Source organism: Ananas comosus, linkage group 16 (assembly GCF_001540865.1).
Source record: "Ananas comosus cultivar F153 linkage group 16, ASM154086v1, whole genome shotgun sequence".
NCBI classification, from domain to species: Eukaryota; Viridiplantae; Streptophyta; class Magnoliopsida; order Poales; family Bromeliaceae; genus Ananas; species Ananas comosus.
The window spans coordinates 1911849-1982968 of NC_033636.1; the positions used below are offsets into that span (position 1 = coordinate 1911849).

Sequence of the window (71120 nt, forward strand, 5' to 3'; positions counted from 1 at the left end):
GAGCTTCTGATTCTTATTTTCCAATCAGCACTGCAATGCATAAACCAGTAGAAAGGTCATGTTTAAATTAGAGTATAATATGTTTACATAAATGCATAGTAGCAATAATTGAACTTACAATTATAGTTTGTGTATTATAAAGCTTAATGCCAGGCTTTTTTTGCAATTGGCCCCCTGGAAAAAATTAATTTTAAAAATAGCCCAAGTAATTTTATATTTGCAAAAATGGCCCTAGCTCTGCTATGCAGGCGTCACGTTAGCGCCATGCGGGCAGGACTGGGTTAAGATAGTTAAGTTGAATACGGTGAATTATTCATTGTGTCTAAACAGGGTGAATGGTTCACCGTGTTTACTATGTGACTTACAGCAATACTGGTGGACTTGGTGGATATACGAAGGGCGCAGACTTAGTGGATATACGAAGGGCGGGGGTAATACATTAAACATGGGAAACCGTTTACCGTGTCTAGACACGGGGAACAGCTCACCGTGTTGAGACACGGTGAATGGTTCACCGTGTTCAGTAGAGTTACAGCACACTTACAATTAGCTTTGCACAATAAACGACTGAAATGCAACATCAACAACACAACAACAAATTCAATATAACAATACAAGAAATTCAACATCAACAATACAATAACAAATCCAACACAACAATAAATCCAACAGAACATCAATAGACACGGATACCATATCATCACAACAGAATATCAAAAATTAAAACAAGTTTTTCAACAATATAGAAAGTTCGATGTAATTTAAAATTTACAAAAATATAATGTCATGTTCTCCTCTTAGTCCCTCGACCACGTCTACCTACACATCCCCTACCACGACCGCGACCGCGACCACGATCAACAGCATGCTCATCAAAAAGGCTTTATGATCTCTAACTAATTGAGATGTTCGATAACAGCACCCTCAATAACTGGCTGAGTGTTCTGCGTCTCGACCACCCGTCTGATCTCGTGCTCTATCATAGCAGGTGTCGGTAGTATGTCTGGTCGTGGAGGAGCTGAAGAGGAGGGCTGATCTGTATGGAGAGACTGTAACTGCCGTCGGCACGTACGATAAACAATATCAACTGGTCGAGATGGATCCTCTGGTACTGGTGCTAGTACTGGTGCTGGTACTGTGTCTGGATGATAAGGTGGCTCCTTTATCGGTGAAGATGGTCTCGGTGGACTATACAATGGTATATGGCCCGACATCGATGATCCACCATGTTCTGCTGGCCATGGAGGTACAGTGTGTGAAAGCGTAGGTAAAGTCTCCAAAATTGATTCCATTTGATCGGCAACCTGTGATAGAGCTTCTAATACTCCACCATATAGAATGTCTAGTAGGACACGTCTAATTGTATAATGTAATCTCTGCACGATATCAAGCTGAAATAAAAATACTATCATAAAGATTACACTAAACTTTCTTTATAAATAAAAATAAATATAAAGAGATATTATATATTAAAATCATACCAATACTCTCTCGACGTGACCACATGGCTGATACGCGAGGGGTGTCTGCTGTACTGGCCTAGATATCCACCTTTTGGTGATCCTCCAATACCATTGCATGTAAACAGTGGTAGCTCGTATAGTATCTGGATCTATCTCAGGGTCCACTTCTACTATATCCATCAATCTATCATCCCAACGCTGAATATATGAAGCATGATACGCCGCCCAATTTTTATCTGCTCTACCTCATGAAGTGATGCGAGATATGGCAAATACTGCTTCATGTATATGCTGTAACAGACTAAACTGCCGAAACACACGATCTGGAAGAAGCAGCTCAATAATATTGAAGCAGACTAAGGTGAGTCCTAAATCGCCAAAGCTGGAAGCCCGCTAGACAAAAAGGTGAGAGCGCCTCTAATACTGTATCTATTTAAGGCCTCCATGTAATCTATTGTGAAAAATACATATGCTTACTTACCCAAATGTTTAAAATATAGTGTGCAGTTATAATAAGATTGAGTTACTTTCATTTACTTAAGACTCTAGTTGTTGATCAAGCTGATCACGATAAAACTCAATATCAGTAGTCCTGACATTGTCCCGAGAAACTAGCCTAGTATGCCACTTAATTCATTTATATTATATTAGTCATGATTAAATAGTATACAGAAAACTTAAAATGAAAAAAATTCTTACCTACACCCTAGTGGCATGTTGACAAGCTTAGACTGCGGTCCAACTATCTCAGAGCGGCCAATGTGCAGGTGGTCTCATGCCCATATCTATACAAAAAGATAGTTAGAAATTACAGTAAAAACCATGACTTATTTAGTGCTAGTAAGGCAATGTACTTGAAGTAATATCCCGAAACAACAACACTCTACCTTCCCCCTCATGCAAACATTTCCTAATGCCTGATATAGATGAGCTAATGCAGCTACACCGCATGCCAACTCACCGCAGATATCAAAATCCTCTAACAGTGGCAACCATTTCAAATGCACTCTATTCCCGCTTAGATTTGGCAACAAACTACATCCTATCATAAACAATATATATGCTACAATAGCAGGAGGTGCATCTAGGGCGATATTATAAAAATGATGGTATAACCGGTCTATCTTTATCTCACCGCCCCTAATATCCTCAGGAATCACCTCAAGAAGTAGCTTGCAGAGCTGTGGCCACTGATATGATGCCCCTCCGGTCACAGCCCCACTATGGACGCAGAGTCCAGTAATAATAGCGACGTCCATTAAAGTAATAGTCATCTCTCCGTATCGCATATGGAAAGTCTGCGTCTCTCTCCGCCACCTCTCGACTAATGATCCCAATAATGAGTGATCTAGCTGTAGGCGCCGCAATCGCGATACATAATAAAATCTTGCTCGTCGCAATAGGTCCAAAACTGTAGGATGCTCAATTTGCCATCGGTTCATTTTACGGCTATGCTCCGTGAATTGAATAGGAGAATAACCCTGCATGATTGTGAATGTCAGATCAATATTAGTATATAGTTTATAAGTAAATTTCAAATGTTTAAAAAAACATCACCTCTTTTCTAATCAAAGTGGATCTATGGTATGGCTGCTCAGTCAGCACGGATGTATCGATCGGTCCGGGCTCCTCATGATCGTCCATCTGAAATAGTCAAATAAAATCCGTGAGAAATAAAAGGATGTAATATGAGTACATAAGCATAAAATAAAAAAAAAATGAAGTTTAATTTTCATATAAAAAAATATAGCGACGACATCTCTCGGTCCTTCTTTGCTGATTTTCAGGACGTGTTTTATAATGATCAGGCTGTTTACATATACTACACTTGCCCCTCCTATTTCCAGCGCCTTCGTCCATAACATTACGGATACGCGTAGATTTGGATCGTCCCTTTTTCCTTCTCCCGTGTGGTGAAAGTATATGTGAATCATATGACTCGATCCAATAACGACGATCGGGAACGGGGTGGAACTGCGGTTCATAAGCGTTACGATAGGATGCGGCGAACACGGTGAACGATTCACCATGTGGTTTAGGGTTTAGGGTTTATAATTACACAGTGAATCGTTCCCCGTATTCGCCGCATCTTATCATAACGCTTATGAACTGCAGTTCCACCCCGTTCCCGATCGTCGTTATTGGATCGAGTTATATAATTCACATATACTTTCACCACGCGGGAGAAGAAAAAATGGACGATCCAAATCTATGCGTATCCGTAATGTTATGGACGAAGGCGCTGGGAATAGGAGGGGCAAGTGTAGTATATGTAAACAGCATGATCATTATAAAAACACGTTCTGAAAATCAGCAAAGAAGGATCGAGAAACGTCGTCGCTAGGTTTTTTTATATGAAAATTATACTTAACTTTTTTTTTATTTTATGCTTACGCACTCATGTAACATCCTTTTGTTTCTCACGGATTTTATTTGACTATTTCAGATGGACGATTACGAGGAGCCGGGATCGATAGATACATCCGTGCTGACTGCGCAGCCACACCATAGATGCACTTTGATTAGAGAGGAGGTGATGTTTTTTTAAACATTTGAAATATACTTATAAACTATATACTAATATTGATCTGACATTCACAATCATGCAGGGTTATTCTCCTGTTTAATTTACGGAGTATGGCCGTAAAATGAACCGATGGCAAATTGAGCATCCTACAGTTTTGACCTATTGCGACGAGCAAGATTTTATTATGTATCGCGATTGCGGCGCCTACAGCTAGATCACTCATTATTGGGATCATTAGTCGAGAGATGGCGGAGGAGAGACGCAGACTTTCCATATGCGACACGGAGAGATGACTATTACTTTAATAGACGTCACTATTATTACTGGACTCTGCGTCCATGGTGGGGCTGTGACCGGAGGGGCATCATATCAGTGGCCACAGCTCTGCGAGCTACTTCTCGGAGTGGTTCCTGAGGATATTAGGGACGGTGAGATAAAGATAGACTGGTTATACCATGATTTTCATAATATCGCCCTAGATGCACCTCCTGCTATTGTAGCATATATATTGTTTAAGATAGGATGTAGTTTGTTGCCAAATTTAAGCGGGAATAGAGTGCATTTGAAATGGTTGCCACTGTTAGAGGATTTTGATCTCTGCTGTGAGTTGGCATGGGGTGTAGCCATTAACTCATCTATATCAGGCATTAGGAAATGCTTGCCTAAGGGGGAAGGTAGGGTGTTGTTGTTTCGGGATATTACTTCAAGTACATTGCCTTACTAGCACTATATAAGTCATGGTTTTTACTGTAATTTCTAAACTATCTTTTTATATAGATATCGGCATGAGACCACCTGCACATTGGCTGCTCTGAGATAGTTGGACCGCAGTCTGAGCTTGTCAACATGCTACTAAGGTGTAGGTAAGAATTTTTTTCATTTTAAGTTTTCTATATAATATTTAATCATGACTAATATGATATAAATGAATTAAGTGAAATACTAGGCTAGCTTCTCGGGACAATGTCAAGACTACTGATATTGAGTTTTATCGTGATCAGCTTGATCAACAACTAGAGTCTTAAAGTAAATGAAAGTAACTCAATCTTATTATAACTGTACATTATTTTTTAAACATTTGGATAAGTAAGCATATGTATTTTTCACAATAGATTACATAGAGGTCTTATACAGATACAGTATTAGAGACGCTCCCACCTTTTTGTCTAGCGGGCTCCCAACTTTGGCGATTTAGGATCACCTTAGATTGCTTCCATATTATTGAGCTGCATCTTCCAGATCGTGCGTTTCGACCGTTTGGTCTGTTACAGCATATACCTGAAGTAGTGGTTGTCATATCTCGCATCACTTCACGAGGTAGAGCAGATAAAAATTGGGCGGCGTATCATGCTTCATATATTCAGCGTTAGGATGATAGATTGATGGATATAGTAGAGGTGGACCCTGAGATAGATCCAGATATTATACGAGCTACCACTGTTTACATGCATTGGTATTGGAGGATCACCAGAAGGTGGATATCTAGGCCTGTACAGCAGACACCTCTCGCGTATTAGCCACGTGGTCACGTCGAGAGAGTATTGGTATGATTTTAATATATAATATCTCTTTATATTTATTTTTATATATAAAGAAAGTTTAGTGTAATCTTTATGATAGTGCTTTTTTTCAAGTCAATATCGTGTAGAGATCACATTACACGATTAAATGTGTCCTACCAGATATTCCATATGGCGGAATATTAGAAGCCCTATCACAAGTTGCTGGTCAAATGGAAGCTGTTTTGAAGACTTTATCTACGCTTCCACACATTGTACCTTCCACGGCCAGCAGAATATTGTGGACCATCGACGTCGGGCCATGTATCATTGTATAGTCCACCGAGGCCATCTTCATCAATAGAGGAGCCACCTTATCATCTAGACACAGTACCAGTACTAGTACCAGAGGATCCACTTCGACCAGTCGATATTGTTTATCGTAAGCGCAGACAGCAATTGCAGTCTCTCCATACAGATCGGCCATCCTCTTCAACTCCTCCACGGCAGGACATACTACCGATACCTGCTATGATTGAGCACGAGATCAGACGGGTGATCGAGATGCAGGACACTCAGCCAATTATTGAGGGTGTTGCTATCGAATATCTCGACCAGTTGGAGGCCGTAGAGTCCTTTGATGAGTATGGTGTTAATCGTGATTGTGGTCGTGGTAGGGTACGTGTAGGTAGACGTGGTTGAGGGATTAGGAGGAGAACATGACATTATATTTTTGTAAATTTTATTACACCGAACTTTTTATATTGTTGAAAAACTTGCTTTAATTTTTGATATTATGTTGTGATGATATGGTATCCGTGTCTATTGGTGTTCTGTTGGATTTGTTGTTATATTGTTGATGTTGAATTTTTTGTATTGTTGTATTGAATTTGTTATTGTATTATTGATGTTGTATTTCAGTTGTTTATTGCGCAAAACTAATTGTAAGTATGTTGTATCTCTACTGAACACGGTAAATCATTCACCGTGTCTAGACACGGTAAACGATTCCCCGTGTCTAGACACGGTGAACGATTTCTCGTGTTTAATGTATTACCTGCACCCTTCGTATATCCACAAAGTCTGCGCCCTTCGTATATCCACCAGTATTGTTGTAAGTCACATAGTAAACACGGTGAACGATTCACCGTGTCTATACACGATGAACCATTCACCGTGTTTAGACATGGTGAATGATTCATCGTATTCAACTTAACTATCTGGCCCCTGCCCCGCCCGCATGGTGCTGACGTGATGCTTGCGTGGCAGCACTAGAACCATTTTTGCAAATATAAATTTGGTAGGACTGCAAATATAAATTTGGTAGGGCTATTTTTAAAATTAATTTTTTTCATGGGTCCAGTTGCAAGAAAATTCCCCAGACAAATTATTGCCTCCAGCACTGGATTTATTGGATTTATGTAGCAGTCCGCCGTGCCTCCGTCTGTGCATCACAAGATCATGATCCAACTATACTGCAACTTATCAGACGGTGTAGAATGAATTATCAAATGTGAGAAGAGTATATATAGAGAGATAAAGATGCAACCACTGGATACAGGTGATAATTTTGTGACGCAAGTTGCAAGATTAGGCTGCATAATAAAAGTTTTCAGACACTGGATTAATCATGTTCAAACGATCGTTCAAGTTGTCCATCTGTTTTGCTGGAGTTATTTGATTGCTGGATATTGCTTCAGTGAATGTGTGTTGTATGCTAGAGTCAAAGTTTGTACTATGATATTTTACAGAAACAAACTGTCAAACATTGAGTGACTTAGGGCCTGTTAGTTTTTGTGGATCTGAGGGTGAACTTGTGACTTCAAGAAAGTTATAGATATCGGCATTTGTTTCAACAATGATGTCACAAGATTACTCGTACGTCCACTCACAATTGTACAGAGAGCACAGAGATCGGCCTTCCGACTTCTATAGGGTGGGAGGTGAGGTTGAATTCATGAAACTCGTTAAGTTTCTCAGTTTCTGACCTCCCGCTTTCAAACAGCTGCTGCTTTGTGTAGTATGAGATTTTCACATATATAAATTAATCATTTAAAACCACTGGAATAGCTGGCACAATTCTTGAAGGCCTGAAATTCTTGCTTCTATGTCTGTCTAGCCGTTGATGCTCGCCACTGTGATACTGCTAGTGTCGCATGAGGATGAGGCTGCACAATGGTTGACAGCAAGGATTTAATTGCCGTGACAAAGGATCGTGCCGGCACAGTGCGGTACGATGCGTGCCAGTTAAAAAAAATTTTGTATACCGACACATAATAGTATGAAATATTTATTTTCTTTAGCAATAAAATATTTTAACTATTTATTATGTTTTTTTATCATATTTTTTAAACTTTATTGAGAAAATTACTTACTTTTTAAAGAATAGAAGATTTTGAGCTGTGCTATCGGCACGAGATCTATATCGTGCCAGTGTTTTATTGGCACGGTATGGTGGATACGGCCCGTCCCGACGAGTACTTAAAACCCTGATTGACAGCTGCTACTTCCATTCGCTGATGGTGTTTTATTCTCACTTTGCCCCCATGTGGTTTAAAATGTATCAATTTACCCCGTGGTTTATTTTTTCTCTTTTTCTTATCAATTTCATTATTTTTTTTTCTTAAATCAATGATAAAGTTAAAATTAAAGGGTACTAAAATGAATATTTGATAAATCTTGATGAGTATCTGAAGTTTTTTGTATATAATTTAATGAAATATTAACGAAAAAGCTACCGAAAAGATAAAAACGAAACCACAGGGAGGCAAATTGATACATTTTAAACCACAGGGGGGCAAAGTGAGAAACTACGAAACCACAGGGAGGGTTTTTGAAGTTTTCCCAAAAAAAAAAACATGCAAAAGAAACGCTCGGTTAACTGTGTCATATTTTTTTGCATTCACATGTTCATTTAAAACGTAATGTCCAAATTCAAAGCACCACGGGAAGAAAGCATAGGTAAGGTGACACCTCGTCATAATAGAAGTCTCTTGAGCATAAAACTATGTGAAGTAGTAGACTCATCGAGCTCTTAAAGAGAGCGGCGATAACCGCGTAATTGGATTATAGGTCATACCAAGCACCAAGAGAGATTTCTATTTTCGGACCGAATTAACTTGATAGCAACCGCAACTTGAGCAAGCTCCTCGAATGGATGCGGTAATAAGCTTCTCGGAGTGACCGACAACCACATCGACATTGAAACAGTAAGTCGGCCCAAAAATGTCTTCTCATAGTCCTCGCATGTTTACTTGGCCTCCACCTAGTCGGAAGAAGAGGTTTCGTAAATACAGAAATACAAGTCAGCCCATGTGAGGAAGCATTTCTAGTACTTTGCAATTACAGAATTTCTCAATGAAATGTACAAGTTAGCCTTTGTCTCACATCGCTTGTATTTTTTGTTTCACTAAACTCAAATTCTATATAATTAAATGCGTCGTCTGAGCATCTGAGCATCTGAACATACTTCTCGACTCTTATTATCGTTAGTTAGCTTCGAAATACCATATTTCTGAAGGAAAAGAGAAGGGAACCTCATAAATGTATCCAGAACATCCAAACAACCTTTTAGCTTATCAACATCCGGAGAAACTCTTGATGCACATTTGGCGTGGCTTCTAGAATAGCTTCCCTATTCCGAAAGGTAACAGTACCGTTTGGCAGACAAACTTCAAGAGCTTTGGCTGTCACAAGAAGCTAAAATGAGCTCCTATGCCCAATAAGCAGAAGCTCCTATTTAAGCTTCTGCTTTTGCTGTATCCAGAAACTATTGCAGGAATTTTAATGAAAAGGCTGTTAATGCTTCAGACAGCTATAAACTGGAAGTAGGCCGAAGAGGCTATGAGTGTTTGGTATTATACTGATTGGCCTCAATATGTGCATAGAGATCTGCAATGGAGTACCTAAGAAGCCTGGCAAGATTTAATTTCACACCAAACTTACACTACTTTGAAAAGGTTCGACTAGAGATAAGAGTTCCTTTCTAGTGATTAGGGCTTACTGCTATGGATGATGGTGACAGATTTAAATGCCATACATTCCTAATGCAATAATTACTGGCAAATGCTCTGAATATCAGACATCGCAAGGAAGAAACCCGTGTTCTTATCAGAAAAAGGGTACTTGTGTGCATCTGCTCAAGAATTCGCGACGTTACAATATAGTGTTCGCTTAAAATATAAAGATGAGGAAAGAAACTATGTACCTTTAAGCTCTTTTTGAGTGCCTTTGAAGTCATAAAGCTTTGGCGGCCACTGAAACTGAAAAGACTAATGCAGCTCATGACTTCAAGGATAGGTTAGTAAAAATAATCTTCATTAACACTGCAAAACTGCCAACAAAAATCAGTACAAAGAAGTTAGTTCTTAGAAGTGGTACAAATAACAATTGCCACGCTTGCAGATGCACTGAAATAACATATATGCTTACCCCCTCTCATCAGAAACCAGTCCAAAACTTCAACTCATGAATGTATACAACACCATCGAGTTCTAAGCTGGTCTCACTTGGAATCCCTTCAAAATACAGATAAACCCATATATTAAGAAACATTACAAAGAAAATGCAGTACAACAGTTGGTTTGAGCACAAAACAAAATTATCACAGAAAAAACTCATTTTCTCTTCGAATGCATGAAAGATAATTTGCTAACTACCCAAGCAGGAAGAAAAGGGTATAAGCCCCTAAAAATGGAGAGAGAACTCAGCATCTGCCAATGGCTGACCCTACACTCTTGTTGTTTTTTTTAAGAACAAAAACAAAAGGTCAAATTTCATAGCCCCAACTAAAACAGGCATGAATAGAAGAAAGAAGCTTATGGAATTAGACAGCATTGCAACATGAAAAAGGCAGAAATAGAAAAGCCGGTCAACATTTTCTAGAGATATGGTAAGGAATACCAACATAAACTTTACGAATGTTTTCACTTTCTATACTGTACTTTTTGCCAAAAACTCCATTTAACTTACACATTTTATAGCCATTTCTCCATTGATGATAACAAACAATAGCTAACATCAAGTATGGTTAACAGCAATTTAAAATTCTCTCTCGTTAGGCTACTACTCCTCCTCTTAACCAACAAATATCTTCTATTCCAGTCGTCACTAGGCAGAGACAAATAGAAAAACCCTTTATCTAAGTTAGAAATCTTTTGGATTTGAGTCTATCAACACTATTTTTTTACTACAATGCCCACAGGAAAGTTCATTCACAGAGAATCGTGTAATTTCCAATTCCCTAGTTTTACTCCACAATCCACATTGTTGCTTCTCTTCAAATTTTCCCAATTGAGAAAATTTAGGATCAATTAGCTGTCACATCACATCTTATATAAGTTTCAAGATACAAATCAATGCTGTATTCAGCGAACATACTCCGTTTCTATTAAAATTCTATCATCTATTAATCACTGCAGAAATTACATTACAGTGTAGAAAGAGAAGACACTCCTGAAGTAGTTTAGTAAAGCATAATTAAGTGATATTACCAAATAACAAGGAAAACATTCCCTGTGATCAATTTACAAATTGTTTTTATCTACGAATATAAAGCAGAAGATATACATGAGAATTTTTATATCTAGAGTTTAGATCCTGAGAGAGGCGCATTATGACATGCTAACACATTTCTACGTAGATAATATACGGTAGCTCAACACAAAGGCATGCAATATTTTCTCCTACAGTAATAAATGAAACAAATTAAATCTATATATAATATACAGGTATCCCAACCAAAGATCAATGAACGCTGATTAGCCATCACATAATTGCTACAGAAAAGAAAATGACGTCGAGACTTGAAATGCATTGCTTAATAAGAAAGGCATGAAGTGCATTTAAAAAAAATAAATAAATAAAATATCTGTAACCAGGAAAGAAACTTACCACCACATAAGATTACGAAGATCATTAGCTTCAAGCAGTACCATACACAAATATATTTCCTAGAAAATAGCAAGCTCATGTTAAGGCATATGATATGAAGAAACTGAATTATGCAACTTAGCATAATAATACAAAAGAAAAAGGAAGAGCAGTAAAAAAAAAAAAAAGAAAGAAAAAAAATCACTTTTTTGAAAAGTTCCAATTAAGAACAATATCTTGTATTACCTTGACCAAGAACTAGAACTGCATTTGATGATATAGGAACAATGTCCCGCACCTTTTCGCTCACAAAGATTGCTTCAATAGCTAAATGAGAACAAAAAATAGTTTGAATGAATAGACTTAGAAAGAAATTTACAGCTACATGAGAACAAAAACAATATCCATTATATGCAGTAGATTAATCATCATGCATGCAACAAGCAAGTTATGTGTGTGTGCTATAGCAGTAAATTCGAAAAAAAAAAAAAAAAAAAAAAAAAAAAACACTAATAAGCTAATCCTTTGAAATAGCTAGCAGGTTAAGAAACTTCATATGACATGTTGGCAGAGTCTAGTGTAGAGTGATGTTTTACAAATGATTAAGGGAGCATACGATATACTTTCATATTATATAGCCTATAACAATTTTAACGAATAGAAATGCTCGCTGAACATAGCAAAGACCTGAGATCTGAATCATTGTCGACTTTCTTTCTTCTTCTACATTTCCACCAACAGAATATTCAATATCAGATAATGACATCATATGCACTGTATGCGCACCATCTGATACCCAAACCACTTGCGTCTCTGAAGAAGCACAGTAAGAACATCTATAATGAAGTATTAAACAGATAAAAATAAATTTGTAGACAATGATGGGTAAAAATGTACGAAGAGCTTCAACAGTAGACCGCCATGAAACAAAACCCCCAGATTTATCGGATTATTTTTCAATGAAGGTCCTCAATTTCTTATTTTCATTTAAAATAATTTTGGTAGCTGAATTGGGGATTTTGTTAACATAACAGCTCCAATAGTTTTCAGCCATCATCAGTTAACAAAAACCCATAATTTCATTGTGAAAAGCAGTCAGAGCCGTTAAATTTCACAAAATTGTTTTAACATTAACAGAATCCCCGATTCAATTTTAGGGTGTAACTCGAATTAAAAATCATAAACTGAGGGGGTTTCTATCAAAAAACAGGGGTGTCTATATCAAAATGGTCTATAATTGAGAGGGTCTTTGTACATTTTTACCCAACAAACTAGAGCATACTTGCAGAGGTATTGGGAAGAACAGCCAATAGTTGAATTTTCATGGGATGATCCAAACGATATGTATGAGCTTCTTTGGAAGTTAGGGAGCACTGATCTGTGATGCCTGATGGCACAGCCTTATTACGCAGACTTAGAACGTGCAAATCTCCAACAGAATCCAGTATCAAAAATTTGTTCTTTGATAGTGCATGGACAGAAACTGCTTTTGCAGATGCCAGAACTCCCGTACCATTTTTTTGCTTTTGGACACTAGCGCAATTCATTGCCACGAGGAATGAGTATGAATTTTCTGAATTCTGTTTGATTCGCAACATCTTGAGCTTAACTGCAGGATGAAAATGAAGACCAAGAGCTATAGTTTCATAAATATAAAGTTTGTGTCAACATTTCTAAAGAGCTTACCTGCAGCAGTGAAATATATATATATATATATATATATATATAGAGAGAGAGAGAGAGAGAGAGAGAGAGAGAGAGGCGCCTGTAATTTCGCAAGTACGGAGGCCTCCGCGCTTGTAAATTGTTTTCGATGATAGGACATCCGATTCAACAATCGGTTCCATTAGACATTATTTACAGTGTTGGAACTATCTAGAAACCAAATTTCATAATTTTTTTAACTTCGTTTGCTTAGTGAACGAGTAGTCTCAAAATAAACGGCTGAAAATAAAAATCTCATAAAAAATAGTGATAAAAGACTCAAAGGTCAAATCAGAAGTATTAGTCTTGCTCTTGATGTTCGTAGAATTTTCTATTAAAATTTCATATAATTTGATTGTTCTACGCCATTGAACTTACAAACATACCACATTGGCTGTGAAAATAGTCATTTTTTAGACCCTTTGATTACTTAGTAAATGATGTCGAAAAATTATGAAATTTGGTTTTTAAATAGTTCTAATAGTGTAGATCATGCCTAACGGAGCCGATCCTCAAATCGGATGTCGTATCATCGAAAAAATTTACAAGCACAGAGGCCTCCATGCTTTCAAAAGCACAGGAGACGTACTCTATATTATAAGTTAATCTAAGATAGAGTACGCCAAGTTAATCTATTGATATAATATCACGGTTTCTATTGATATAATATCACAGTTTCAAAAGCACATTGGGCTGCATTCACAGTTTCTATTGATATTAAAGTTTCATATATATATAAGTTAATCTAAGAAAAGGAAGGTAATCAAGCTTATTTACTTATATGTTGTTTTCCGAGAACTAGGCTACAAGGCTGATCAATAGAAACCGTGAATGCAGCCCAAGTTTTATTAGAATTCTCTTTAGCTTGTTTAAAGAACATTTTCCCCCTGTTTCTTAGTTGGGTTTTTGTTAGTACTAGTTAGATCATTTAATGTGTAATGAGGTAACCTTTTTTGCTTCATTGCATGATGTGTCAGCTTCGAAGATGAGGGGATCTTCTATCTGTGGGATCTTTTATTGCTTTGGATCGATTCCAATTTGATTTTTTAATGTATTTGATATCTAAATCGCTATTTTAAACTATTTGGGGCTCAATTTGAAGTTTAAAAGTGGTTCCAAATATATCTATTCTCTGTTTCTGATTATTCGATGCTATTCGCACTTAATTTCGTTTATCCTACTGTTTTCCTGAGCAACTGAGAAAGACTTGATTTACTGCTCTTTGATTCACTGGCTTTAAATACCATCCTAATCTAATGAGGATATGCATTTAGAGCCTTTATCAACCATTTGCCATTTAAATCTGTTGCAGACCCCACGTTTTCACATACATCTGAACTGGTTTTATTTCATTCTATTGCAATAGCTCTTTATTTCCTTGAGGTAGAATTGTATGCAAGTTACCTGAACTTCAGGCCATTGGCAGACAAGTGAACTTTAAAAGTTTGCACTTCAATACCTAAACTTTCTAAATTTCTTCTTTTAGCAACTACGTACTACTACAAAAAGTTGCAGATATACATTCGGTGTATTAGCACATCGCTACACCAGAATGCCAACTGCCCTTCATCCCATCTCATACTTCAAATCAAATGATCTAGATTTTAATAAAGAACATTTGCAATGAGGTTGGCAGAAGAGACTGAAGTTTGAGATGAAAAGAAGGCAGACAACATAGTGGTGTATGATGTACAGATGGACTGGGTGCAAGCAAAAATTTTGGATTTGTTGGTGACTTCGAGAGGTACCATAATGATAATGTAAGAAAGGTGAGGTATTGAAATACAATCTTTTGAAACTCAGGTGCCTATTTGCACATGACCCAAAATTCAGATAGCATTTATACATTTTCACTTTTCCTCAATTAGCACCAGTCACCCAATGTTAGCTCCATGTTGATACGCATCAGACTCCTACTTTCCTTTCTGTAACAACCCTAGTAGGACTGCCCCCCGCCTTTTCTGTAATCCTATTTGGAAAGTAACAGATTGCCATACAGCCCTGCACTAATCATCTTTTGAGGAGTCTAGAGAAAAATAGGAAATAGAACAACCGATTTTGAGTTTCCAAAATATTCTTATTTTTCTCTTTATGGAAACCTTTTTCTTTCTCTTTTCTTCTCCCCTTATCGACAAAATAATCCTCTTCATCGAATTCTTCCTGTCAACTTCAATTAATTTTTTTCAAGAGACTCTATTCTATTTTGTCGATTTTCCAGAGCCTGTTTTCAGGCCTATTTCACTACCTTCATATTTGGAGTTGATTGGAATCCCACATGAGAAAATTAGCATACAATCTTTTGTGAAAATGATAACTACAAACACCTTCCAGCTATTCTTCTAAAAAGCACTCTATGCAGAGCACCGCAGAAGTCATATGCGGCTCAATATGTGGTTTGGCTACGTATGCGTCTTTCTGCAGCCAATATGCATTCTCATGAGGCCGCATAAGTGGATGGTATAGAATCTGTGATCTCTTTTGTTATTTTGGTTGGGTTCAAAAACTTTAGGGGATTTTTGCGTTTACTAAATGAGTAAAAGAGCGACAAATCGCAATTAACTATGACACTATAGGAGTGAAACTCGTCCCATCCGTAGTTACACTATTAAAAATGAATTTAGCATGACTTATATGGGTAATACTTCATAGTTTTTTGTATAACATATGTTAATACTTCATGTGGGATTCCAAATATGTTACTCCACATGAAGTAATAGCTTAACCTTTTTTCAGGCCTATTTCACTACTTTCATATTTGCAATTGCATATGTAAGCTTAATACTTCAAAAGCTAAACCACATATACATCTGCATATGCACCAGCTACCGCACATGTGTTATGTGGTAGCACAGCTGCCTACATACCACATATCACTTTTAAGAACATTGCTTCCAACATTATATGCATCTCGCATAAAATGTCTTTCAATTAAGAACTGTGGAATTCAAAATATTTCATTTTCCAATCATTTTGCCATTCCAAAAGATAGATAATCAATAAGCAAGTGAAGCATAAATCAGCTTAACACTAGAAACAGAATTACATGCAGCTTAATGAAGTATCAAAGGACCTTGGTCCAATCTAACACTGTTTTGGCATCCAAATTATCCTAGAAAAAAGAACTAACAAACATGCTTTTACTAGTCAGCACATTTGACTAGTATGTCAATAGTAAGAGACAAGGACGATTTGGAAGTACAAATCATACTGGTCTTTTCATAACACTGTTTTATACTAGTGGCAATACCAAGCAAAAACCTAATCACAGTATTTGGCAATCAAGACTTTGTTTTGAGCCCTTATCTTTTATGTTTTGATTTTGGATAAGCCTGCTAAACCCTTCTGATGCAGTCAAAAAAAATCAACTGCTATTTAAAAATATTTTTTAAATTTTCAAAATTATTATTTTTGTCAATCTATTTTAGAGGAATTTTTTAGATTTTTAAGATTTTTCATGTCGAACAAATCCTTAAAAATTAGATATATGGATTTGGAAGTTTTGAATTAGAATTAGATATGTTGTATTAGAAAATTTTCTAAAATTAACGGATTTGATTAGGATTAGAATTAGGGTTTTTTTATTATATATAAATTCAAAGGCCTATTGGAGAGGGAGAGTTTTTGGGTATGAAAATTTTATTTAGATTTGTGTGTTCTTATCACTTGTGTGGCCTTATTCTAGCTTGTGTGGTGTCCCTCTTCTTCTTTCCCTTTCTTCTTGAATTTATTCTTCATTTCTTCCCTCTTTCACCTGCTACTACAGTACCATAGCCACAGTAATTGCTACGGTATTTTTGCCCTCTATCACCTTCCAACAAGAAGTATCGATGCAAATAAAATTTTGATTCTAAACTCCCTCTTGTAGTGTGTAGTGCCATTTGATGAAGTGATTTTTACATAGTACTATTAAGAGAAGCACCATATTAAAATTCCCGAGAAGATTCTTTTTGCAAGAGAATTTAGAATTTCTGCTTTTGGGCCTAAAAATCTCATTTCAAATCCTCACTATACAAGAAGATCTAGACCTTTCTATTTATCAAATGCTCTACTAGAGATGACTACATGTAAGAGGACAAGAAACTAAACATGCACTTAGAAAAGAATACATTTAGGGCACATTTGACTTGGGAATTTTAGGCATGGATGGAAACCGGAACTATCGCTCCCATTCCAATGGTTTAATCAGATAAAATCCCTTCTGCAACCATAATTTAAGTCCTTCCTATAAGACAGGAATGAAGCCCCATTCCAAGGTGGAATAAGAGTAATTCATTCCAGTTCCTACTCCAATTGTAAACCTAATAGACTGAAGGTATTGATAATTCCCACTCTACTTCCAATTCATTCCAATTCCGATTCTAATTGCAAACCAAACATGTCCTAACTCCTATGTTTACGATTGATAGGACTAAGAGAAGCAAGGAAGACAGATTGAAGATTGAAGGACAATGCACACTCATAAGTGAGCATTATCGATATCTCAGATCATTTATCTGCACAACAAGGATAAAAAGAAAGAAGTAGAATAGAATAAAGCCAGATGGATAATGTGAAAGGGTGATGTAGGTGAACAAGTACTTTCAAAAGTTAAAACTAAAGATAGAATATAGTGTCCACTCCGCAATGCTTTATCAGATGAAATGATGAGCCAAAATGAAGCAAAATGCACATTAAACTGAGAATAAACTAAGCCTCCCAGGGGCAAGAAAGTTAAGATAGTTAATTTGTTAGACAAGAAAGATAGGATTAGAAAGTACTATAATCACTCTAAAAGAGCAGTTATTTCAATTGAGAATAAGTAAGGAGATGTCATTAGGCATACTGTAACTATCCCTATCACCAAGAGTGAAACATCCCAACAGTAATGTGAAGAGAAGTAAAGGCAAGCCAGAATTTTAGAGGTGATTATAAACGATCTAGCCAAAGAGGAATCATCTTTGAAATAAAAAGGAATCATCTTTAGAATAAACCACTTCTAAATGGCTTGCATAGTTAGCAAGTTAACAAATATCGCACCCATAAACCTAGAATTTAGAACATAAGATACCGGGGCTTGAAATTTCAGCAACTCAAACATGCTCTGTTTAGTTCATCAAATTTCGATATTGTCAAAATCCATACTTCATTTAGGGCATGTTTGGTTCGAAGGATTTGAGGCGTGGAATGGAAATTGGAATGATCCATTCCTATTGTTCGTGTTAGGTTTGAAGGATTGGCATTCCAATTCCTATTCACGGTGGAATCAAATCCCTCTAAAATGATACCCACCATGGAGGTGGGAATCAACTTTGATTTCGGAAGGAAGTGAGAAAAGAACTCCCTTTTTTCCACTAACAATTATTTCAATTCAAATATTAATCATATATTTAATCTAGAATAAAATTAGTTATAATTTTTAATTTGAATTTGAATTATGAATTCAAATCCACTTTTTAACTTCTTAAGTTGAAATTTAAAGTCTAATGTAAGTTTGATATTTGTGTAAATTTAAATTTTGATGTTGAAGTTGAATTTAAAATATAATTTAAATTTTAAGTTCAAATCGTGAGTTCAAATTTGAATTCAAATTTTGATTACGAATTTGGACGGTAAATTTAGAATTTGATTAAACTTTAAAACTTTTTGAATTTCAATTTGAACATGATCCAAAATCAATTCCTCTTATATACCGAACAAATTAGGAGTTTTCATCATTCTGTTTTCAATTTCAGTCCATTCTCATTCCTATTCCAATTTCGATTCCTATTTAAACCAAACATGCCCTTAATGTATTTTAACAGTTAATAAGATAAAATATATAGGGTAAATTACATTTTTGGTTCTCAAACTATAAGAAGTATGACACTTTTGGTCCTCAAACTTTAATTTGTTGCAATTTCTGACTCGAACTTCTTAAATTGTTATAATCAAGTCCCACAATCCAATTTAGTTAGCTATATGTTGACAAATTATTCATGCAGAAGTTACGTAGAAGTATTATGATTGATGATGCGACAACAATTAAAATACTATAGTACTTCTGCATCAACAATTTGTCAAAATTTAGCCCCTTGTGAAAGAAAGAATTCCGGAACTCCTAACAACCTAAGGCCGGGGTGTGCAAATTGCCACCTAATGCCAAAGGGGTGATTGATACCTTCGAGCCTATGGTCGGGAGTGTGCGAAAAGCCACCTAATGCCAAGGTAAGAGGTAAGATGAATGAACTCGCTACCAATAACTCCGGCGATCGGGGGTGCTCGGATTGATACCTAATACCAAAGGATGGAGCGACTTCACAAATTATGGACTTAGGGCCGGGGGTGGACGATAATCTCGCCACCTAATGCCAAGAAGAGGATGGCAGTACTCTGCTAATGATTGACTCAAGACTGAGTCGGATGGTATAGCTTGGCTAAGGTAAAAGAACCTTAGGAGCGGATTGGAAATGCGATGGATTGTGAAATAGAAAGTAGAAGAGGAATACCTACTTGCGTGAATTTCATTATTGCATTTAGTTGAGGCATAAACATGGATGTTTATTTATTTGCACATAGGACAGTTATATGTTTATATGTTGGAGTAATATGCTTATGTTGCCTCCTTTGGACTGGTGGGTCGAGCTCTTTCCTTGGGTGGCCGTACCCACTGGAAATTATTTTCATAGTTCTCACCCCCATGTTTTTCAGGTCGGCACGTGAGCGGCGCGGCGGCACGAGGAAAGGGCATAACTCAATAGATAGCACCCTACCACTTGTGACCAGGATAGAAGTACCCTTTACTACGTAGCTTAGGGGTATTGAAATGTAGAGCAAGAAAATATTGTAATAATCATTGATTGTATTTGGAAAGAATGAAAGAAAAATGTAATGCGTAATTTGAAAATGAGACGAATGCTTGTAATAGCGTAGTTATTTATGTCTATGATGCTCTCCTTATGCAATTTGTGTGTGAATTCTGTTCTTGGTTGGAACATCTTGAATTGTACTGATTGCAACGCCTTGGACGTTGTTACGTACCTGACTCGGCGCAACCCGTCGATGGCGAGATATCGCTAAGATGTTGGACGACGTCGAGGATGATGGTTCCCGTAACCATATGACTCAGATCAGATTTGATCAAAATCACAATAGTTTGATGATAGAGATGAAGAAAGAAAGAATAAGGAAGAATAGAGGGAATAAGATAAGAGGGATTAAGAAGAGATCAGGAGAATGAGAGATGGTGATGAAGAGAAAGATAAATTTCATTAATCTCCATAAAAAATTCCTCCAGTTACACGCTGCCTTTTATTCACAATGATAGATGGAAACAAAACCCTAATTCTAATTGGGCCTCCAAGGCTTTCACTAACGGTCCACCTTCGAGTGAGTGGGCCTCTTCTCTGGCCTCCTCCTGATGCCATATCGGATCCACATCTCCTTGCGCCCGAATCCGCCAGAAGTCTCGAGACTCTGGGTCACTTCATCAACTGGCCTAGGTTCCTGTCGATCCGCCTTATCCCTTCTTCCACTTCTCCTGTGTCTCTCTCTCCTTGCGGCACACTCTCTCTCCATTGTTGAGGGCGGAAGCTTTCAACCCCCAGGTTCTGAAGCTGAGAAAGATAAGCCCTTTTTCACCTCTTTTATTTATCTTAGCTAACCTCCTTACTATTACTCCTAATCACTTCTCACGACTCGGCAGGCGTGACAGACGTACAGGGCAGACTCTGTCCGTTCGGTGGGTCTGGCGCACACGTCCGTGAAGGACTTTTTCCACCTATTTGGGGAAGGGACGGCAGGGCGTGACAGACTAAGGTGGTATCAAAAAGTATAAGAAGTTGAATTTAAAATATAATTTTAAAATTTAAGTTCAAATCGTGAGTTCAAATTTGAATTCAAATTTTGATTACGAATTTGGACAGTAAATTTAGAATTTGATTAAACTTTTAAACTTTTTGAATTTCAATTTGAACATGATCCAAGATCAATTCCTCTTATATACCGAACAAATTAGGAGTTTTCATCATTCTGTTTTCAATTTCAGTCCATTCCCATTCCCATTCCCATTCCAATTTCGATACCTATTTAAACCAAACATGCCCTTAATGTATTTTAATAGTTAATAAGATAAAATATATAGGGTAAATTACACTTTTGGTTCTCAAACTATAAGAAGTATGACACTTTTGGTCCTCAAACTTTAATTTGTTGCAATTTCTAACTCGAACTTCTTAAATTGTTATAATCAAGTCCCACAATCCAATTTAGTTAGCTATATGCTGACAAATTATTCATGTAGAAGTTATGTAGAAGTATTATGATTGATGATGCGACAACAATTAAAATACTATAGTACTTCTACATCAACAATTTGTCAAAAATTAGCTAACTAAATTGGGTTATAAGACTTGATTGCAACAACTCAAAGTTAAAAAATTGAAACAAATTAAAGTTTGAGGACCAAAGTGACAGGCACCTCATAGTCTAAGCACCAAAAGTGTAATTTACCCAATATATAGTAGAGACATATATCATAACCATTCAATACCTCAAGTTCCCAAGTTTAGAGTTCACCTTCCATCCTAGGATTATTTAAGGCAAAATTACGAAACATGTTTAAAATAATTCACATTGACTCATCCTAATTTGAACAACGTCTCTCTTAACCCCACGATAACTCTGATGCTAAATCATGTTTGGGCTAATGGTCATAACAAAGTTAGACTTACACCTTTGAGAATAGTGACCTATGTAAACTCATTAGCGACAGAAGCAGCAAATTGAGTCCCTCAAATGTTTCTTATCCATCACAACATCCAAAGCATAACTATAATTGTCTTAAAGTTGACTTTGTAGACCAGATATGAAAATATTTCCTGCATTTCTTGTGCACCTCAACCTTTACAGGTACGCATTTCCTCCTATTTTTTTGAATAGGACCTCAAGTTCATTTTGGTATTGTGGCATCTACTGGCACACGAATCCACAAAAAAGAACAATATATACACGCAGAAGTTCAACAGTAGGGATTAGTCTTCGCATTTGTATCGTTGTATTACATGTTATTAATCATTCAATCAGGCCTCTTAGTAGCGAGAATCGATATCGAATTCTCATACCAATGTGTGTAATCCTTAATTCGATGATAACTTAAATGGAATAAGAACAGAAAGCAAAACCAAGAAAAAAACTTACTAGGAGTAAGCTCTCCCTCAACACGACCTTCTACTTCACCATTGCATCTGCATCCATCCCGCAATTCTGAACCTCTCCCAGCTACAAAAGACCGTGCTTCGCCCCTCTTCCTGCGGCTCGTTGGAACCACCACCACCCCATTCAAGACGCCCTTTTTCTTGCAAGAATCTCCATTTCCCTGCCCCGACGACAAACCCCCACCCTTCTTCGCGGCCCGACCCTTGATCAGCGGCCTCAGCGGGAAAGCCCTAACCCGGCCGACCTCACCGAGGATCAAGCACCCCATCGCCGCCGCCATCGCGTAGATCGGGGTCGATAATTCGATCACCGCGCACTTGCTCAGCTCGACAACGGCCGCGGCCTCTGAGGTCCGCGCGGCGAGGATCCAGATCTGGGCGGCGGCGAGGGAGTGGAGGGCGACGGCGTTGACGGATCCGGCGAGGCGGACGCCGAGGCCGAAGGGGAGGGCGTCGACGGCGAGGCCCCGCGCCGCGGGAGCGGCGGGGGCACGGGGGTTGAGGGCGAGCGAGGCGGGGGCGAAGGCCGAGGCGCGGGAGGGGAGGGACCAGGCGCGGAGGAGGACGGAGGCGGAGGGGGAGGGGGAGGCGGCGAGGAAGAGGACATGGGCGGGAGAGGAGGGCGAGAGAGGATGCGTGACGAAGCATCGCGGCGGCCGATGGAGGACGAGATGGGGGGCAGAGAGGTAGAGAGGATGAGGAGGCAAGATGGGAAGAGGAGGGGGAGAGTCGGAGAGAGAGGAGCAAGGGGCGAGGAATGGAGGAGAGGGAGGAGGAGAGGGCTCGGAGAGGAGAGAGACCGCGGCCGAGCGGGTGAGGGGGAGGGAATGAATTGTGGGCGTGGAGAGGCGCGCGGCAGCGCGAGGCGGACGGAGGCATAACCGGCCGCGTGTTGCGGATAGTAGCCTAAGCGGGCATAGTGATTGGATGTCGGGATGGTAAGCGAGAAGGATCAAACGGGAGGGTGGTTTTGATATATAGGACCACTGCTGTTGAGACTTTGAGGATAGTAATTGCTCTACAGTTCTTTTTTTTATTTTATAAAAAAAATTAATTGATTATATAATTTTTTAAAAAAATTATTTGATTAAATAGTCTTTTACCATCAACTTAACGCCAAAGTGGATGAAACTATACAAGACGGTAAAGCGGTCACCGTCTTCAGAAAGACGATGAATCATCTTTATTGTCTTTTAAATTTTCTATAGCTTTCAAATTTATTCTAAACAAATACAAACCGCTCAATCCAAGCCGCCACCGCCCCCATCGAAGCTGGTTTTGAATTCCTTCACAAAAAAAGGATTTTGATGAGAAAGAGTGACGTCGGAACTTAAAGGGGACGAGAAGATAGAACAAATATGAATCGATAAACACTTGACCTGTCTTAGAATCTACTACGTCGAACTCGAGTATACTCACCACTATACAGAATCCACCAACACAATGATTGAGCAACACTCTTCTCTCACAATAAATCAATCTAACAGATAGAAGTAAGAAGAAATTCTTCTTTTCAAATAAAAGTAGAAACTTCAACTCAACTTAACTTATTTATTATCATAAAATTGTTATATATATACAGGCTTACAAAAAATCTTTCAATGTTCTTACGCATTAACTCACTTATAATTTTCACAAAAAATCTAAATGACATTTCTAGAAATACTATAAGCTACACATTATTCTAGACTACCATAATTTTTTTAAGAAAACAAAAAAGACAATTTATAAAAAAACTAAGGGACACATTTATTTCAAAACTATTATTTTTTGAGCAATGCCTTCATCCATCAATTTCAAGAATGGTGTCATGCTTCTCCTGTTGAAAAGAATTAATCCTCAAGTTTGGTATGTAGATCGTTTTTATAATACCGTGAAAGATCTACAATATTGAAAGTCGCCGAAATATTATAATTAACAGGCAACTCGATTATATAGGCATTCTCTCATATTCTCTTAAGCACCTTGAATAGTCCATCTGCCCTTGGTTTAAGCATACCACGTCGGCCTTGTCAAAAGCGCTCCTTGCAAAGATGCACCCACACTAAATCCCTCCTCTTTGAAGGTTGCCAATTTGCGATATTTGTTAGCAGCCTTATTAGGTTAGTAGCACTCGGCAGTAGGTCGATACAATGTTGGATCTCCCGTAAATGTGGAAGGGCGAGTGGAATCTTCTCCAGTATTACATCTTGAAACTCGTGAATAAAAGATTCAATAATAGAAGGTATTTCATTCTCTATTTTATTTTCCTCTACGATAAGTAAAGTATAGGCCTCATTGGACCTTGATCCTGACAACTCCTTAAGAAATAGTGATTTAGAGCATAAGCTTTTATCCTATTCTATAGAAAGTTGGGATAAATGCTTAGGTTTGGATGGATCTAATGTGACTTTAACGCCATTTTTGGTAAAGGTATAAGTGTTCTTAAAGCCATTAAGCATGACTTTTCTATCACAATGCTAAAGACATCCAAAAAGTAAGTGACATGCATCCATAGAGATGACATCACATCACACCTCATCTTTATAATTTTTTCCAATAGAGAAGTAAATCAAGCATATTTTCTCCACTTTCACATCACTTTCTTTCTTAAGCCAAGAGAGCTTATATGGTTGGGGATGTTTCTCTACATGAAGTTGTAGTTTTTCTATCATAGTAATAGAAACCACATTTTCACAACTATCTCCATCTATAATAACATTAGATATTTTGCCATGAAAAGTGCACCATGTGAAAAATATTGTTGCAAAGCCAATCATCATTCTTGACGGATGTAGTGCTTAAGGCTTGCTGTATGACAAGAGCCTCACCTCCATTGCCATAAGTGACTTCATCTTTCTTTTCAACCTCTTTATTATACACGAGTGATGTAGTTTCAAGACATTCATTTTCATTAGATGTCTCCTCCAAGAGAGTAACAATTCTTTTATTTGGATATTCAGAGGCAATGTGTCCGAGGTCTTGACATTTGTAGCATCGCCGTGGGTTGGAGTTAGAAAAACTAGGATGACTGGAAGCAGCCACCATCTCTTGTTTTTGTGAAGATTTTTGGGATACGGCCTTAGAAGCTTCAGAAGAACTCTCCCGATTAGAAGTGTTCTCACGGCCTATGGATCAAGTACCACTGGCATTTTATAGGCAACGCTCTTCCTTTGCCTTGAGTTGCCTCTTTGCCTTAATCGCAAACTTGTAGACATTATTGTATGCCCAATAATGTTGAACGTTAATGATGTCGAAAGTCTCACGATGAAACCTACCAAGAAACCGAGCGATAGTTTGCTCATTCGGTTCATAAATGCCACACCACATATCAAACTCCTATGAGTACTCCTCAACGGAGCGATTCTCTTATTTCAGGCAGTAAAACTTAAGAAAAATATTTTGCATATAGTGTTTTGGTAAATACTTCTTCTTGAGTTCTTTCTTCATTTTCTCCCAAGTTTGTATTTTTTATTTTCCTTCATGAGCTCGTCGAATTTTGAGTTACTCCTACCAAATAAATGTATGCTTTTTAAACTTGATGGCCAAAGGCTTTACTTTACAGTACTCGAGTACCTCTTCATATTCAAATATCCACTCTACAGTGTGAAGCCAATCAGTGAACTCATTATGTTGCATCCTTTTTTCGAACTCAGGAATATTAACTTTGATGCCGAGATCCCGACAGAACTCATACAAAAAAATTAATAATTAGTCGCATATATAAATATTGTTATATGAATAAGAAATATATCTAGATCTTTTAACAACATTTAAAGATTAATGTTGTCTATGCCCGTGTTGCTAAATCATTTAGCAGCATATAGAAAATTGTTGCTGATACTGAATGGTAGCAACACTTGATAAATATGAGTAGAGCTACTATACTATCGGAAGCATAAATTGGTTGGTGCTTTTGATTTTTTAGTTTTTAGATCAACTCATTGATCATTTCTAACTATTGGATTAATATTATTAACCAATGCGGACCACTCAACCCTAGGGGGACCACTCAACCCTAAGGGGACCGCTGTCATCCCAACCGTAGAATCTTTGATTCAATGGCTAAAAAATCGGAAGCACCAACTACTTTATACTTCCGATAGCATAGTAGCTCTACACGACAAATATTGCTATAGATAAATTTGATAAGATATTTTCAAAATAATTGTATATGTAATGTAATTAATTCTTACATTAATAAATACTGCTAATTCATTTTGAATTTTTTTGTCATAATTGACAATTGTAGCATTTAAAATTAATTTAATTAAATTATTATTAATTTTTTGATTAATTATTATATTCATAATTTATAAAACTCACTCATACCAAATAACAAACAATAATGTACATGATAGATATCAATCAAAATTCTAATTAATATATATATAATATAATTAATTTGAAGAACAATGTTATACATTAGATATTAAAAAATATCACAAATTGTTTGATACAAAAGGTATCTAATAAAATGATAGTAGTATAAATACTATCATAATAAAATGAAAGCTAATTACTTCACGAACATTTCTTCAATTTGAACTTACCATGATGTATGTAGCTCTACTTGTGCTTAACCTTTTAAAAAAGAGTATCTAAAAATTAAATTTGATTTACAAAGTTATAAAATATAATAAAAAAATTTAAAAGAAAAATTAGTATTTTGTGCATAAAAACGTATATGGTCAAGCCACCGATACACCTACGATATCTCTAATGGTCAAATAACTTTTATAAGGTCTTAACAATGGCCCATTGCGAAGTATTGGTACATCTATCTAAACTTTCCAATATTGTGATCCTAACTCAACTCTTACTTTCGTCGTGGAATTTTTACTTAATATATAACCTCTTACCACGTTACCATAATACCTTTTTAAACTTTTCAAATACACTTCATTTCCACCCTTCAATCAACAAAGAAACAAATCAAATATTACATGCATTTTGATGAAAGAAATATATAAAAATAACAAAAAGAAAAATAATAAAAAACATCAAGAAGATAACCCGACCATCTAATAGGATGAGAAAATTCTTCACAATATTTTTAGCTCAATGTGTCTGTAACAAAATGTCTAATATACTTAGCCAATATTATTTTTCAATATTATAAATCAATCCGACAAGAAACATATAGCTGTAAATGATCTAAGGTATCATGTATTTTTAATTGCGTTACATTTATAACTATATACAATCAAAAACTTAAATTAAAATAATAGCTTCATAATTTTAATTATTTCAACAAAATTAATAATGTTAATATACCTTTAATAAATAAAATTTAGAATAATCAACGGCTAATAGAAAATAGAACCATTAAATTTAATTAAATTGTTAACTGAATTAACTAAAACAACTCAAATTCAATATGAAGTTGATAAGTTATTTTTAAAAAGATCTATTTCAATAGGAGAAATTCTCTATATATTTTCACCACTATTTATATGAAAGAAAGGATAAAAATTATAGATGCGTAATTAAAATTCAAAAAAATTAAGGGCACATTAGTAGGGCCATAAATTTCAAAAATCAAATAATAATCAAAGCTAATTTAAGCCAATAGCACTAAAAAAAACATATAATATATAAAAATATCTAAACCAACAATAAAAATACAATTCAAAAGAGTAGTTTTTACTATTTCCACCCAGTTAAAAAGCTACAAAGACTTTTTATTGAAAAATAAAATGCCATGAAAAGCTCCAAAAACTATTTCTCCTCAGAGGAGGGGACTACAACTAGCGGACCATAACCACATATGTTAATTAAAAAATCTAATATTATGACAATAAAAAAGTATAGACACTATTTAATTCCATATATTTGAGAATCAGGAGGAGAAAAAGATGCACCAAGTTAAGGAAAAAGAAACTGCCCAAGCTTTTTCCGCTTGTAAAGGCTGCGATGGCTTTTTTTTTTTTTTTTTTGAAACGGGTAGCTAGCTAACTAGTTAAGTAAAAAGCCCACTTTATTTTATTTCAAATCCTAAGTTTGCCCTATTCGACACCCCCTCCAAAGAAAAAAAAAAAATCATATATGAAATAGAAAAATTTAACCACACTATTTAATGTGCTAAATATTAAATTAGTATATTAAATAATTTATATATAGTAAATATTAAAATAAATATCTGTATATTATATATATAAAATAATTTTTTTACGAGTCTATTTTCGGCATCGGGTACCGATAAAAATAATAATTCCAATCGGAATTTATTGAATTTTTATTTTTTATACCCATAATCGAACCAATACATCTTTACTATGGATTAAACCCGACACATTTGGGTTTGGGGTTGAGTTAATTTTCAGTATCTTTTCTCATTTACATGACTAAAAATAGCAAATATTGTATTGTGGCTTTAATTAATTGATCAAATTAATAATTTACATTTACAATTAAAATTAAAGAATTCCAATGTAAATTTAAATTTAGAATTAAAATTAATAATACAAATTCAAATATGTAATTTACTACAACATTCATATTCAAGTTAAAATGTATTACTAAAATTAGTTCCAAAATCAAATTTAAATTTGAATTTTATGTTTGAATTGTAAACTGAAATTTGAATTCATATCTTAAACAACTATTAAATTTATAATTTTAATTCATATATAAAATTTATAATTTGATATCCAAATTTTTAATTAAAAATTTAAGTTAAAAAATTAAACATTTATTTTTTACCTAAGCTTTAATTCAATTTAAAACTATAAGTTAATTAAAAAATATATAAGTTTGTATATGTGGGCAAATTAGTTTGACCACTAATAAATTTCCATGCACTTGTTTGTGCATCTAGGACATTTCTTAATTAACTACCAATATTTTGTATAACTTATGTTATTTTCATAGTTATTTTATAATTATTCTTGTATACAAGTTTTAAATATTAATTCTTATTGTGAAATATAATAAATATTAATTCTTATTTTCATAGTTATTTTATAATTATTATCGTATACAAGTTTTAAATATTAATTCTTATTGTGGCAGATAATACTATATGCCGGTAATTATAGTCTTTAGCAATGTTTATTATATAATGTTGGTGAATTTATATATTCAGCAACACTTTTATTTGTGTGTTAAATAGTAGCATATTCTTAAATATTGCTAGAAAAATATTAGTAAATATTAATATTATTGTAATGAGGTTGCCATCGTAGAAAACCTTCCTCATTAGGTGCCCTTTTACGAGCATTATTAAAAATGTTGATATTCTCCTTGTCTTCTTGCTTTGAACTATGATGGGAATCATCATATTCTAAAGCTTTAAAACGAGCAAGTCGCTTCTCAAGAAGTCACACTTGTCTCCGCAAGTCATCTTCCCTCTCAACATCCTGTAAATCTCGCTCGCGCATTGCAGGATCCTCCATGTACATACCACAATTTCGGTTGTTGGCTATCTTGAACATAGGGCTCTAGTACCAATCTGACGCCAGAACTTAGAGGGGACGCGAAGATAGTACAAATACAAATCGATAAATACTCGATCTGTCGTAGAATCCACTATGTCAAACTCGAGTACACTTACCACTATATAGAATCCACAAACACAATGGTTGATCAATACTCTTCTCTCACAAAAAATCTATCTAAAAGAAAAGAGTAAGAAGAAATCCTTCTTCTCAAATAAAAGTAGAAACTCCAACTTGTTTATTATTATAAAATTGTTACATATATATAGGCTTACAAAAGACCTTTCAATTTTCTTACGCATTAATTCATTTATAATTTTCATAGAAAAACTAAAAAATATTTCTAAGAATACTAAAAGTCACACATTATTCTAAACTACCATAAATTTTTTTTTTTAAAATAATTTATAGAAAAACTAACACATTTATTTTAAAATTATCATTTATTAAGTGAGTAATGACTCCATTCATCAATTTCAAGGATAGTGTGAGAGAGAGAAAGGGGAGGGGGCGATGATTTGATTGTTTGGGTGCTATAGTGTGTTGATAGTGTATAGATTGATAAATTCTATACCCACCAGATTTTCACTATAATTCTAGTATTCATCATAACTTATTGGGCCTGAAAGAAGCCCACAAACTTTTAGGGGAGTTTACAAGTTTGAAAAACAAATGGCCGGGCCTCCCATGCCCACAGCTTCTTTTATATATCGAAGGATTTCTAAAATCAATCGAGAGTCCGCCTTCGCTCGCTCGCTCGGTCGCCCTCTCTGTCTCTGTCTCTCTCTCTCTCTCTTCTCCCCTCCCCTCTCCTTCCCCGACCTCTCTCCCCTTCTCTTTCTTTCTCCCTCTCTCGTTTCCTCCTCTTCCCACGCACGTCCCCCTCACGTGCTCTTCGTCGACCCTCTTCTCCCGAAACCCTAGATCGGTACCCGCTCTAACTCCCAAAACCCTAGGGCTAGGGCTAGGGCTAGGGCTAGGGCTAGGGCTAGGGTTAGGAGGCGTCACCCTAATTAAGGGCTCAGCTTGCGCCGTAATGGAGCTCGACGACCGCCGCCGGAGCGGCGCGGCAGCGGCGGCGCCGCCTCCGCCCGAGCGCGCCGTTCGGGCTTCTCGCGCCGATTCTTCTCGTGTCCTCGAGTATGATCCCCGCTCCCCTGTCCTCTCGATATTTGTGTGTTAATTTTGTTTGTGTAGTTTTGTTTTCAAGAAATTAAGATAGGCGACAAATTTTTCATGGCGTGTTCGCTTAATTTGTTCGGTGGGAGGAGTAAGCAATTGGCGCGGGGGATTTGTTTAGGGTTTTGTACTGCAATAATTGGGAATCACTATATTTTTCGGAAGATTTGTTTTTTTTTTTTTTTTTTTTTTTTTTTTTTTTGTTTTGTTTCTCGAGAATTAGTTGTGAACTTTTGTGATTCTATTTTGTTTTCTGTTTTCAGAATTAGGTTTAGTTATAATAATTAGTTCTGACATTTCAAGAATTCGATTCTATTTCCCTTTGATGAGTAGAGATCGAATGACTTAATTTTGTAGTTTTCATGTACTCAGGAGTTATTATTGCGCCTTTTCTTTGTAACTTTTTTTTCCCCCCGGAGTAAGAGTCTGTTACATAATCAATTCTGATAATTTTGAATTCAAGTTGTTGCCTATTTTATGACTAGATTTCGAATCCCTGATTCTTGTAAGTAGCTGTATAAAGTTTATTGTTTTTTTTTTTTTTTTCCTTGCGAGAATTACAAACTGTGGCTGATATTTCTTTTTGTCTGAAAATTAGGTTTTCAGTGTTTACCACACAAAGTTAAGGTTTCAGTGTTTACACAAATTAGGATTTCACTGTTTGTCTGACATTTTTTTGTATGAAAAGCGAGAAAGATTATTATTTGACTTATATAATTAACTAGTTATTTGGTGGGTCATGAAAAGATCTATTGTCATGAAAAGATCTATTGTAAGTGTTTTTGGCAAGATGAAGGGCATGCCTTGATTTCTTGGCCTCAATGTTTGATGATTGCTATTTATTTTTAAGCTCAATTCTTGATGCTTCCCTTCCAGGTAGAAGGAACATATTAATTGCTTGTTTTTCCTCGCTTCTGAAACAGTTTTGCTAGTTAAATTAGCAGCTTTTGTGTTTGACAATTAAAAATTTGAAGTTTTTTCTACGGTAGGAAGCTCCTAGGAGGGTCAGGGTCCCAAGATAGCAGGCTCTGACTAAAAGATTTTGCTTTTGCTGCAGCGGAACAGTGTTGGAACAAATTAATGAAAAAGCTGTACTTTGTTTTTTGAGCAGACTGACTCAAACAATCCAGCTGGGTCAAACATGCTCTCATATAAGAAAAGCAAAACTGCAAAAGAAACCTTCTACTATTACTTCGGTGTTTTCATCCGGCTTATTTTTTTTGCATTGATTGATCTTAGTAACTAATCTATTTGATACTTTTCTTCCTTGTATATTGAATCCTTACGATTTTGTTTTCTCTGAGCAGGTTTTTGAAAGAGGTCGGCAGGGAGATAAGTGAAGATTTGGTTGTACTGATGCCAAACTTATTATCCCTTTTGAAACATGACGACCCTGCTGTTGTTAGGCAATCAATTGCTAGTGGGACAATTTTATTTGGCGCTGTCTTGGAAGAGATGGCACTCCAGGTGCTTTTTTGTAAAAACGGATGCTATATTAAATGGATGAATACAATTCCTCATTCGTGTAAAGATGACTTTGTGGTGCTGCTGTGGTTTCTTGATGAGTTTTTGTTTTTATTGTTTCTGTTGCTATATGTTTGCCCAAACAGCTAATGAGAGTGACGAATTGATGTTAGAGAAGCATTTCACTGCAACAGAAGCCTTTCCTCGAAACAAAATCAATACTTAAATTTTCTGCCTCCAATTTAATAATAGTGTGTTTAAATTCAATGTGCATCCCACTAATGAAAACAAAATTCGAGGCTTTGCTCTTATTGCTATTAAGGACATAAATGAGGCACAAATTATGGAACCTTGGTTATGGTTTTGGATCCCTTTACACTGTAAACCACTCAATTCTGATGCAACACTGAAAGGATACTGGATTTTCTGTTATTGTGATCCTTGAGAATGTATAAAAGGGAGAGAGAGAGAGAGAGACATGAATTTGAGAAGATTGCACATTGCAACCAAGTGAATTACTCATTTGCTGTGATTAAGTTTGACGATTCCCCATGGCTTTTGAGTTCTCCCAACCATTCTATGTGTAATATATAAAGATTACCAGCAGAAGCAGAAAAGATTCTTATGTTGTCCTCTTTTAAGATGCTTATGAAAGAAATTGGTACTACTTTTCCATTTTGGTCCCAATTTATTCCTTTGACCTTTAGTGCTGCTATTTTTCACTTGATTTTTGACAGCTTTTGATCATGCATTACTGCATAGTGGGAACACTAGTTAAGATAGGGGGCAAGAATAAAACGGAGCGACCGCGTGATTGTTATACATATTGCACTGGTATCTTGTACAAGAACAAGAAGCCGCAATTCGTGTTGGTGTTATGAATAGAAAATTTGTAGGTGGACAGGGTACTGAATTGTGCCTATTCAGTAGGTTAGTGCATGTGTGGTTTAAATAAGATAAAGAAAATTATAATGAGAAAAATAAAAAGCAAGAATATGTAATTAATAAGAAGAAAATTAGAAGAATAAAAGAGTAAGAATATTACAGAACATATAATTAGCTACTTAAATGTTGTAGGACATTGTGACATTATATGTGTTGAAGTTTCTAGTAAAGTAGAAAAAATAATCTTAGTACGAAATAATGAGTAAGAAAAATAGAAACAAAGTTTATCTATCATTCTGAATATATCATTCTTATTTGACTCTCACTAGGATAATCTCAATGGTTAAAAAGTTAGAAATCCCTTAGATCGATTGGCAAGTTGAATTGCACATTATGGTTTTAAATTTGCATGGAAGTAACACAAGAACCATATATTGTTCTATTTTCAGTGTTTGCTGAAAGCTGACTTTTTGCATAGCGAGTAGGCGTCATATATCATAACTATAAAGCAACTCGCCTGTTGTCATGCACTTAAATATATATTGATTAAGCATGCAGATGATCAGCTACATAAATATTAGGACATTAATATTATTGTGTAGGTTTATACATTTTATCTTGTATTGATTAATTTGGATTTCTGTTTTCTTGCATTAGCTCATTGCATTTTCGCACATTTTTTATTTGGTTATAATTCTTCTAGTAAGCATTTTTTGGAAAAGCTCTGATATGTTATACATTGTTTTTAGTATCCAGGTTATTTTTAGTTATGCTTTGCATAAATTGCGTTGTTACCAGAATATTATATAGACACCAGGAGGTACCTTCCTTTCGGAAATCAGAATCTTAGCAACTAGCTGTGCTATATGTTCAGTATATTGGATGATCACAAGGTATTTACAAACAGGGTGCAGATTTGATGAAAATACCAATTGGTGATATGATTCAAGAAATCATCTAAGGTGATTGTTCATGTCAGAATTTAAGGATTCAGATCAAATGGAAGATATTGCAGATGGAAATTACTGAAAATTCTTGGTAAAGAAAGATACAGTGGTCACTTAGGATGATTGTGCATGCTGCATCAAGTTTTAGTTTTTGTGTAGAAGCCATAATGTTATTTGAGTAATACCTAGTTTTGGGCCCTTTCTGTTACTATTTGAAGTTGTCAGACCTTGATTGATCTTTTTGTATGTGAACTCCTATAAGTTAATTGTTTCAAAGTTTAAGATGTCGATTAGGAATAGTTTAAGTTGGTCTTTTGATATCTCAGTTTTGGTGGATCAATTTGTACAATTTTGAGATTTAGGAGACAAAATATCTGAAGTGACTGGCAATTGAATAACCCTAGAAATTTAAGCTGTTCCACTACCACTATGTATTAAGATGATGCTGTCTGTTGTTTCAGAAGTACTACTGCTTTGAACATTATCCTTCTGTAGGATTCCAGCTAGAAAATATATAGTACGGTAATGAGAGCAGAGCATGTTACTTTTTTGATTTGACACTACACATGCAAAATTCTTAGTAGAGGGATCCCAAATGTATATTTTGCTGTCAAGGTTGTCTAATGGTCACTAGGAAGAGTGAGACCCCTAACTGCCTAAGTGTCACTTGGGGTGTTCGGGGCAATCTATGGGCTTATTTAAAATGTCTGCTAAGCATATTTGGAAAGCAACTTGGAAAAGCTTTGGAAAATCGTCTCATTTACCTAATCAGATTGTCTCAGATATTGATCATAAGAAACTAGAATCTAGGATATTCCCAATATGAATGTGCTGCCACTTGACTCGTATGAATTCAGTAGTACATTTTCCAAAATACCATAAACCCAGGAAAAAGAGTGCAAACCAAATAATAAGGTACATATTTTTGTTAATTGTACTTCCTCATCCTCCTCATTCTATGTTCTCTATCTAAAAAAGATAAATAAATAAACAGTATATATGTACCAGTATTATGATTTCCTTTAGCTAAAGTTAGTAGTCACAAGTTAATAGTCACCAAGGTGGCTGACATGGCTGGGCTAAGGTGGGAGCTAGGTAGTTATCTAATTTTTAATGCATCCAATCTGTTGAAAGCTATCTAATTAACTTGTGCCTAACTGCTCGGAGCTTATAAAACTCCTTGATGGATAACTTAGATTCCTGTGCAGTTTTTTGACAAAAACCTTAAGAACTAAATTTTTTTACTTCAAAAGGCATTACACTGACAATTTGCATGAAATTCATGAAGACCCTCATTGTGGATTTCATAGTGCAATTTATTTCCTTGATATTGAGTGAACTTGTTGGAACCAAAGGGATAATTGAACAGCTATACCTAGGCTGCAATTTTGACAACTTATTTAGTGCTAATTTTTCCTTCAAAGAGGGTAAGCCTCAACAGAGCTAAATCATTCCTCCACCCTTTTTGAAATTGAACAAATAAGGAGCAAGCTAACATGTTTTTACATTTCTATTCATGATCCTTTTCGCAATTCATTTCTTGTTTGTTTTTGTCCTTGGCCTTTAATATGAGCTATCATTTCCATTGTGTAGTAATAATGTTTGTTTGTTTTTTTTTTTTTAAGTACAGCTAAATTCATCTGGTAGAGTTGATGGTTGGCTTGAAGAAATGTGGTCTTGGATGCTTCAGTTCAAGGACAGAGTTCAGGATATCATGATGGAGGTGTGCTTCAACTTTCTAAGCCAATGATAAATATTATTGCAAATTTCCTAATTGTTTACATTGCTATATTGTGTAGTGTTATATGATGTCAAACGCATTTTAAAAATACTATGCAGTTACAATAAATTTTTGGCATGAAACTAGTTTGCTTTATAGTTATTATATTGTTGTTCTCCTCCCTTTTGTGTTTCTGTTTGCCTTTAGTATCCAGTAAAGTGCCCAGGGATTTAAGTATTGTGGCACCAATACCTGGTTGGTGCCGCAGGGTTAGGAAAATAAAATGGAAAAGAAAAAGCCAGAGCGGCTTGGGTATCGCTCTGGAGCGGCATAAAATTATACTAGGTTATTGTGGCACCACCCCTATACATACTAGGTTATTTTGGCGCCATCCCTATACATGTTACGTTGTGCAACTGGCAAGACTTGCACAAACTTCTTGCTTGTGCATTTTTTATCCCCATTTATCGTAGTGCTTCCACTGTTAGATTAGATTTTGATATGGGCCCAGGGCTGTGTTGCTAGCTATTCTATCCACCTAAAGAGAATTACATTAATTTTTATTTTAGAAATCTCATGATGCTTCTTTGAATAGAAAATGCTGTAACATTCTTTTATAGATTACTTGCTTATATTTGTTTTTCCATTGAAATTGTTCCAGCCTGGTTCTATTGCTACGAAGTTGCTTGCTCTGAAGTTCCTTGAAACTTGTGTTATCTATTTCACGCCTCAAGCCAATGATGAGGAATTAACTTTAACAGAAGGTACTATTCACTTTTTCTGTACTTAGTGTCAGTTGATTTACAGTGGAAAGACTCGGTAAGAAAACACGAAAATACAAAGAAATAAAAACATATACTAGCCTGCAAAAATTAGTTTTACATATATATACCTGCTTCTTTTTCTTAATGTGATATGATTTACGACAGAAAGGCTGTTCAAGAAAATATGAATAGATGAAAACATATATTACCCTGCAAAAATTAGTGTTACATTTATATCCCTGCTAAATGGACCAAGTAGCAGCACAACTTTGTGGAAACCATTCATATTTTTTACTCACTTGAATATGTACTCGGCATTTGATCATGACTGATCATTTGGAAGAGAGCTTATTTCTTCCTTTCATCTTATCTGGCTAGCTGTCCCTCACTCTGGCGCTTGGTTTATTGGTTGACCTTTTCAGCCGCTGACTTGCTTTTACTGCTCTCCTATAGCATAAGCTCACTCTTGTAAAAATTGCCTTTCTTTGAGGACTCCTAACGCAAAACCAACCTACGTGTATTGGATGACTTCCCTGTTCATGAGGGTATTTTTATGAGGTTATGAAAGTTTTCTCTTCAAGGATATAATGAAAATCAGATATGACAGAGTTGTATATTGAATAGATGATTTTGCAGGGACATTTGTAAAAGTCTTAATAAAAATTATTTAAACATGTAATTAGCATCTATTTATGCAAGAAGCTTAGTGTGTATCATCTTGTAAATTGTTCAATCAGGAAATGGACGGAGATTCACTATTTCCCAATTAACTCGCAGTCATCCTAACTTCAATGTAGCCATCCTGGAAACTGATGCAAATATAATTGTTGGTTTCCTGCTGGATATGCTGCGGTCAGCGAATAATTTTCGTGGTTCCTTTACAGTTTCTGTTATTACTTGGTGAGTTTTGAGATCCCTATTATCACTTATTTTACTTGCTAACATGCAAAGCAAAGAAAGAATTCCTTAGTCTCGAAATTGTGTTAATCTTATACTGCAAATTTATGGTGGTAAGGAGTTCGCTTTCTCTGTTTCCTTTGTGCATTTTGTTATGCTGGGAGTAATGATGATGAGGAAGTTTCTCTATGTTCAACTAACTAGAAAGTAAAGTAAGGATTTTTAGAGCTGTCTGAAGATAACATTGATGACAGTCAGCAATGAATATATGATTGACGCTCGGTAGAACACTATTTTTGTCTTTCTTTTCAATGTGAAATTTTATTGCGTAAGAATTACACAATAAAACTATATCTGTTTTTAGTTTTAGTTATGCATTTCTTTATATGTCTGGTTTCTCTGTGCATCTGAACTCGGTGGGATGGATTGGGAGTGGGGGTTGGTTGTCCTTATCCTGTTTGTAGAAGTCAATTTTACTACTGTAGTTCCCATGGTTTATGGTAACTGGCCTTTGGCCTCTCATATTTATGAGAAAGACTTTGAGCCAAACCATATGCATTGTCAAATTTTAGGTTCCATATTTCCCTATTTTCAGTATTTCTCTAGCAAAAATTTACTTGCCTTTTATTTGCCTTCCATTTTATGTTTTGCTTGCTGGTTACTAAAACCTTTTCAAGACTTTTTTTTTCCTCTCCCGTTAAGTAACATATTTTCTACCTATCTAAAAACGCTGGATCACTATTGCAACCTTTTGCAAATCTTTTCTTGACCAATTAAAATTGTTTTCTTGATTGTCAGTCTTGCAGCCATTGCAAAGAATAGGGTGCTTCACTATGATCGCATTCTCTCTTCGTTGCTTGGTTTTGATCCTTATGTTGAAACTGAGAGAGCTCATTCTGCAAGCATTCGATATTCAGTGAGGACAGCTTTTTTGGGATTCTTGAGGTGTAGTCATCCATATATTGTTGAGGTGAGCATCCTATTTTGTTCAATGAGCTGTTAAATTGCATTTTACATCTTTGTCGTACCAAAGAAGTAGCTCCACTTCATTGTGAATATGTTCAATACATACATACATATATATATGAGAGAGAGAGAAAGAGTCTCCGGCTTGTATCTTTATTAATAGCATGGAGGCCTTCATGTTATCAAATTGTTTTCGATGATGGGACATCTGAATAGACGATCGGCCTCATTAGACATGATCTGTTATATTGAAAGTATCTAGAAACCAAATTTTATATTTTTTGATATCATTTGACTAGTGATCAAAAGGTCCCAAAGTTGATAATTTTAATGGCAGATGTGATGCTCTTGTAAGTTTAACAGTGTAGAACAATCCAAATATAATGAAATTTTGATAGAAATTTTTTTGTCACTATTTAGAGCAAGATTAGTACCTCTGATCTGAAATTTAAGTCTTTTATCATTGCTTTTTAATGTGATTTTTATTTCAACCGGTCATTTTGAGATTATTTGTTCCATAAATGCAATCGACAATTCGGATGTCCCATAATTGAAACCAATTTGGCATATATATATATATATAATTAATGAGATAATTAAACTATCATGGCCTTTTCTTTTCTTTTATGTATTCGACATGCAAGGCAATGGAGGATGCTTCAACTCATGTATGAAAGGTTGTGATCTGTAGGTATAATTTCAATCAACATGAAAGGCATAGTGTACAGATTTAAATATTTTAGAGTCAGTCACGATCTAAGCTTTTAAGGCCTGTGCAATTTGGAATGGCTTGGATTTCTTTTTGACTGCTCTAAGGGGATTCTTTTACTCCTTTGATTCTTGCTCGAGCCGGATGATGAAAAATTATCATGTCCGGTTCCTTCGGAGGATGGATCCGTAAGAATTCACCTATCCCAATAGCTCCAACCAGATGACTTCTTGCAATTTGATGAAAGCATCCAACTATTAACCGAACTCGTTCTCACCTTCTTCTCTGAATATGTACCTTGCTATTTCTGTTACTTATTTTCGCTAAAGAATATTGTATAATTATAGAATGATTTGATTGGTCCTTGAAGTGTGATTTTGTTATTCCTATAGTCCTATGCGAGATCTTGGATAATTTTAATCTCAATACCGGTCCTGATTGGTTTTTGCTCCTTGTTACTAGATTGTCTTCATGAGAAGATTTAGGTTTTTTTCATATTTATAAAGATTTTCAGATGTAATTTCCCCGAAGACTAGCTTATTTTGTTTATTCAGGTGTCATCTGCAGATTTCTAGCTGTAACTTCCTAGTTTTTTCCTTTTGGTTGTGGTGGTGGTGGAGGATGAGGAGGAGGAGGAGGTGGAGGGAGGTTTTAGGGTTGGTGGTGGTTTGTGGCTGTTGGTGTTTGACTCTCTATTTTAAATGATTTTAAAAGTTGAGACAACATTTTTAATCAAACTTGATATCTTCGTCTGTTATTTAGACAACATTGTTTTGATCTTCAGCGTATTTCTTACTTCTTATATCTTACCAAGAACTGAATTGCTGATTCTATGCTTAATTCTTTTTTTTCTCATAGTTCTAAATTGGCCTGATCTCTAAGATGCTGTAGAATCTTTCTTGCTGCTTCTTTCTGGCTTTCTTATGGTGAACCTAACATTTGTACTCATTTTTTATAGTCCAGGGACAAGCTGCTGAGGGCATTACGAGCCTTGTATCCCGGGGAAGCAACAGAACAATTAATTAGGCAAGTTGAGAAGATGTCAAGGAGTGCAGAGCGTGGTTCTCGTGATATCCGGGTTAGCAAGGTCAGGGCCTGTTTGTCATGACTAGAGCTTTCACACAAGTCTTAATTTACTAGAGCTGTTTGAACTAGCACTGCTACTACTTCATCAAAGTCACATAAACAGCTTGCTCTGCAGCCTCTGCTTCAGCGGAAGCAGCACTCAAAATTGGAGCTTCTGTCTCTGGGGACAAAAAGACCATTTCAGCATCTGATCATAGCATAATATCCATTTGTTTTTTTATTTGCAAAAGGCTTAAGCTTTTGTTTCTGGAGTAGAGAAGTTGCTCTAGAAGTTGGGCCAAAAGTGTCACCAAGATTTCTTTGGAAGTTTTACGGCCTTTATTATCATTTATCAGTGAGTAGTCTGTATGGTATCATAAGGAATTATGAGGTTTCTGATGCAAGGTTTTAGATGCCCATTGTTAGGGGCTGTGTTTACTGTGCCGTACCGTGACAACAAGATATTGGCACGATCAAGGTTTTAAGTGCTCGTCGGCACGGGCCGTAGCGTGCCAACAAGATACCGGCACGATACAGACCCCGTGCCGATGGGACAGCTCAAAACTCTCTATTCTTTAAATTAGTAGAGAATTTCCTCAATAAAGTTCAAAAGATGTGATAAAAAGACATAATAATACGTAGAACATTTTGTTACTAAAGAAAATAAATATTTCATGCTATTATGTGTCGGCACATAAGAATTTTTTTGACTGGCACGCATCAGCACGGCTCGGCACGCACCGTGCCAGCAAGTTTTTGGCACGATCCCGTGCCACGGCACTTAAATCCTTGAATACGATATGACCTCCGTGTTGATGGCATGGCTCAACATTGTCTTTTTTTTGAAATTAGCAAGTAGTTATCTCAATAAAGTACAAACAACAAAAGACTTGATAGAGATATATAATAAGCGATTATACAATATTGTTGCCAATGAAAATAAATATTTCATGTCATGCTGTGTCGGTACATAGGTATTTTTGTGACTGACGCACATTGGCACGACACAGTACGCATTTTGCCGTACGCCCGTACCGTGCCAGTAACTTTTCGGCACAATCTCATGCCATGGTACTTGTCCTTGTTCTTATGCAATTTTGATTTCATGATAACAGGATGATTCGGTGCCTGCTGAAGTGTCTGCTTCAGGTGATCTGATTTGGAAGAGGACTGCATTGAATTCTAGTGACATTTCCACTACATTTAATGAGTCTCCTGCTAAGAAAGCACGATTTGATTTACAGGATGAGGATGATCTCATCACGGATAATTCTTCCAATGGAAATTTAATGAATAGCACTTTGACTCCTGCTGAGAAAATGATCGCAATGATCGGTGCTCTAATTGCAGAAGGGGAAAGAGGAGCTCAATCCCTTGAACTTCTTGTCAACAATATACATGCAGACTTATTGGCTGATATTGTGATTGAAACTATGAAACATTTACCAGAAAGTCCTTTCTCTTTGTCTGCAATTAAGCAAGAAAACCTGCCTCCTACAGATCCCTATATGTCTTTTGGTGTCCAATCAGATATTGTATCAACTGCTGCAGAGAGTAACGGAATCAGCATGTCGACATCTCATGTGCCTGTTCTCTCTAGTACTGCTGATGTTAAACGTGACCCGAGAAGAGTATGTTTTCAGTTTGACTTATTCAAATAATCATTAAACAGTTATTTACATGATATCCTAGCCCTGCGATATTTGAATTCTTATATTTGTCCTTCAAAGACTTTGTTTCTTGCATACATACCCTTGTACTTGAAAACATGCCGCACCTTGAAGAAAAAGAGAACTTTCTCTGCGACAAAACCAACTTTCCTCTCCAATTGGATGACTACTCATCATAAGGGGATCTATAAGGAACCACCTTTTCAGGGGTCATTTATGCAAAATCTTATAGAGCAATGCTACTTGTACTTGCACCCACCCATCCAAGTGTTTACCCACCACCTTTTGAGTTTTTGATATGTTTTAGGAAAAAAGAGTGGCAGGACTAGTATGTAAAAAGCAGCCTTGGATGGGAGGATGTAAGATTTACACCCACTTTTTGGATATATAGCTTGCTCTAGTGGTTAAATATGTAAACTGATGATTTTGCCCGGATACGTTTGTGATAGAATATAATATAATTGATGTCCATATGCATAAATCTTTGAATTTTGTATGCACAGGTATGTTGGATGTTTCTTTTCATCTGATTTATTTACTGTTATTATACTGAGGCAATTTAATTATAGGATCCTCGTCGCCTTGATCCTCGTCGGGTGGTGGTACCTGCCGATCTAAGTTCTGGAGCGCAGAATGTGGAGAGCTCCTCTGTTATGCAACCTGGACCTTATTATTCAGCTAATAATAAATCTAGTTCTTTTCCTGAGACAATCAAGGTTGAAAATACACCAGAACCATTACCTTCCAAAAATGATATGGACTCTTTTGAGAATTCAGCTGATCGTGCAGTTGGCCAGCTAGTTTCCAAAGAGAACTTACAGCTTTCTGATGAAGCTAGAGAAGTGAAGCCATCTGTGGAAATTGATACACCACCCATCGTAGTACTTCCATCTGTTGTTAAAGATGAGCATGAGCCGGCAGTATCTGCATCATCAGATTTTACTGTAAATGATCAAGTAGATAATTACATGCTTGAATCTGACTATTCTTCACAGACCACAAGGACATCTACCATTGAAGATAATAGTAGTCGTAATTTGCCAATGCTTCCGCCTTATGTGGATTTAAGTGAAGAGGAGAGAAGGTCGTTGCACCAATTAGTAGTCAAGAGGATAATTGATGACTTTGAGCGGAATCTTGTTAATGCACGACTTCCTTTGCTTGCACGTTTGGTTTCTCAGGTATACATTACTTTTCGTCGTCTCTTACATTTATCTACATCAATGTTTTCTTTCTACACATTAGGCGATTCTTTATCTGTTTAAGGTCTTAGTTGCCTTACTGGTTATTTTTAAAATGCCACCATATGTTATGACTTACTGCCATAAATACTGTTCATGCGCTACTTCTACTCCATGACTTGGGTTTATGCTGATTATTGGATGGCATTGCAAGATGCCGCGCCTACATGTTGACACCCAGTGCTTGCCACTTATGCAATAAACCTGTTCTCACTCTATTGATGGTACTTCTAGTTGATTTCAAAGAAGTTTTCTGTAGACAATAAAAGGTTCCATTTGATCAAGGACTACAATTTAGTGAAAAACTGAATTATCCCAAAATTTATTATTAATTCTATTAAAATCTTTAATTCAAATTCCTGCATGATCTTTAATCAAATATTATAATATTATTTCAATTTTTGCGAAAAAGGGTCAAAATTTAGGAAATCGAAGTTTTCTCCAAGTTGACCCTTTTCATGATTTCATCAGATTAAGATCATTGAAATGCACGAAGAGTTTGACAACAGGATTTGAGAACTAATTTGTACTATTTTGGTTGAAAAATTTTGAGGGACCGAGGGTTTTGAGCTGTACCATCGGCTTTGGGGGTTTTAAAGTGTTGATACCGTTTTGTCACATTACAGCATGGTCAGCATGCCCTGTGGTGACCTGCACTTAAATCCTAAATCCTTGCTTCTAGTTATTCTGGTCCATGCAATCTAACTTAAAGAAATCAGCATTTATGTCACACTAACTTAAAAGAAATTGAAATATATACAATTATGCTAGTGTACATATTGTGCTGGGGGCATAAAATCCATTGTTATGGTTCAGTATATTATGCATACTATACTAGCAAAAAGCTGGCACAAACACTATATATCGTATTGCTTTTCCTGATTGGATCAACAGAAGAGAATCGGATACCGGTGGAATCGTGACAACACAGCCATGTATATGGACAGATTTAAGAAATTTGAAAACTTGTTGCATAGAAATATGTTGGCAAGACTTAATTAGGTATAGAGGAAATATTATAGGAAAAATCATGTACGGTGTTTACCTTTTTGCTGTTGTCCACTTAATTATTTTCGAAGTGTCTAGCTTGTTTTACCAACTTGACTAATTGAGTCAAATAATAAGAAAGATGTTGCAGACTGAAGTTGCATACTTTTTCAATTCACAAGATTACGTAGAATAATACATGTAACTCTTTCTGAAACTAGTGTAATTTTATATGTGTTCTCTAATTTTGTCCCAACATTGTTCTTTGCATATAATTGTTTGCTGGTTGTTTCCTTAAGTTGATTGTATCAGCATCTATTGCAGTTTCTTCTGATATCTGATTTTCATTGCCCCTTACAAAATTGATCTTTTGCTTAAATCTCCATTCCTGAATTTATTCTTTTGCCTTTTTATATTCTTCCCTTCAGCTTTAACTTTTCATTTTGACAGAATGATGGTGATGATGACATATTTAAGTTATTACAAAAGCATATCATTTTGGATTACAACCGTCATAAGGTACTTATTTTGCATACTCACTTTGTTGTCTCTCTGTTCTTTATTTTGTTCTTATTTTGAACTTTTTATCATCTGATATGGCACACTTGCCGTAATGTCAGGGTATTGTGAATAGTCTGTGGTTTATATTCATAAATTTGTAATTGAGTATTAAACAGGGGTGTCTTACCGGAGATGAATGAAGTTATAGATGGCCTTACCTACATGTTAAATAGACTAAGGTATAATTCCTCAGAAGATTCACTATTATTCTGGGAAGCATGGACCAATCAAAAATGTTCTCATGTCTGTGTTGGATATGTTCTAGATGGACGCTTCACAGGCACGTGTCCATTGTGAGTCCATTGTACACTCGCATCCTACTCACTCGCTACACGTCCATCACATGTCCATTGCTTGTCCTTCGTGATCCTACATACCCAGTGTACATCCGTACTCCATAGGGTGTTAAACTGTTGATTTCCTATCCAATAGAAGAAAATAAATGTTTAGAGAATATCAGAAGTTTTTTCCCTATTCAGTTGTAGTCTTGTAGATAGTGTATTAAGTGATCATTGAACAAGTATGCTACCTCATTATATTGCAAAGAAGGCTTTTAATTGAAAATATGCTTTAAGTTCTACTTTGATATTGTTATAGTTTTGTTTATATACAAAGCGATTTAGGAAAAATCAATTTCTAAAATATATTATATTCATTGGTCTTGTTGTTGTGTCCATAACGAATAGTTGTGTTTTGAGTCATGTTGTGTGCTGTGTTCTTGTTCGTGTAACCTATGGTTCAAATAACTCAGGTTTGAATAGAGAAAGTCTATTTGAGACTAGTTATGGACTTAAAGAGTATTGAGCCACTGATAGTGTAAAAACAAAAGCAGAGTTGAAAAGGTGAACCCGATACTAAAGACATGCGATGCTAGTATTCCAAATTTATTGTCGTTGTTAGCATTTTTCTGCAGTTTTTTGACTTAATCGTCTTTTTCTTTTTCAGGGTCATGAATTGGCAATGCATGTCCTCTACCACCTGCAAACTGTCAGCATTGCTGATTTTGGTGGGCATTCTTCTTCCTCTGTTGTCAGCCTTTATGAGAAGTTTCTTCTATCTCTTGTAAGTACATTTTAGCTTCATAATATTTTATTTTGATTGTGCTACTACATTTACTTCGTATTGTGCGGAAGTGCTCAAATTTGTGTCTTTGTTTGTAGGCAAAGGCCTTGGTTGATTCCTTTCCTGCTTCAGATAAGTCGTTCAATCGGCTTCTGGGAGAAGCTCCTTTCTTGCCCGATTCTGTGTTGAAATTGCTAGAGGATCTTTGTGTCAATATGCATAGCCGTGAGCACCATGCAAAAGACAGTGATGGTGATCGTATAACTCAAGGTCTTGGAGCTGTATGGAGCCTAATTTTGGGACGGCCTCTTAGTAGACAAGCTTGCTTGAACATCGCTTTGAAGGTGTAAATTTCTTGTACATGTAGAAGAAGATTCATCATTCACTGACCTTGGAAGTAAATAAGTAGTAAATAGTGTGTCATGTCAAAGCTCTGTCTTCTGTTGATTTGAGGTTGTAGACGTACTTAAATTTGTATACACGTGCATATGCACACCAACACAATTTGTTTTAGATGCGCTTCATTACCTTATATCACACCCTTACTCATGAAAATGCCTCTCTTTGAGAAGATATCTATGTTTTTAATACAAAACTGACATTTTTGCTCATGATTAGGTGACTGCCCAACTTAAGATAAATGGTGTTTTTGTAAGAAACTACACCTTATAGTTGTAATATGAAATTGCAGGAGATATATGTAAATGTCTCTTACAGTTAATTCGAACATCTGAAGTATTAAGATGAAATGGCTATTCTATACACGTTACGCAAATGGCTAATGTACCATGAATTATGCCTTCTAGAGATCGAATCATTCAGTGGGGATGTATGACAGTAGTTTGCTATCAGGTTTGTCTAAGAAAAATGTATAAATGATAACAAATTTGATGGCTATTATATGAATCTTGATAGTCGCAGAAATGAGTGACAATTGGAATAAGCACTAGCACAAATAAGGTTTCAGATCTCTCCTTACCGAAGAGTTTCTTTTTATTATAACCTTATCACATATTTGAGTATCCAATTCAGTAGTTATGTTTCGATTTAAGGTTTATTTTGGTGATAATTTGTCAATGTAGAGCTCTTGAGTAGGAGCATTGTATCTTTTTTTTCCCTAGCAGATACTGAAGTGGCAGTTCCAAATAGGAATGTGTAAGATCATTGGTAAAGAATGTGAAACAATTGTTTGTCTCCAATAGTTTTAAGCTATCAAAGAATGATGTTTTTAATAATCATATTCAACACTCTCCTCACGTCTGGACTTGAGACTTTTTGATATGCATAAGACATGGACTTTAATTAAAATGGAAGGAAATTAAATGATACTAGGGGCTAGGTGGGATTCAAACTCAGGACCTCTTGACTGATACTATGTTAAAGAATGTGAAACAATTGTTTATCTTCAATAGCTTAAGCTATCGGAGAACAGTATTTTAATATATATATTCGACAAGCATTATTATCTTTTATTAGTGTGTTTTTCTTTTCCTATAAACTTATAGCTCAAGTTGTAATTGCAGTGTGCTGTTCATTCTCAAGATGAAGTTAGGACAAAATCTATTCGATTGGTATGCATACTTGAAACTTCTTATTGTTCTTTTTTCTTTTTTTTTGGTTCTAATTGTTATTATTTCAGTGTATTCTGTTTCTATCCTTTTGGATGCTAAATTTTTCGTTTTGCCTTGTCATACATTTATGTTCAGGTTGCCAACAAACTCTATCCTCTTCATTATGCATCAGAACACATTGAGCAGTTCGCAACAAATATGCTTTTGTCAGTTGTTGATCAGCGAGTTTCAGAGACAGATGATACATCTGTGTCCTCTAGAGAACCAAAAACAGAAGTAATTTGAACCTTTTGATCTCTAAAACTACCAACAATGTTACATTTTTTGCTTAAAGTGGAAATGTGACCAGTTTCCTGCATTTTTCCTCTTTTATTTACTTGGAAGTTGGAAGAAGCAAGCAGATTTATTCTCTTAAAAGGATTATAATGACTATGACGTACTTTGATTATTGATTACTTCTTTTCACTCTCTTTTGTCATCAGTTTTTTTTTTTTTCCTATTAATTTTGTAAATATTGCTAACAAGAATCTATGTGTATGGACTGTCAGGCAGGAGGTATTCAAGAGACTTCAATTAGCAGTTCGCAGAATTCTGAGCCTATTCGTTTTGAAAGCGATTCTATGAAGTCTTCTCTTGTTTCTCCATCTGTATCTCTATCTCAGGCTCAGTGTCAAACTTCGTTGTTCTTTGCTCTTTGCTCAAAGGTAAAAATTCCCATAATCATCTTTCTCTTAACTGATAAAATTTTCCTCAGAAAGTCAGAATTCAGAATTTTTCCTTGGGTCATTTAATAGGACATTAGGTTTAGCAGCATAATTCAGTTTCTTTTGTGTTTTTGGGGTCTTTTCAGCTGCTCTGCTTATACAACTTATATTTTCTGCAGAAACCTAGTCTTCTTCGACTTGTCTTTGATATTTATGGAAGGTCTCCAAAGGCTGTCAAACAGGTGCTGCTCTATCTTCTCTTGCGTATCTTTATACTAGAGATACATATATAACCATGCAATTGTATCTATTATATACCGTTGTGAAATCTGAATTTTCATGTATGCTCTTTTAAAATAATATAACATATATACATATATTAAAATTCTCCTCTTTAAATGACTTCTGATACAAAATCAACCGCCCCCAATAAATTTGATGACTCAAATTAAGATAAGGATATTTTTGCAAGAAACTATACTTTCAAGGGGTAAGCCTGGAAGATTCAGACTTTAGGCCCTTGTTTGGTTGGGGGTTAAGGGGTGGAATAACCCCTTAACCCCCATATTATCCCCAAACACCCCAAAAAATAGGTGGGGTTAGCTAACCCCACCTAACCCCACCTAACCCCACCTCAAATAAATTATCCTGGGTTAGCTAACCCCACTTAACCCCACCAAACTCCAACCAAATACTATTTTCTATTCATAATAACCCACTATCTTTTTTATCCCACCTACTCCAACCAATCATTATCCTTCTTTATCAATCATTATCTTCTTATCTCACCTACTCCAACCAAACACTATTTTTCATTATTCTAGACTAACTCCAACCCCCAACCAAACACAAAAAAATTTTAACCCCACTTTAACCCTGAACTTAACTCTATCCCTGGAATAGCTACTTTTTCCTTAACCCCGAACCAAACGGAGGCTAGGGGTATATATGTAAGTAGATGATGTGCACAGTTGCGGCAATATGTATTTGTAAAGGCCGCTGTATATCAAATCCGTTTGATGTATAACAGTTGTAAGCATGCAGTGCATCCATCGGCACATCCCTATCCTAGTGAGGAGTCTAGGAGCATCCAACACAGAATTACTGAATATTATTTCTGATCTACCTGACGGCGGTGAAAACCTCATCATTCTGGTATATCTTACTCTTTCATATACAAACATTTTCTTTTCCCTTGCCAATGCATGCCACAGTTTGCTAATATGATTTTTCTTTTTTTCGACTTTATAGACATTGGAAACACTGACTGAAGACTCAACTCCTTCGAAGGATCTTATTGCAACCGTTAAGCGTTTATATGAGACCAAGTTGAAGGTCGTAAAATTCTGTTTCGTCTTTATCTATGTTCTTAGTTAGTTGTTAATATTCTAATCTTTGTAAGAATATTTTTGAATATTTTAAGCGTATCTTTTGACCTTGTGTAATTTGTTCTGACTGGTATATTATTTTTTCCTTCAGGATGCTGCTATTCTCATTCCACTTCTATCTTCACTTTCGAAGGAAGAGGTCTTGTCTGACTACGCAACTCTTTTCTGCTTATGATATATGTTTTTTGCCCTTGTGAATTAACATGTTAATTATTGTAATAGAACTATTGTCATATAAGATATCTCCTCTCTCTTACGTAAGCCTAATGGTTTGTTAAATAGTTGTGAACATGTGCGTGCTAAAAATTCTGTGGAACATCTGTATCAGTTATGCTTCATATGTCTATCTGATGTAAATTATTCTTCAAGAGCGTGAAAAAAATTTCGCTGTTAATATTAGCTGGATATTGTATCGATTGTGCTAACTTGCACTTCTGTTTTTTCTACCTGCTGCAGGTGTTGCCTATATTCCCTCGCCTTGTTGATCTTCCGTTGGATAAATTCCAAGCAGCACTTGCTAGGATATTACAGGTAATCTGGTATATCATTTGAATATGTTACAAGTTCTACCTGCATTAATTTTTAGGGTGACAGTGGATGCCTACCAGGTATTTAGATTTCAGATGAATATATGATCAGATGATTATTTGAAAACCTAGGTTGTATGTTGCATTCACTGTTTTAGAAGAACAGGGCTCACCTTTCCAATTTTACTCAGTTTAAAGCATCCAGTGCTTTTATTATACTTTCTCATGCCATATTTCATGCAGAAAGAGCCATATTGCTTTCAGATATTGTGTCGTTTGGATTTGTAATAACTCTTCTATTGTGCCAATCTTCTATCTTTTCCTTGGGAACATGAGATCTCATGGAAGGAGGCTTGTTTGATCACTAAACTCTACAAATTTTATACCTTAATTTGTTACTTTATTTTTCACAACGGTGATGAACATTTATTGACAAGGAATACAGAATCCAGCTCTTGGCTAGTGACAGGCCCTAGAGTTGGCATTGATAAATCTTGGGATATAGTCACCCCATATATACAGGAATTTTGCTGATGGATCTTTTTTCTTCTCCAGAAAGGATTTGTCAAAGTGGCTGGGTAGTCTCTAAGTGGAGGGAATTCTTGAAAAGACTAGGTGTCTAGGTGGACTGCATGGAGACTTTGGCAGTTAACTAGACAATCTTTTTAATGCCAAATTGCAGAAAATCCCCTTGTGCACAATTGTCTTTTGCACTTAACCACCCTGAATATTTAAAATATGCAGAAATCCTCCTCAATTTTGTGTTGTCATCTGTTAATCTCCTTACATAATTTTGTCATCCTTAAAATTTATAAGAGACTAAAATATAGTTCAAAATGCCAACTATACGCATTGTATGGAAAGAAAGTGATATCCAGACGCCCTTTCATTTTCTCAGGTTTTTATTTGAATACCTGGTTGAGAAACACTTTTCATTTTCTCAAGTTTCCATTTTTCAAATGAATCTTGTTATCAGAAATTCTGTCGCTTGGTCATATTAATTGCGGAGTTTCATCTCGTCCAGGAATAGAAATGGAATAAAAGTCGGGAATAAGTTTATCTCTACAAAATAACCTAATCAGTAGCTGAGAGTGATTGTCCTTCGGAATTTATTTTTTTGCTGAATCAATCACTTGGTTTCAGTTTATCTCTGGATTGCCTGGCTCGTGTCTTAATATTTACTATGACAACTTGCTTAGCTACTGATCTCCTGCTAGCTCTTACCTTATTTCTTGCAGCCTTCAGTTAGTAAGGAGCAAGAAACGTTTACTACAATAGTAACTTTGGTCTGGCAAGAAACAGAGGGGTTGAAATTGCGGAAGTAAATAACTAAAGAAACGAATAATCAGATTTTAGTTGACAATGGAAGAGAAGTAAAGGTCAACCCTTGGATTTTTCTTTTGATGGCTGAAAGTTCCAACGGAGTCAAGAAGTTACCTATTGGTTATTGCTTCTCTCTTGATTTCCTTATGAATATGAGAAGTCTTATTTATCATCATAATCCTCTATCCACTTTTGTCTAGTTATTTTTGATGGCTCAAAGTTCCGTAGATTGCCTCTTGGCTATTGCTTCTTTTATCATATATGAACTGGTCAATTCAAGTTAGTTTCCTTGGATAAAGTCCTTGCCATGTATAAATTGCTCAAATCAAGTTTCTTGCCTTGTAGTTGGTAGTGATGCTTTATGTATAAAAAAAAAAAAACCCAATTTTACCAAAATTTAATCAACTTATCTAGTTTCTTTTTTCTACTTGACAATATAATTTATCTTCATCTGGTCAAGTGCATTATATTTTTTGTTTTCTCTTTTCCTATGTTGTTCTTGTACATTTCTGCTTTATTTGGCTTTTGAGCAGCTTTTGTTTTGTCTTCTTAAATATGATCTATATTTTGTGGGACTGTTATATCTTTAACATTCATATCATATTTTGATGGAACGTCACTTCTTGGGCTATATACCCAGCAATTACTTATTCTAAAGTGTAAATGATTTTCCTTCTCTTTTGGCAGGGTTCAGCTCACACTGGTCCGGCATTAACACCTGCTGAAGTTTTGATCGCGATTCATGATATTAATCCTGAGAAAGATAGGGTTGCTCTTAAAAAGGTATGATCTCATACACGAAAAATATTCTCAATGCACGGACACGCAGTTACCCATTTTTGCAAACGTAGAGGACGTTTATAATATTAGCGCTCACATGCATACATACATATCGACAGTCTTGTGTAGTTTGTATCTTCCTACATAAAATAAGAATCTGATAAATTGTAATGGAAATATATTCAGATAACAGACGTCTGCACTGCTTGTTTCGAGCAACGCACAGTTTTTACACAACAAGTATTGGCTAGTTCCTTGAACCAACTGGTATGTTCAATCATCCAAAGATGTCCTTGATTTTTAGTTTATGGTAACTTTCTTACTACCTTGGTTCCCTTACAGGTCGAGAAAGTACCTCTTCCTCTCCTTTTTATGAGAACAGTAATTCAAGCAGTGGATGCTTTCCCAACTCTGGTACCTTTGAATGTCTCTTTGTTTCGACTTTGCATCTATAATAAGACACGCTCATGCAGACAACAATCCTCCGAGCTATCCATTCATCCATCCACACACACGTGCATGCTCAAACACGTTTGTACACATGCATGTTAACAGTAGACCTATAGTTACGAGATTCTGAAGTATAGGGTCTATACATTTAACAAACTTTAAGGACAAAATGTCACTCAAAATGTATTACAAGTGGCAGATTATTCACGTTGTTTTAAGCTAAATTGATAAATTGTCTTGCAACTTTATTTTGCAGGTCGATTTTGTTATGGGGATTCTGTCCAAGCTTGTGAGTAAGCAGGTAAGATCTACACATTGCTACATATTATTATTCTCGTATTTTTAAATGTTCTTCTCTATCTTCAGTATTTACTTTTAAGCATGCGGTTACACTAGGATATTGTTGTTGCATTTCAATAAGAACCGTTAAAATTATTTTTTTGTGTCTATTGGTGACATTCAGTTGATTGAGAGGTCTATTATAAGAGGAAAATTATAGTATGCGGACCTTAACTCTTGTTAGTCATGAGTATTCTTTTTCAAATAGTACCACGTGCTTTACGACATATTGAGAAGTGATGGCCACATGTAGGGGTGTAATTTGGGCCGTGTCGGGTTGACACCACCCAGATTTTTTGGGCCGAAATGGGCCACAAGGTGGCCCGTCCTGGCCCGAATTCATTCAAGCGGGGCCACCTTTCTTTGGACTGTGGCCCAGCACGGCCCACGGCCCGAACCGGGCCAAGGCGTGCCCGGCCATTTTGTTATATATATATATATATATATATATATATATATATATATAATTTTTCTATATTTTAATTTTATTTTAAAAAATTTTTCAATTGATTTCATAAAATATATAGTTTTTAATTAAATAAATAAGTTTTAGATGGCTTTTAAAAAAATTATTTAAAATTTGTCTTTTTTAAATTAATATTTGAAAGAATAAATAAAAAAACTAAAAAGAATATTCGAAGAAAGGAAAAAAAAATATAAACAAACAGGCCGGCCTGGTATTTAGGCCTACACTTTAGTAGACTGGGTTGGACTGGGCTGCACCCGGCCTTGTGGCCTGACACGGCTGGCATCGCATTTGGATGTGGGCCGGTCCGTGCCGGGCCAAGGGCTTAGAGGCTGTGGCACAGAGCTGGGCCGGGCTGCAAGGCGGCTGGGTATGGCCTAGCACAACCCGCAACCGTGCCAGGCCGAGCTGCCCCACCGGCCGCTCGGCCCATTTGACACCACTAGCCATGTGTGTCAAGGAGAATACTGCAAACAGTTTTTAAGAGGACTATTTTAATTTACTTCTTTAGGTTCTCGTCTCATAGATTAGGAGAAACAGAACAAGCACTTAATTACATAGCCATACAGCCACCATTTTTCTAAGCTGTACCTAATGAGATTGGTTTCTTTTTCCTTTCTTTTTCTTGCATTCAATTCAATCCCTCCACAACTTTTGAGTTATTATATAGTCTGCTTATTACTCATCCTAGGAATTATTTTGATTCATTGTCAAAAGGGTTTGGTGGTGGTTATATAGATTTGACTTGCAATTTTGATGGCTGTGTTTAATATGACATATATAGATGCAAACTTATGGACATGCTAGCAGCTTTAGCTGTGGTTCACCTTCGAGGAGAGAAGCTTGTGGCCTTATTTGGCCAAACTGGAGCTTGCTGGAGAAGTGCTGTTTAGCTAGAGCTGTTTGAAGAAGCATCAAAAACTACATTAAAATCTCCACAATAACTTTTCACTGTAGCAAGGCAGAAGCTTTGAATTGGAGTTTTAGCTTATGGGTCTAAAAAGCTCATTTCAGCTTTGTTGTGACAACAAAAATTTTGGACTTCTTTGTTTGTCAAAATAAAAGGCATTATTAGTTTATGGAAACTTTTTGTTTTTTTATTTTTAGTGAGGTTTCTTCAGAAGCCAGGCTTGTATAGGACTCCTACCATCCTACATAACGTTACATATATTGAATATAATGGATATTATATTGCCATTACATCTACGTTTCTATGTTTTCTCTCATCAAACCAATAGGAAACCACTGTCAACTTTAGTTTTGTTTCTTGTTGCACAAACAAATTTGTTCATGCTTTTATTTTGTGGCTGTTAAGTAACATAATTTTAACTTCCTACTCCTGACCGATATACACACTCTACATACTGAAGTGCTTTATTCTGTCATCTTTATACACTGACACTCAGGTTTCTATTGCAGATTTGGAGAATGCCGAAATTGTGGGTGGGTTTTCTAAAATGTGCTTATCAGACACAGCCACACTCTTTTAATGCCCTATTGCAGGTAGAATTTGTTTCTTATTTAACCTGGCACAACTCGAAACTTTTACTTTCTCGGTTTACTAAACACAGTTCAACTATTGCAGTTACCATCGCCACAGCTTGAAAATGCTTTGATTAAATATCCAAACCTACGGGTTCCTCTTGCTTCTCATGTCAGCCAGCAGAACATGAGGAACACATTGCCGAGGTATGTTCCCAGTTTGATTAGACTTCTCAGCCAATTGCATTCAATCATTCATCAGTACATCAACACTGAAACTGCATTTGCTTTTAATAGCCAAACTTTAAAGAGATTTGATTTCATACCCAAGGATTAAAGTGCCCATCGGCACGGGCCGTATCTACCGTGCTGTATCGTGCCAGCAAGATATGGGTACGATACAGCTCCCGTGCCGATGGCGCAACTCAAAACCCTCTATTCTTAAAATTAGTAAGTTATTTGCTCAATAAAGTTCAAAAGATTTGATAAAAATACGTAGTAAATAATTGGCATATTTTGTTGCTAAAGAAAGTAAATATTTCATGCCATTACGTGTCGCCATACATATATTTTTTGTGACTGACACACATCGGTACAGCCCGGCACGCATCGTGCCGGCAAGTTTCCGGCACGATCCCATGCCACGGCACTTAAATCCTTGTTCATACCCCTACAGTTAAATTCATCTGCTTTTGTATATATAACTACAAAATATGTATTTCAATATGTGCCCTTCGAAAGAGTTGATTTCTTGCGTAAATATCCTTGTGCTTCCAAGTATCTCTTTGAAATCCTTTTCTTTCGACGTACTCTCATGAATTGGGTGAGTTCTAAGGTCAGGGTTTCTTCCTTTCTTTTTTTTTCTCCTTTTCTTTTAATAATAACCTAAGAAGCTGCACTTCTAATGAGTGTGTGTGTGTGTATATATATATATATATATATATATATATATATATATATATATGTCAAAAATTTAGATTCTACAAGGGATATGTTATTAAGTAGATGATTTTGTAGGGTTTATATACTCTTTTTTGGTTACCTTTTGTGTCGTGTAGAGAGAGATTATATAATGGCTAGATCAATGGCATACTCGGTAGGATAAGTGAAACTTCTTTCCCGATTGGTCTTTAGAGACCCTTCTGAATGATTTATTCCTTGGAATTGCTATTTGGATGTAGTTGTTGACATTGAATTTGAAATATTGAAGGGCTTTCTAATCCAAAATGAATCCAGCAATACAATGATAATAGCGTATCATCATTATTATTTACTTATGTTCAAGTTTGTTTGTTCTATTATTTAATAGTGGGCTTCTGTGGCTAATGATTATGACTGCAGACAAACCCTGAAGTTACTAGGGCTCACAAATGATCCGCAATAGCAGACGCCGCCATCGTCATTTTACGCTTCCCAGTGTATGCGTCAGACTCGAGCTCATCGGTCCACAGTGCCACCCTTTACATGATTCGGAGAAGTTTGAACCTTTTTGCGGGCTTGATCGGTCTCCTAAGTACACAACTTTCCAATCAAAAGATTCGGACATAACGTATTTTGGTCTAAGTGTATGTCTCCTGCAACGGTAAGCGCCAAAGCGCACATTATTGGGGGGGGGGGCGTGCAAAGGCCGCCGACCACATTTTCTCTCACTAAAGTTTATTACTGCACACACATCTATCGGGCGTGCATTCATACGAGCTCGCATTCACATCAAATTTCCGTGGACGAGGTGTATGATTGATCGGCAGAATATGTAACTAATTGAAAGCGCCTCCTTGACTGTATAATAGCTGTTCTTTTGCTTGCGAATAAGAAATTCAAGTTCTTATGTATGCATTGGAGTTACATATGCCGAGGGAACGAAGGACAAAGGCTTAGGGCTTAACAGTTGGTGTCGTCGCAGCTCACTTGTTTTATCCATTATTGTATTCTATTTTTGTTCTGTAATTGCTTTGCCCCCTTATTTTGTCGTAATTTCGTCATCGTAATTTATGTTCAATGATCCAATTTAAAGCAACTAAATATTGCTTGTATGGTAACCATTGGTTTTATACCCTGTTATTGTTGTTGAATCTGTGTCTCCGAAATTTTGATTATTAGGAGGAGAGAAGGTTATCATTTTAAATTTAATCTAGTGTCATTAAGATATTTAATTTAATTAATTTATATAGCATAATAGCATATTAATTTAAATGGTTTGATTTCTGCTTTTTAGTGGCGTGACTTGTTTTGATTGTTGAGTTGAATGAAAATTAGAAGGATTTAAATTTAAATTAAAATTTCTGATTTTGGTTATCATAGTATTTCACTTTCCTACTCTATTTGATAATAGATTTTTGGGATAAAAATAGGGATAAACCGCAGGGTAGTTATTTAGTGCAGTTCTTTGAAGCATAGGATATATAGTAAAATGAGTTGAACTATGGTAGGGTAAATTGTTCACCTTTATTTTAAGCATCTCATATTATGCGTAGGCAAATCATTTATAAGACTTTATGTAACGATCTGATTCACTAGTAATAACAATTCGTTGAATTCAAACTATCGAGTTATTGTTGTTTGTAGGTTGAGTCGTTATATTCGGTATTAGAATAGGTATATTAGCTGAAAGTGTGAGACTGGCTTTATATTGTCAGATGATCTTGAGCTGTGTGTGATTGCGTGACGAGGAAAAGACAAATTTATACCACTTTATGCCCCACCAGAAAAAAGTTGTGTACATGTCCAATCTTTAACTATTTAATTTGAGAAAACAATCAGTACACGTGGCGTCACGATAGTGCCTTATTACACGTGGTGTTTAGGGGGTGTTCCCACCTTCTCTCCCCAAACCCTTTTTCCTGAACCGTCCGCCCCTGTCTTTCCTTCGCTCTCTTTCTCTCCCTCGCTCTCTCTCTCCTCCTCTCTCTACCCTCCTGAACCGAACGGCCGACCCTCTCTCCCTCTCTCTCGCGTCGTCTCTCTACCTCCCTCTCTCTTCTCAACCAATTGCATCCCTCTTTCTCCTGAACCGATCGCCTCCCTCTCTCCCTTCCCTCTCTCTCTCGCACTGTCTCTCTACCTCCCTCTCTCTCCTGAACCAATTGGCCCCCTCTCTCTCCTGAACAGATCACCTCCCTCTCTCTCCCCCCCCTCTTTCTCTCTCTCTGTCCCCCTCTCTCTCTCTATCGCGGTGTCCCTACCGATCTCTCTCATGCCGGGTTTCTCTCTCTTCGATCTTGGAGAGAACAGTGCGGATCCTCTCTAAGCAACCGATGGCCTCCCTCCCTCTCCCCCTCTCTCTCTCGCACCGTCTATAGGTGACCCCTAACCCTATACCTCTGAGCTCTACAGGTGATGTTCTCTCTCGCCTTTGTATTTACTATTGTGTTCTCTCTCTTGCCTTTGTATTTGCAGTGTCCATTGCCTCTGACCCTAGATCTATTTGGCTCCTACTCCTTAGAGGGGCACCAAAAAACAATGACCCCTATTACCAGAAGCTCTGTTAAAAAAAAAAAAAAATGTAGGGATATTGTGAGACCTTTTAAAAAAAATGTAAAGATATCCTGAGATCTTACTTGATATCACAGTAAATCTTATCATCATTCTCTTCACTATAGCTTGCTTGACAAAGGGCTTATACTTCAAAAACTGATCACTAAAGCCTACTGGACAATAAGGGCTTATTTTGTGTGCTTCTAAGCCTATAAATAGCATGTACTTTTACCTAAAAAAACAGTAGTAGCCTCTCTCTCTCTGCAGTGTAAGGTGAGCTATTCTTATTGGCTAGAGGACCCTCTGTCTGTTTCTATACTAACTTATTATATCCCACCGCCTCCCCTCTCCACTATTTATAGTTTTTTGTTTTACTTTCTATTGCTCTTTAATTTACTACACTAAACTGATGGATTTGGTACTTTTTTGTGGCCTGGCTGTTTTCTAACCTTGATTCCTGGCTACATTTTTTTTAATGACTCTGGTTTTCGTTTTCGAAATTTTGTTTTTGATTAATTTGTCCCTTTCCTATCTTTTGCCCCTGAGCATGACCCCTCTTTAAGGGAGATTCAGTGTCAGAAAGGTTGGTCCACCTCTACACTAACTGCTGTGTCCTATAAAACAGAATATTGGATTGAGAAGGTTCCTTGGGTGTTCTATTCAAAGGCAACCATCTACCACAGATTGGATGGCCATTTCATGCAAACCCATCTAACACTGCTATATTGGGGGTTTTGTTCTAAGTGTTTCAAATCTTTTTTTTTTTTTTTTTTTTTTTTTTTTTTTTGGTTTTTTTTTTTTTTTTTTTTTTTTTTTTTTTTTTGTTATGTTTTGGATTTCTTTGCTTCTTGATCTAATTTCTTTGTTTTTTTGTTGGGGCGATAATGACAAGTGTATAAAAAAAAAAGTGCTCTGAACTTTCTTTGGACTATGAAACTGCCTGCTATTTCCTGAGAGAAATTTTGAACTTTCGTCTTCTATTACCTGAAAGCAATTTTTCCACCCGGCGAAGCATGACTTCGGTGTTCTATAGGAGGGCAACCATCTTGCAGAGATTGGACGACCTATTCAAGGGAAGCCATCTATTATTGTCTGTTCACTGATGATATTGGGTTTTTTCTTTTATGTTTTCTAACCCTCTCTTCTCTCCCAGCATGAAGTGCGGCCATGCCCAAATGATGAAGGAAATGCTTTTACTTGGTTCCATTTCCCACACTTTACTTGAGCCTATCTGTTTTATGTGTTTGGTTATATGTGTTTGGATTACTTGGTTTACTAACTTACTACCTACTATTATTATGTGTTGCAATTACTTGGTTTTTCTTTATTTTTCTTGCTATGTTTTTTACTCGGGTTTTTCGTTTCTTACTTACTCTTCTTTCTCGACTAGGTTCCTTGCTTCTTTGGGTCGATTTCTTTTTCTTCGTTATTTTCTTTTCTTATCCCTTCTCCTTTATTTACTTTGTTCTTTCCAGACTGTTTTCCTTGGCCCTTTTTCTTTTCTTTTTTCCTCTTTTTTGTTTTCGTTTTGTTTTGTTTTGTTTTGTTTTTTTTTTTGACGCGATGATGACAACTATCTCTTACAATCCATTTACATCTTGCGGCTATCTTACTCTCTGTGGCTATCTTACTCTCTTACTGCTTACCTTACTTCTTTGTGGTTGTGCTGTTAACTGTCTTCATGTTTTGCTACGTTCTCTTGATTGCTCTTATTAGGCCACACTTATTTGGTTTGTTTTGTTTTGATTACTTTACTTGGTTTGTTTTGTTTAAAATCTTGCACTGCCTTTCTTTAAAAAAATGTATAATTGGTCTGTTTTGTTTAAAATTTTTGCACTAACAATTTGTGCTACCCTTCCCTCTTTTACTTACTGAGATTCATCTTTCTTTCTTTCTTTCTTTTTTTTTTTTACCTGTTTCTTAATTTTCCCTTCCCTCTCTTCGCTTTTTGAATTGAATTGCTTGCTTTTAGTTGTCCTTTCTTCTTTTGTCTTGGTTTAATAGAATGTTATGGACTAATAAACTGTTGTAGATCGACTCAACTGTCTACACTAGACAGTTGTAACGACCCAGCCCACTAGCAACAATAACTCGTTGGGCCCAAACACCGGCCCAAAATGCTTAAGCCCAGTTATTATTACTAGTGTAAGAGTCTCTTATATACCCAATAACATCCCCATTCCTATCCAATGTGGGATTATTGGGGTGTGACAAATTCCTCCCGTTAAGGCCCTGATGTCCTCGTCACACACACAGCCCAAGATCACCAGGCAATGTGAGACTCATCTCGCTAGCCTTGTCATCCAGACCCTGGTATAGCCAGTCACCTTGTCATTCAGACTTCGGTATAGACTATCACCTTGTCTTTCAGACCCTGGCTCAGTCGAGACTCGTCACACATTTTCGGCTGGTGAACCGGCTCTGATACCAAATGTAACGACCCAGCCCCGTAGCAACAATAACTCGTTGGGCCCAAACACCGGCCCAAAATGCTTAAGCCCAATTATTATTACTAGTGTCTGAGTCTCTTATATATCCAATCACATTCTCATTCCTATCCAATGTGGGATTATTGGGGTGTGACAACAATACAGCTTTTCTATGTGCAACCATCTAACACTGTTCGGCTTCTTTGCTTACTTGCTCTTATTTTTAATTCTTTCCTTTTCTTCCTTGCTGTATCTTTTCTTAACTGTAAAGGGTGTAATTGGCATTCCTGTGTTGTGGTGCGGCCATGTTGGATGTTGATGGATTGAATATTCTAGGTTGGAAGGCCTGTTTAAAGGCAACCACCTTCTAATGATTCTTTTTTTACTGCTTAATATTGTAGGTTGGAAGGTGTTATATTTGGTTTAGATTTGTAGTTATCTAAATTGGAGTTAAATCCTAATCTAATTGAGATTGGATATATTTAGATTTAATTTGGCATACATGGATTATAATTAAGAGTGTAATTCTAATTGAATTAGGATTAGACTCTAATTAGGAGACATGTATTATATATACATGCTACGGCTGAGTTAATGACGCCGCGACCTAATTAAGAGCCATGCAAATTAACGAGATGTTGGTGTGGTTCATCCGTACGGAAGGACTATTCAAATTAGAGGCATTCTCTAATTAATTAAGTCAACCTTGGGCTGAGGAGCCGGTCCGTATGATTGAGGAGCCGAGCCGCATTTGGAGTCGCTTTGACGGATGCGGTTTTCGGCGTTTCGGATCTAATTAAGTTTTGGTCTTTTGAGAGATTTTCTTTGTACTCCGCCTTTTCGACATTAATAAAGTATTTGCTCCGTCTTTGTCCGTGGATGTAGGCCGTTGGCTGAACTACGTAAATATCGGTGTGCTCTTTCCACTTTATCTTTTTGTTTCCTGTATTAAATTATTTTCTGGATCTATTTTTCGCCGTTCCGATTTTAACAGAAGGTTTGTTAGAGGCTACCACTTACTGTTAAGCTTGTGGCGAAAAGGAAAAAAGAGATGCTATATGCTTGCCTGTTCAACCTGAGCCTCACTATTTTTTCTTTCCTATTTTCTACTTGGATTATTTATGTACTGGCCTTCCGTTTTTTACTTTTATTTACTTATTTCCTAACTGTGATTTGTTTTTTCCCTATTTAATCTTGGTGTTTTTTCCCTTTACTTTATTCAGGACACAAGAACTTCTTTTCCCTTTACTTTTTTTTTTTTTCCCCTTCTTTTGCATCTGCTGCCTTGCTTCTTTGCAGTACCTTACTTACATCTGCGTCATTCTTTGGTTCATAACTTCCTTTATTGCATTACTTTATAAGAAAAGGAGAAGTATTTGTCGGATCGTTGGCGCTAACCATTAATCCCAAAAGCTCGAGCTGTTAGAAATACGCAACCAATTCACTTAAAGCGTACAGAAACAGCGCCCACGGGTCTCGATTGTGACTCGGCCCACCTGGCCTCACGCCACTTCGAACATGACTCGGCCCAACCCAGCCTCACGCCATTTCGAACATGACTCGGCCCACATGGCCTCCCGCCACAGGGCAGGATGCTGGCCCATTTAAGCCAACAGTGAGCAACTCGGCCTAGGCGTACCACAGATTGTAGTCACTGCCGATGCCGAAGGTAAATTCGTTGGATATGTAGATTTGCAAATTCCGCACAGCAAAACTGTCGTCCAAACTGTTCGGTGTTCAAGCTCCCTGTTCCCTGTTGCTACTGATGCTGAGCAGGAAACTGCGCGCTTAGCTATGAAGAGGCTTAAAGAAGAATGCGATTTGCGATTCAAGGATATTAATTATGATGACTCCCTCTTATACAAGAGTTTATATGATCATCAAACAACCAATTGCACCATTTTAGCTACACAGTATAGCAATCTTTCTCGAGAACATAATTTTCTTAAGGAATGTTATGTTAGTACAGTGGCTCAAAAGAATGAATATGTAAATGATCAAATTAAGCTCCGAACTGCCACAGGGAATGCTATGCTGTAGTGAACCGTATTACCACTGACCTGCCTACTGCCAAGGCAGCCCCCTCTCAGGCCATGTCCAATCAGGATGCTTAGATATTCAGTCTACTTAACTGGTCCATGCTTTTGTTTTCGGCAAAGTTATGTTGTGCATGGCGTTTTGGTCCAGTATTAAATAATACATGTACTTTGCTTTTTATTTAGTGTTTTGCAGTTTGTGCAACTTTTGTTACATTTCAAGTTCTTGCTGTGGTTTCTCCATATGATTCTTCTGTTCAAGTTCTCGCTGTGGTTTCTCCATATGATTCTTCTGTTCGTTATTTTTTCCCTGCTGTTTGCTTTTCTCTATTTGATCTTGGTTTTTTCCCCTCCTTTTCTTTAGTCCAGTATTAAATAATACATGTACTGTTAGCTTTCTTAACATGTGGGAAATAATTAAACTTATTTGCCCTTAAATGTGAGTAATGCACCATTTCTCTTTTGTACTGTGCTCTTTTTGGTACATTCCCCACACTTGAAAAATAAAAGGAAAAATAAAAGGAAAAAAGAGAAATGGTGCATTACTAACACTTTAGGAGAACCTACTGGGTTCCCATTTTTGTTTAATATATATTCGTTTTGCCCCCCCACAGTAGGTTCTCTTAAAGTGTTACAAATGAGTCAACTCTAAGTTGTTTTTTATTTCCTTTTTTTTTTCTCTCTCATTTGCATGCAATGCTTTTCTTTGTTTTGGGTGTTTTATATGTTACATGCCTTTTAATTCACTTTCAATTTTACAGTGTAGTTTTTATTTTATTTTAGTTACTCTCACTTCTCCCAAAAAAACTGTTTTTTATTTTGCTTCTTAATCAAAAAAATCCATGCAGTATTTTGACATGGGTTTCCATTTAATTGTGAGTAATGCACCATTTGTGACATTTTTTTTATTATTGTTTGTGCAATTAATTTATCATTAAGAAATAGGTGGGCTCCTTAAAGTGTGAGAAATGGGACCAAACTTAGCATTTTCCTTCTACACCTGGCGAAAGCCTAGTTAGTAAATTCGCGAATTATTCGCAAATTATTCTCGAATTATTGAAAATCCGAATTAAACGGTCCATTTACGAATTTTTTCGAAAGAAAGAGAATTATTCGCGAATTTTTGAGCCAGCCGAATTATTCGCGAATTATTTCCGAATTATTAAAAATATAAATAAAAAACTTATAATTTTATTTTTAAATATAAATTATTTTATATTTTATACCGAATTCGTTTTTTAAGCCGAATTTTTCAACGAATTTAAAAATTAGAAAATAAATTTTATACGTATTATATCTGTACCAAATTTTTGCCAAATCCGAATTAACTAACTATGGGCGAAAGAAGCCCAACTCCCAACTACATGTTGGGAGAAAAAATGAGGCAACTATAAGTTGTTTTTATTTCTTTTTTTTTTTTCCCTCTCATTTGCCCGAGGTAACAAAGCATCGAAGAATAACAACAAAAAACCTCCAATATGGTTGGTCCTCAATAGAACATCAAATCGAAGAATAACAACAAAAAAACCTCCAATATGGTTGGGCCTCAATAGAACATCAAATGGCAAAAGAAAAAAAAAAAACACCACCCTCCATTTTAATGCATTGCCATTTTCCAGATCAAGTAATACTTTCTTCTATTTTAAAGAGTTCACATCAACCATCTTTCTACCCCTCTAAATCATGAATTTTTTATTTTTCTACTTCCTTCTTATATTCCATAACTATTTTTTCTAAAAAAACTTCTGTATTTATTCTAACATTTTTTTTGTATATATATTCTCTGTGTAATTCCGGGTATCCTACAGTATGCCATTATTTGCAGTTCCAGATACTTAAATATCTTTCATCACCTTTTTCCTTACATGGGCTTAACTGAAAGTGTTTACAGTAATAAGGTACTCATCCAATACTTTCTTCCTTACATTACCTTTTTGAAACTAGATCTTTTACACACCTTTTTACCTACTTTATACTGTTACTTATTTGCTATTTGAGTAGTTTTACATATTGTCGACATAAAATCTTATTCAAATATGTGTTCTCTAAAATTAGGAATAGGGGTTTTTTATAAGTTAGAATTTAAGTTCTTTAAGTTTTTCAACACGCTTATATATAAATTGTTTCAAAATTATTTAGCATTAATATCTGTTCGATGCCTTTAGTTACCACTCAGCTCTTTTTCTTTTTTCTTTTTTTTTTTCTTTTTTGTACTTTGTCCTCAGGCCTGAATGGACATATTACAAATATATAGAGAAAATAGAAAAAGAAGACGCCTTATACTTAATCAACAAAGAAATGTTTCTCGAAAACGTCCTCCGAGACATATTAGTGACATTATTCATGATGAACCCGGCAATCCTAGATTCCAATATAAAGAGAATAGAAGAAGGAGAAAACTTATCTTAACCGGCCGTAGAAATGCTACTGAGGAGCATTGTGTCCAAAATATAAATAGCATTACTGAGGCAGATGAGGGTTGCTCCAATCTACAAGTAGACGCACAAAGTGTCGACCCCCTGTACCTAGGTTTGCCTCAATATGAGTGCCAATCGTGTTCAGCTTTATTATGGTACCACAAAAGAATATATAAACATCGAAATCAGGCTATTCCAAGATTTTCTTTGTGTTGCCAAGAAGGTCGGATTAGTTTACAACTGCTACCACACACACCAAACATATTGGATGATCTATTAAATTATCAGGGGCCTCTAGAAGCTACTAAATTCCGCGAGAATATTAGAATATACAATTCTATGTTTGCTTTCACCTCCATAGGTGCAAAAGTAGATTACCAGATTAATAACAGGCCTGGTCCATATGTTTTTAGAATTAGTGGTCAAAATCATCACGTGATGGGTTCTCTTCTTCCCCCTGATGGACATCGACCTAAATTTGCTCAATTATACATTTACGACACCAAGAACGAGATAGATAATAGGATGCGAGCATTCGATGCACGTGGGAATCTTTTTACTATTGATAAGGATATTGTATCGGATTTAATCACGATGTTTGATAATACAAATGAAATTGTGAAAGCCTTTAGAATGGCGAGAGATCGTTTTAAAGAAAGTAATTATTTACCTATTAGATTGAGATTGATTGGTGCACGAAGAGAATGTTCAAGCCAATATAATTCTCCATCATCTGCTGAAATTGCTGGACTGATAATTGGTGACCTTGGTTGTGTGGATCGACATCGTGATATCGTAGTTGAACACAAAACTGATGGTCTTAGACGTATTAGCGATCTACATCCAGCTTTTATGGCAATGCAGTATCCTATACTGTTTCCGTATGGTGAAGATGGCTTTAGACTTGGAATTCGATGTAATGAGAATTCTCGTAGAAAAACAAATTCAAGACAATGTGTTACTATGAGAGAATTTTATGCCTATAGGATACAAAATAGATTGAATGAAGGAAAATCCTTGATTCGAGGTGGAAAACTTTTTCAGCAGTATATAGTGGATGCGTTTACATGTGTTGAGGAAGAAAGGCTTGCGTATATTAGGAACAACCAATCAAATTTGCGTTCTGAAATATATAAAGGTATTAGAGATGCTGTTGCTGAGGGTGATATAGATGGTAATGCTATTGGAAAGCGAATTATATTACCGTCAAGCTTCACGGCTGGCCCTTGGTATATGATCCAAAATTATCAGGATGCTATTGCCATATGTAGGCATTCTGGTCCTCCCGATTTATTTATAACATTTACATGTAATGCACAATGGCGAGAAATACGCGATGCATTGCAATTTATTCCAGGCAAACGACCTGAAGATAGACCAGATATTGTTAGCAGGGTTTTTAAGATGAAATTGGAAGCACTCATGAATGATATCAAGAAAGAAGATTTTTTTGGCAGGACAACTGCTGGTATGTTTAAACATTGCCTATAAAACATAAAATATAGTCCGTTGTTATTAAACCTTCTTCCCAAACTGATTCTTTTGTAGAGCTTTACACAGTGGAGTTTCAAAAACGAAGCCTACCACATGTGCATATCTTAGTATGGTTGCGTGCTGATCATAAATACTTAACAAGTTTGGAGATAGATTCAATTATCTCTGCAGAGATACCTGACAAAACTGTTGATCCAGATAGTTACACAAGTGTTGTCAAATTTATGATGCACCGTCCATGTGGGTTGGCAAAACCAAACGCACCATGTATGGCGAAAGGTCGAAGCTCGAAACATTTTCCCAAGGATTACAAAAGTGAGACCGTAATAAATGATGATGGTTATCCTATATATAGAAGAAGAAATGATCATAGGGTTGCTATTAAAAATGGGATTGAACTTGATAATAGATTTGTTGTGCCTCACAACCTTACATTGGTTAATAAATACCAGGCTCATATTAATGTTGAATGGTATAATAAGTCGAGGCTTATCAAGTATTTATTCAAATATGTTAATAAAGGTCCGGATCGATCCGCCGTTGTTATAGAAAATTATATTAATCATGAAGCCTCCGGTTCCTAACAACTGTATAAACAAATTGATGAAATTAAGCAATATCTGGATTGTCGATATTTATCCGCGTATGAGGCTATTTGGAGGTTATTTGATTTTGATATTCACTTTAGACAACCATCTGTTGAAAGATTGACTGTACATTTGCCTATGATGAATAATGTTACATATCATAGTGGCCAAAATTTGATGGACGTTCTGAGGCGTCCTAATATTGGGTAACGATGATGCCCGCGATCTTACATATGCAGAGTTCCCGACCAAATGGGTATGGCATCCAAAAGATAAATTTTGGTCAAGACGCAAGCAAGGAAATCGTATAGGAAGAATAGTTTACATCCATTCAAGTGCAGGAGAGCTTTATTTCTTGAGAATGCTTTTGAATGTGGTTAAAGGTCCTAGAAATTATGCAGAAATTAGAACTATGCATAGTGTTATTCATGAAACATTTCGCTCTGCATGTCAAGCCCTAGGCTTACTTGGAGATGATAGAGAATGGAGAGATGCACTGAGTGAGGCAGCACTTTGGTGCTCCGCATGTCAGCTTAGGCAACTTTTTGTCACTTTATTGCTGTACTGCGAGGTAACCGATCCATTTAAATTGTGGGAAGAATTTTGGGAATCATTTGCTGACGATATCATACATAAGTTACGGAATATTCTTGGGATTCAAAATCTTCGCATGTCTCAAATTGAACTCCAAAATCATGTTTTATTTGAGCTTGAAATATTATTTAATAAGAACGGCAGTTCCCTTGCACATTTTAAGCTTCCTATTCCAAATAGACTGGTTGTCGATCAATTGAATAATAGGTTGCTCAGAGAGGAAATAGATTACAATTTAGAGGAATTAGAACAGGAGCATTTGCATTTGTTTAGGGAATTGACCAATGAATAAAGGGAAATCTATAATGCTGTATTGATTTCCATATATGAAAAAAATGGGGATGTAATATTTGTTTACGGACATGGCGGAACTGATAAAACTTACCTTTGGAAAACTATTATTTGCAAATTACGTGCAAAAGGCAAGGTAGTGTTGGCTGTTGCTTCATCCGGTATAGCTTCACTTCTATTGCCTGGAGGTAGAACGGCTCACTCGAGATTTAAAATACCTATTCAAATTGATGACTCTTCTGTTTGTGAAATAAAGAAGTCCACCCAACTTGCAAAATTAATTTCCCATGCTAGCTTGATCATTTGGGATGAAGTGCCTATGAATCACATGAATTGTTTTGAGGCATTAGATAGAACATTGAAAGACATTTTGGAAATAGATGATTCAGATGCTGGCGAAAAAATGTTTGGAGGCAAAACCGTTCTTTTAGGGGGTGATTTTAGGCAAATACTTCCGGTGGTTGTAGGTGGAACTAAAGAAGATATTCTTAATGCATCAATTATTAGGTCTTATATATGGAGCAAGTGCAAGATTTTTCGCCTTACTACAAATGTGCGTTTACTCCAAAGTTCTTCAAGTGAAAAATCAGCTGCATCTCTAGCAGAGTTCAGTAAATGGATACTCGATATTGGTAATGGCAAAATACAAGCTACTAAATTAGACGGAAAAGAAGAACCAACTTGGATTAAAATTCCTGACGATATGCTTATCGACAAAAATACAAATGGCATACAAAATATTGTTGCAGAAATTTATGATAGTATTGGAGTGAATTATAATAATCCTGCCTACCTACGAGATCGGGCTATTGTTACACCAGTAAACGAAATGGTTGATGAGATCAATTCCTATGTACTTACCTTATTGCCAACTGAAGAACGTGTTTACTTAAGTTCACATTCTATATGTAGTTCATCCAGAAATGTTCAGGACAATGATATGCTTTATCCTGTAGACTTCTTGAATTCTTTAAAGTTCAATGGAATACCAAACCACGAAATAAAACTAAAAGTTGGGGCTCCTATTATGTTGCTCCGCAACATTAATCAAAGCTCCGGTCTTTGCAATGGTATCCGACTGGTGATAACCCAATTGAGTCATCAAATTATTGAAGCAGAAATCTTTACTGGTAATCATATTGGCGAAAAAGTTTCTATCCCTCACATAGTAATGAACGTAACTGATTCAAAATGGCCATTTGTATTAAAGCGAAGACAGTTCCCAATTCGATTGAGTTATGCAATGACCATCAATAAAAGCCATGGCCAGACATTGCGAAGAGTTGGCCTTTTTTTTGTCCCAACCTGTATTTTCTCATGGACAGCTTTATGTGGCGGTTTCGCGCGTTACTTCTAGAGAAGGGTTGCGCATTTTCATAGATAATAAGGATGGCGAGCCTCAAGGTCATACAAGAAATGTTATTTATCGTGAAATATTTGCAAATCTATAAGGGCTGGTTGTTTATTTTGAGATTTTTTGTGTTCCGAAATATTCAGCTATTCTATATAATAATTCATTATTATTAAGTTGTCCTTTCTTTATTTTTTACTCACCACATTTTTTTTTTTATGTGTATATATATATATGAAACAGGCCTACACATTTGCAATGGAGTACCAACTATTATCTGAATTATCGTTTCAACCTCAAAATTGCAAGATTAAAGTTCGAATGTGTCCACTTTGGGAATCGTCTGCTCCTTTTCTTAAAGGAGATTTATTTGGTTTAGATTGTTTACTGGTGGATGAAAAGGTAATGACATGTGTTCTTTACATTTTTTGTTAACTCTCTTTTTATGTTACTTTCTAACTATTTTCAAATTGGTATATTTATTAGGGATGATTGCCTATATACCCCTCATGCGTCTGGAAATATCCGATCTACCCCTACTTTTTTTTTTCTTTCTAAAATGCCCCTCATATGTTCCACCGTTATTCCAAAATACCCCCGCAGTTATCCCCTGTTAGCTTAACTCGGGTTAAATATGGGTTAAATGTATACTAGAGTTAAAACCTATATAAAATACCTATTTTACCCCTACCTTATTATGCTAATCCCTTTAAGTTATCCTCTTTTTCTCCCAACTTGTTCTCCCAACTTGATCGCCGGCTCATCCGCCTCCATCTCGCCGGCTCCTCCGCCTCCACCTCGCCTCATCTCCTCCCAAACCATGGGCGAGGATGACGCCCGCTACCTCCCAGACCACCGGGGGGGAGTTGCGGCAGCGCGGCGGAGGAGAAGGAGGGGTGCCGCGACGACGCGGCGGCGCTGCGGTTGAAGCTGGCGGTGATGGCGACGATCCTGGTGGCGGGGATGGTGGGCGTGGCGATCCCGCTGGCGGCGGGGCTGAAGCTGCAGTGCCTCTTGAGCACGGAGAGCGGCTTCTTCGCCCTCGCCAAGGCCTTCGCCGCAGGCGTCATCCTCGCCATGGGCTTCGTCCACATGCTCCACGACGCCGAGGCCGCGCTCACCGACCCCTACCTCCCCCGCTTCCCCTGGCGCCGCTTCCCCTTCTCCGGCTTCGTCGCCATGGCCGCCACCCTCGTCCTCGACTTCCTCGCCACCCAGTTCTACGAGCGCAAGCACCGCGCCGCCACCGCCGCCAAGACCGACGCCGCGGCTGAGGACGACGATGAGCGCTCCATCATTAAGTAATTAGCACTTAATTATTTAATAACTATGTTCCTAGAAATCAACTGTCGTGTTTTCTGATGATAATAGTAATAATAATAACTAATAGATTTATTCATATAGTATTTTATTTTTATATAGAAATATTATTGTATAATATTTTATTTATAAATTTGTAATTATTTATTAATATTTTTAAATATATAACTCTTATATATTATTAATATATGTTTATTATAATTTTAAATATATTTAATCTATATATAAATATTATAATAGTAATATATATAGTATAATACCAAATTTTTAAAAATTATATATAAAAATTATATTTGATCCCGAATTTTTAATTGGTGAACGTATAATA

General features: G+C 36.3%; 3 protein-coding genes and 1 long non-coding RNA gene across 8 annotated transcripts in view; 2 read left to right on the forward strand and 2 right to left on the reverse strand.

The window, feature by feature from the left end:
- Positions 1 to 197, forward strand: part of LOC109722575 — a 24448-nt gene extending 24251 nt beyond the window's left edge. The window contains exon 6 of the mRNA XM_020250669.1: positions 1 to 197. This exon is cut by the window's left edge and continues 85 nt beyond it. The gene's annotated coding sequence lies outside the window, so the exon portion shown is untranslated.
- Positions 8349 to 23501, reverse strand: LOC109722576. Its single transcript, XM_020250670.1, has 9 exons — positions 23473 to 23501; positions 22218 to 23140; positions 12643 to 12969; positions 12048 to 12173; positions 11607 to 11687; positions 11382 to 11440; positions 9921 to 10006; positions 9697 to 9822; positions 8349 to 8754 (listed from the first exon to the last, which is right to left on the reverse strand). Exons 1-6 carry the CDS (start codon positions 23499 to 23501, stop codon positions 11412 to 11414), a joined length of 1515 nt encoding a protein of 504 aa, XP_020106259.1. The 3' UTR covers positions 8349 to 8754; positions 9697 to 9822; positions 9921 to 10006; positions 11382 to 11411.
- Positions 24703 to 26470, reverse strand: LOC109722039. Its single transcript, XR_002219363.1, has 2 exons — positions 25790 to 26470; positions 24703 to 25487 (listed from the first exon to the last, which is right to left on the reverse strand). It is a non-coding gene; the product is annotated as an uncharacterized LOC109722039 (long non-coding RNA).
- LOC109722179 lies at positions 30420 to 56410 on the forward strand. Of its 5 annotated transcripts, XM_020250095.1 has the most exons (28): positions 30420 to 30792; positions 31821 to 32027; positions 32139 to 32298; positions 35758 to 35850; positions 36509 to 36611; positions 37349 to 37511; positions 38307 to 38478; positions 40142 to 40270; positions 41364 to 41879; positions 42488 to 43099; positions 44597 to 44665; positions 45653 to 45769; positions 45868 to 46113; positions 47293 to 47340; positions 47476 to 47616; positions 47889 to 48044; positions 48224 to 48286; positions 49089 to 49199; positions 49296 to 49379; positions 49524 to 49571; positions 49889 to 49963; positions 51970 to 52065; positions 52249 to 52329; positions 52405 to 52476; positions 52769 to 52813; positions 54737 to 54820; positions 54903 to 55006; positions 56141 to 56410. In XM_020250095.1, exons 3-28 carry the CDS (start codon positions 32188 to 32190, stop codon positions 56181 to 56183), a joined length of 3582 nt encoding a protein of 1193 aa, XP_020105684.1. In that variant the 5' UTR covers positions 30420 to 30792; positions 31821 to 32027; positions 32139 to 32187; the 3' UTR covers positions 56184 to 56410. The 5 variants fall into 5 exon arrangements, with proteins under 5 accessions (XP_020105684.1, XP_020105686.1, XP_020105682.1 ...); XM_020250097.1 differs by having other exon boundaries at positions 31821 to 32298; positions 35753 to 35850; XM_020250093.1 differs by lacking the exon at positions 31821 to 32027.

What these genes read in the sequence shown, in the direction of transcription:
- LOC109722179 (XM_020250093.1), top strand. Translation starts at nt 30,689, where the DNA reads ATGGAGCTCGACGACCGCCGCCGGAGCGGCGCGGCAGCGGCGGCGCCG. An exon ending in TGGATTACAACCGTCATAAG is followed by an intron (nt 44,666 to 45,652) that starts GTACTTATTTTG and finishes TTTCTTTTTCAG; the next exon opens with GGTCATGAATTGGCAATGCA. An exon ending in CTAGTTCCTTGAACCAACTG is followed by an intron (nt 52,330 to 52,404) that starts GTATGTTCAATC and finishes GTTCCCTTACAG; the next exon opens with GTCGAGAAAGTACCTCTTCC.
- LOC109722576 (XM_020250670.1), bottom strand. Translation starts at nt 23,501, where the DNA reads ATGGGGGCGGTGGCGGCTTGGATTGAGCG. An exon ending in TGAGGGAGAGCTTACTCCTA is followed by an intron (nt 12,970 to 22,217) that starts GTAAGTTTTTTT and finishes TTCATCCTGCAG; the next exon opens with TTAAGCTCAAGATGTTGCGA. An exon ending in GACAATGATTCAGATCTCAG is followed by an intron (nt 11,688 to 12,047) that starts GTCTTTGCTATG and finishes GTTCTCATTTAG; the next exon opens with CTATTGAAGCAATCTTTGTG.